The following is a 72,089-nucleotide window of genomic DNA, read 5'->3' on the forward strand; positions in this document are numbered from 1 at the left end:
AGCCATTTCCTAGAGTTCGAGGATCTCAACACTACAAATTGGAATTTTTAAAATCCTATTAATGAGGAATAGATTGAAAGGCAAACAAACTTACTCCCCTCTCCTTCCTCACCACTGTCAATGGGGACTCAGGTTGCATTAACAGAGATCCAACAGTGTCAGGCCTAGATATCCTCTTAGAGAATCTCCATCTGTCACCACCACCAGAAGCCTCAGTTGACAGGGGCTACCCAGGAGTAGTCCCATGAGTGGGCCACTTGCATCATAGGAAAAGCTTCCCATTTCTACTGTCCCCCAAATATCTGTTGGGGGGTTTTGTTTGTCTTTTCTGCCTTTGGGAGTAAACCTGAACAGCGCAATGTTAAGCCCTTTTAAGAAACATACCTGTAATGAGGTACATATTCCATATGTGAAAGGATTTCGATTTAAAATGGAACAAGAGGATAGGAAATAGAGAAAGAATCTCAAGCATTTATTTGCACTCAGGAAAACCTAAACGACTGAGAAGCTGATCTCTGGAAATTGCTTGACATACAGAAGACTGCAACTTTTTTCCTGACCAATGAATATCCACCAAGAAACTCCTCATCCTCAAGCCAATTAACCTAGGGCTGCAATTTTGGCTGGACCTCCCCCCACCTTTGCATTCCTTTCCCATAAATACAGCCCCCCAACCCTAAACAGACACGCCTATAGCTTGCTACAATTTTCATTTCCAAATTGCAATTCCTCTGCTATTCCCAAATAAACTCAATTTCTGGCAATGTGAGCTTGCCTCAGTTTATCTCTTTATTTAGGTTGACGGATACTATTATAGATCTAGTTATTACATAGTTTTATATTTTTAATTAATATTCAAATCCATGTAGAATTCATTCTTGTATAGTGTGTTAAAATGGAAACTAAACCTTTCCTTTCATAACAGACATGGAAGTTCTCCATTGAAAACCAAGCAAACTTCTACATATAGTATCATCTGGCTGTGACCTATATTGTTTCACTGATAGTCTTATATTTTCTTAGACCAAAAATATAGTTTTAGTTACTATGCCTTTTTTTCTCATGTGTGTAGGTGTATGTACTTTACATTTACACTTAAACCCTTTTATTCTGGCCAATTAATCTTGGCTTTACTAGCCAATGAAGAGCTTCACAGATTACTCTTAATCCTGCATGCATAAAAGAATTACTATCCTAATTACATAATTAAGTATTTCCAAACTCTATCATATCTAAACCACAAATAATATGGACATGTCAGTTATGGAATAAGAAAGGTAGAGAATAAAAAAAAAAGAAAATATACTGTAGAGACCAACAGCCCTTTTACTGGACTGACATGCCTCCATTTTGAAGACAGAAGAACTGAGAACAAAAAGCAAAACAGTGTCTACTCTGGTTTGAAATTCAGGATATTACTTTGAATCAACCATGTCGATCAACCTTTCTTTTCAACTTAACCCACAAACATACTTCTACATTTTCTCTCCTGATTCTACCTAAGGCAGCAAACATCCTATCGTCTCAGACACATTTACTCTTAACATCTAATATTCTATTCAGAGGACTCCTTCCTTACTTGTCATTGTGACCTTATAAGAAGAATAAAACAATTCAGAATGCTGGCCATTGTACAGTTGAACCTTGACCAACACAGGTTTGAACTGCAAGGGTCCACTTGTATTTTTCAATAAATACACATTTGGCTTTCCGTATCCCTGGGTTCACATCCACAGATTCAGCCACCTGGGGCGGCTGGGAATCCTTGGACGCACTGCTCTTTGCCATTTTATATAAGGGACTTGAGCATCTGTGGATTTTAGTATGTGCGTGGGTCCTGGAACCAATTTCCCCTGGATAGTGAGGAATGACTGTATTTACTTTATTCATATTCATACAGTCATCATAGTATATATGATATAAAACTAAAATTAGAAAACAAAGCACATCATGAGATGATAGATCACTTTAGCGTAGTAGTATTTGGAGAGAGAAGGAATGCATTTCACTAGTTGTAAGTGAGCAATAAACAGTTTGTAACACACTTGTAACGTGCAGTGGATTTTCCATCTTAGGTAAGCATTCTTTGAAGTAACCAACTTAAAAAGACTTTTCCCAAATACAGATCACTGAAAACATAGCTTGTGGAATTGAGTATAATAGAAATACCTTTTAAGATGAATAATAAGAAGCTAAAAAGGTCAAGCATTCATTCATTTGGTCAGTACATCTTTATTAAGTACTGGTTATGCAGCTAACCAATTCATCAAAAATGTGACCATTCAGCTGAATGTTCATAGATTCCTTGGGTTTAAGCAATACTTCTCTCTCTAATCCTGTCCAGCAGAATACAAATATGCTCTAGTTAAATTAGATACTGTTTAGGTATCTGACCTGACAAGTTTAAAAAAATGTGTTAAGAAAATCAGCAATCAGCATTCTAGCATTAAATTAGCAGCTGCAACCAAGGTTCTCAAACAGATATGCTTCTTCACTGAAACCAATAATATTAGGTTTTATCATAATCCTAAGGATGAACATTAGCTATTAGCCCAAGCCATAACAAAAGCATTGTTCAGGTGTGAATGCTGAGTGAGGATCTTACCCATCTCTGCTGTCCTTAAATTTGTCCAAGTTCTTGCGGGGTGGGGGTGGGGAGGCGAAAACCCAATAAAACAAAATTGAGGCCACTTGGCATCACAGATTTCAGGATCTGAGTCCAAAGTGAGGCTATTGGCCCATGATGGACTGGATTCATTTGCTGTTTTTATGGTTCCTAAAGAAAAGCTTTTTGCTATCACTGTCTTCACTCCCGTACTGTGCGAGTCCCTCTGACCTGCTTCACATATTTCCTTCTACAAATCTGTGTCACTGTCGCCTTAAAGTCATAACAAAAACTATCCTTCTCTAGAAATTTTTGCTCAGTTAATTTTATTCTACTCTCTACTCCCCATGCACTCAGCATTCACAGTCATTACGTGTTTTATCTTTTTTCACACTGCTTAATGAAGTTATTTAAACCTTTCTATGCATATTCCTTATCAATTTGACTGTGAATTCTTGAGAAATATACCTATGATTTACATTTATTTTCCACTCTCTCAGTATTTCTATGGCTGTGCTCCTAGCACACTAGCACCAATGCATGTTTTTACTTCTAAAATTATAAGAAATTACTAAAGAGAATATTAATAACAGCAATGCAAGGCAGAAAAATGGCAAGGAGGAGAATGTTGAAAAGAAAGTCAAATGTAATTGAGGTCTGAGGCTCAGATTTGGTCATTCTAATAAATACATCCTATTTTAAGGGACTGATTTTCACCAATTTGTTTTTAATTTTGAGAATTTTAGTACTCATAATCATGAATAGAGTAGTAGGTATTAAGACGTTACATCAAGAAATTAGAAGAAATATTAAGTGAATCTATCAAACAAGAGTCCTTTAATCCTAAAATTTGGTAAACATAGAAATAGGAAACATTTCTATGTATTCTACAATGTAAGAGTCTGTTCTTACCAAAACGATTTTAAAAATCTATCCACGTATCAGTTTTTCCAAATAAATGTAAATTTACAGAACGTTTAAACTTATCTGGATGAAAGCAAATAAAAGTGTTAAAACATGATTGTGAAAAATCTCATTATTCATTTTTATGGTCTGAAAGCTTAATTAAAATGTAGTTAATTTAGTCTTCATTTATTATTTGTATCTTCTTCAAACTTATAATTTTCTGCAAAATAGGGACAATGTAAAATTGTTTTGCACTTCAAAGAAAATGCCTTAGCTTCTATTTCATAAAGGAACTAAAACCACCAGGAAAATCAATGTCAATTATTATGAATAAATATGTTATTTAAGAACTAACTCACTCAATACATCTTGCTATAATAATAGTTAGAATTTACTGAGAGTCTACTACGGGTTAAAAGTTGCATGTATATCAGTTTGAGTTCCACAATTACACAATAAGGTCAATATATCATTATACTTTAACAGATGTTAAGAATGTTTGATCCACTTTGACAGAGTTTCAAAGGAGTTAAATAATTTGGCCAAGTTCAAATATTTGAGAAGCAGGGATTTGAGCCTAATTGGGTTTAATTCTCAAGTTTATGTCTTTATAAGTTATTGTATCAGTCCCTGCCACAGTTGGGGGCCTTCAGAAATGAGTAAGATATAAAACCTACACTATAGGGTCCACATTACACATACTCTGAATTACTAGATATAATGTACTGCTAAAAGAAATATATTTTTCTTCTGTCCATACCTATTACCAAAATAATAATACACATTTTACTTACAGTAGGTAAATAAGATTTCATAGTCATCTTCCTTTGATTATTTCTTTGCATATTTAAAATTGTTTTTAAGTTATTTCTTCCCATTTGTTCCTGGCACAATATCATCAAATAAATTTAACAGTTTAGTTTTCAGAAATTTCAAATGAAACAATGTTTTCTGAACAACATTGAAGAAATCAGTATAAAATGATAATTGAAACTCAGCCTAACAAAAGTTTCCCTTTTAAAGACCAGTTCAGAAATACATGCAAAATGGACATTAATATTTGCATTGTATGAAATGTCTATACTTCGTGTTTTTCCTAGCTTTTAACCTCTGATGAACTAAGTGCACAAGGCAATACTTCTGGGACCACTAACCAACATAGTGTTTTTCACGAATGCCTGAAGCAGAGGTGCCTTCCTTTAGGGAGGACATGCTTGAGTTCCACAATTTCCATTTTCAGTCATTAAAATCTTTGATTGCTAGGTTAGGTTAGGCAGTTCTGCATGAGAAAGAGATGGCTGCTTATAATCTCATTCAATTGTAAGAGAACATACGCGAGCTTTGGTTTTCTGACAAAATCTGGAAAAAAAAAAAACACCTCAGATATATTTATGAATTACTCCATAACTAAAGTAAATGATGTACTAGCCATTTTGACCAGGATGAAACAAGAACTCCTGTCAGTAGACAAGCTGGATAAACACCATCTCTAAATTAATTCATTTTTTGCTTTGCTTCCTAAGTAAATGCAACTTAGGTACACCAGAGAAACATGGTGTAGTACAATGAGCCTCTACCTGAGCATCAAAAGGACTGAATATGAATTTTGTGTTAATTTTGTGAGTTACTTAAATTCTAAACAACTGTAGTATCCTTATCTATAATGTTGCAATGTTAATACCTATAGACATGGGGGAAAAGTATTACAACTTATGTAAAAATGCTTGGCACACACTGGCTGTTTTAAACCATTAGTCACTTTTACCAAAAAGAAAAAAGAAAAGAAAAGAAAAGAAATTTCCATCAAATAACACATTTTATAGTATAGCATTGTCAAGACCATCTAAATAAAACATCATGGAAATCAAGTTTCTTATACAAAGAGTTATACTAATCAGGCAGCCAAACTTAGAGAAAAGCATTCATTTTTTTTTTTAATTGAAGTGTCTATTTAAGTTCTGTTTACTATTGTAATTCTCATGTAATTTTAATTACTAATGCAATTCTAAAGTTATGTTTGCTATTCTTTCCATGGTGTCCGTTTCTAATAACGTTTTTAAACTCTTCAGAAAAATAACACAATAATCTGAAACCCTCATCACAATCTGGGAAATCTCATTCTGCATTTATAAAGTCGATGGGCTTCCCCTTAAGAAAACAATTTATACTTGCCAGACAAACACTAGTATTATGCCGACTGTATCACTGTCAAATAAGAAACAAACCCACTGGGGATGAAAAAAGAGGTTTCTAGACCCTTTTTCTCTCACTCTTATAAACTTAATCAGGCTTACTATAAATTTTTGAAATTGTTCTACATTGACCTTAATGTTTAAAAGCTTCCTTTCTACCTCTGGGCCCCATCAGTAAAACTCACACATCATCCTGTTAGCAAAGCAACTGGCTTTTTCAACTTGATGTCTTGTAGTTCTTATTTACAATCCTAATCACACCATTGATTTCAGTAATCTTTCAGTAAAGGTGATTATTAATGCTGTCAAAAGCAGAAGGCTGGGATTCAATACTTTTTCTTTTTCTTTTTTTTGCTTTTTTCAATAAACCTGGATAAATAAGATTAAGTCGAATAATGCGACTCCAGAGGCCTCTGGGTAATTAGAAGTTCCCTGTAATGGAACAAAAATACTGCCCTCACTTAAAATTGTATACCACTCCAAAATACTTACTTATATAAGCCACAGATGGTTAAATAAAAATTTTAGGAGTAGCCACTCATAATAACACAGAGGTAACTAGATTTTTTTTTTAAATGTTCAGACTCAAAAACAAGCACCACATAAAATTTTATCTAATTGATTTTTCTTCTGTAATTTAAGACAGCCATAAGATCTATTCTGTCTACTAAGTCCAAAAAAAAAAAAAAAAAGTAAGCGTATGACCTTTTTACTAACTCAGGTGTGTCTCTAACACACTAAGGAATTGAACACTGTTCTGGAAAAAAAGAAGTCGGATAAAACAAATATAAAGAGGACAAGAGACATTTTGGAGAAATCAGATGTTTCAATATCCAAAGCAATGAAAGAAAAGGGTAGGATGAGGTAAAGCATTTTGATTTTCAGAAAAAGAGGTCATGATGTACTAAAGATGGTGATTTTTAATCAGATCTATTTATTTGCATTCTGAAGGAAGGTGTGGAACAAAACATAAATTCCCGAAGAACTATATATTTATCACTAAAAGACACAACATGTAAAGGAGCTAACAAAAAATGTCAGTATACTCAATGTTCATCACCGTCACCCACCTATAACCAGGGAAAACATATGTATTTGGAAGCAGTATCAACACCATTGCCTAGTTTAAAAATATTCCTGGACCTCTTATTGATCAATATCTCTTACAGAAAGGATGAGAGGACAACATCTGAACTAAAACAGTACTATCAGAAAATGATACCATGAGCATTAGGATGTATAATTCATGTTGCTTTCATTTACTCAGACCACTGTAAAAATCCATAAATCATTTTCTTGTTCATGTATTGCTTAAGTGCAATTTGTCATTTTGCATTAGAGGGCTGCTTCAGCTCATCAGTGCTTTTAATTCACTGTTTAGAGTTTAACAAAATGCTGGCCCTGTCTGATCATTGAAAAGACACTGAAATGTGAAGCCACACCGATATTAACCAGGTTAAACAAAACAGAACATTTCTACTTTGAATATCAAGTAATGCTTAATGGAATATCTAGTAGTCTAAGTCCCCAAAACATGAATTGGTTTGCTCTCTGTTGTGTTCAAAGCATTAAAACACAGCAACTAAAGAGTTATCTGAATGCTTATCATAGCATAGGCTATAAGTGTTTTTTCTCGAAATTCTAGTCAGCATTCACTCTTTACTATAGACAAAGGCTAACACAGCGTCTATGGCATTGGCTCCAAAGCCTTGCCTCCCCACCTCTTAAGTTAGGTTACACTGCTACAAATAAACCTATTGCATGGTTACCCTGAAGAGTTGCAATGCAGTCCAAGTCCTTTGTGTTAGTTCTCTGCACTCTCCTTGCTGGGAATGACAGGTGCCAGGACCATCTAGCTCAATCCGGGATGAGCCTGGCGTTTGAAAGACTCCTTATTGACAATTTTAATCTTTTGTCTTCCATTTCTTTAAAAAAAAAATGTCTTCTCAAAGCTCTGGGCACACTGCAATAATAAGAGGATTTAGAAACAAATTGCTTGCAAGTCAAGTTAAATCACTGCAAACATTCATTTATCCAAACGCTGGTTAAGAAACTTGTTTCCTACCGACCCCCACCCCTGCCTTTCCCAAAAAGGGCAGGGAAGAAAGCAACCCTGTTACCTAGTTTCAAAGTTTGTAGCTAGGTAGATAAAATGCATTTGTGGGATCCTTAGTGCTCCCCTATTTCGGCTGCATTGAGAGCCCCATGAAATAGAGGAATGTGCATTATCACTCTCATAAACCAACCGGGACTTTTTTGAAAATTGATTTTGATAACGTCCTTCTACATAATAACGATTCCCCCCCTTCTGTTTTAAGATGCAATTTGTTCTGGCCCAGATGCTCTCCTGGAGGGGGCATGGGAGGGTAGAAGATAAGGTTTCTGTTCGCTAGGGATTGCTTCTCCCTCCAGGTTCCAGTGATGGGGTGTCCAATGACACAGTATTAGACGATATTCTGCTTTTCAAAGAGGTCATCAACCCCGCCTCCAAGGCTATTATTTATATACTCATTGTCTCAGTAAATTTTGGGGTCCACCAAAGGGACAGTAAACAAGAAAAAGGAAAGGGGGCTAAAATCTGCTTGATTGACACAGCAAGAGAGAGAATACACCGGTTACACTTAAGAGGCATTTTAAAAAGGCCAGTTTAAAGTGTAGTTTTGTTTTGTGGGTGACTGGGTGGGGCTGTTTAATGGTTCCAGGTTTATCAATATCTGAATCTTGGCTTCCAACAAAATGCTCCTGCAATTGCCCTTGGCAGGAGCTGTCAGGAGGGAAGCAGAAGGCCGAGCTCTGGTCTGTTCTCCCCAGCAGAATACCCAGTCGTCATCCTCCAGAACCGGGGCGCCTCAGAGACTGCATGTCAGAGAGGCAAGACCTTTAAAGGACCCGGACCAGCGTTGCCGGCGCGGACACAGGCCTCTGCGACCCAAGAAATCCTGCAGAGCCCCCAACAGGCGAGCCCAGCCGAACCAGAGCTCCAAGCAAAATTCTCGGGCTTGCTCTATGCTGCTTTCGCCGCTAGGAGGCGCCTGTAACCCACGTTTGCCGAGCTCTTTCAAACACAACCGCTACCAAAAAAAAAAAAAAAACAACAACAAAAAAAACACCACACACACAAAAAAAACAAAAAACAACTCAAGTGTTCCAGTGGCTGCAGTGATTATTTACAGGCAAATCTGGCCATCTCTCCACGTCCTCATCTCTACCTCTGGAAGCTCTCTGGCTCTCAACGAATGCCCCAATTCTGCTCCAACTTCATGTGCATTTTGAGAGCACAAACCTCTTCCCCGATTTCTGGATCTGCATTGTCATTCAGCCGCATGGCTCTCACACGCAAACACGCACGCACACGCGCGCGCGCACACACACAAGTGTTTCCATACGTACAAATGAAAACATCAGAAAATTACCGTCATTTAAAAAATGCTCTAGGATTCTGATGAGTCAGCTTGAAGACCTCAACACATGTCATTTCAATCCTGCAGATCTAAAGAAAAAGAAAGGGGGGAGGGGTAGAAAGTACAGATGCAATGCTGTATTAATATTCAGATGCACTATAATCTCCTTTTCATTGATCCACAGGTCCTTTTATAAAGTGTCATTGCATTCTCAGTCGCAGACGTGACGGTAAAACCATTTTAACTGCAGCGGTTTTCGCTTGGCTTTGGCCAGTCATCAATTTACTGCAGCTGGGAAAGGATTAGCCATTTTTGCTGGCATCCTTTCCTTCTAACCGCTCAAAGGCAGGACCCATCACCGTGAAACAGCGGGGGTGGGGGCCGGGCAAGGCAGAAGGCACGCACTGGCGGGACTGGCGCAATCACGCCTCTGGACACTTGCCCTCCATAATCCCCTGCCAGGAGGGAATGGCAACTTACCTCGGGGTGGGGTAAACGACTCTCCTTTTCCCGAAGGTTGTGGTGGTGTTACTCTGGGGTCATTCATTACCAGGGAGCCAAAAGGGACCTTCCTATCTTGGTTTCAGAAGGAGACTGAACAGGGGCTGCTTTAGCGAATCAACAGCCCTCTACCGCCCATTAATTAATATAAAACTGTTTTTAAAATCTTTTCTTAGAGAACTGACATGCAATCCTCTCTAGCATTGAAGAGTTCGAGCTGCATTTTTAACTTCATAGGAACTGGATGCTTGGATGCGCCGTTTTTCCCCGCGCCTAGCGAGTGGGCACTCAGAGCTGGTCAAGCGCATCCTTCGGGACCCCGGGGTCCGGGAGGGGGGTCCGTTTGGACTTACATAGACCTGTGCGTCTGAACAGGGAGGATGGATGAGAGCACCGTGAATGTGCCAGCGCGTTCGCCGACACCCGCAGCGGCACACACTGGGGCCGGTTGGGCACGGCTCCAGCCCACTCCCCGACCCACCCACGCCCGAGTTCGCGGCCGTCGGACTGTCCTCCTTCAGCGAGTGTGCCCCACGCTGAGCAAGAATCGGTGCCGGGGTCTAACACGGAGGCGGGGGCAGAGGGAATCTCCAATTGTCAGGAAAAAAGCAGGCAATAGCCGGAGCGCGCAGCCGCCGCGTAGAACTTGGCCGAGTGAGGCGCAGGGATATCCGAGGCGCCTTACAAAGCCCGGCGGTGCAAGATGCTCCACGCCGGCGACTCCAGCGGGAGGCTGGCGGGCTCCCGGCAGAGCTCAATGAAATAGGCCCCTCGGTTATTGCTCAAAGCGCTCATAGCTCAAAGTCCCCCAGCGAATTAATCTATTTGGTAAGAATACTGTGGGTCTACAATTAGGGTGGGAAAAGGCAACTCTCAAGAGTCCGCATATGTATAGAAGCGGCCAGTTGCTCACCCCTCGGCGTGAAGCCCACCTCCGCCCCACACTCCACTGCTTTACTCCTGCTCCGCACGGCCCCCGCGGACCCCACGCTTAGTTCGACACGGGCCATATTACATCCGTTTTTTAAATGTCCTGACAGTCTCTGCTAGAGCTCCTTAATCAGGTAACCCGTACCAATTAATAGCCCCTCTGCAACTTTTTCCCGTTCTCGGTGAATGATTTCCACGATCAGTGGCAAGGAAAATACCTTAAAGGAAAAAGAATGTTAGCGTCATTGGAAACCCCGTTCCTGAGAGAGGATACCGCTGCTACTGTTGCTATTATGGTTTCGCATTTGCTTATACAAACAAGGGAACCTCTCTATTCCCTTTCCATTACCTGCGGCTGGGGACTGGGAACTTTCCGCGGCAGAGTCCCCAGCTAGCGCCTCGGGACCTGCGGGGCTGTTCTCTGCCTCTCTCACACTCACACTCACAGCGACCGCCCGGGCGCGGGTTCTATCCCGCCCCACCCGGCTGCCAGGTGACGCAGCTATTTGACGGCCAGGTCGGCCAATTAGCAGTGGCTCAGTGGGTGGTGCTCCTCAGTGATTGGTTGGCAGAATTAGGGCGCTGCGCAAAAACAGAGAAGCGTTGCGCTCGGAGCTCAGAAACTGCCAGCCGAGATCACAGGCTCTAAGGCTGAGGCAGGAGGAGGGAAGAACTGGAAGGAAGAGAGACTGGTTAGAGGGAAAGAGGCTTGGGAAGCAAACAGCAGAAAAGAAACTGTTCATCACACTAACAGAGAGTCAAATGACGGTGGAGATGAGGACAGAGAAAGACAAGACTAAGAAAGCCAAAAAATACAAATAGAGCGAAAAAGGAAAAAAAAATGCCAAGAAGAGCATCCATCGGGAGAAATGAAGAGAATGAAAGTTTTATGCTGCAGAGCCGTACTATGCTTTTCCGGCACAAAATTCTCTCGCTGTTTTTAAGCCCTTTTGCATTTGCCCGCCGTTGACATTAAGAGGCATGTTCAGCGGTGCTCGCAGCATCTCCTTTTCCTTCTCCTCTTCCTCCTCATCTTCCTCCTCCTTCTTTCCCTCCTCCTCCTTCTCCTCCCATCAGCAAGAAGACAAACCGAGGACAGTCTTGAAATACCGAAATTTCCTTCTCGGGATTTGCCAGCGCCGCGTTGCGCCAAGACTGTCGGAATAAAGGACGCTGACTATTGTATTATTATTTTATTAATTGGTCAGTGGGAAGATTACAGATGAGGAAAGGGGACGCCTGTCACCCTTCCTGCGCTAAGATTGAAAAATGAGGCTGAATTGCGGAAAGCCCTAAAATGAAGCAAAAGGAATAAGATTTTTAAGGACAGAAAGCCACAGGAGCCCCCTCCCCCCCACTTAGCTCACTTTTATTTGTGTGTATGTGTGTGTGTGTCTCTGTGTGTGTGTGTGTGTTTTCCTTGTGGTGGGGGAGGTGATCGGGTAGCTGACTGGCTGCGGGAAGCTGCTTCCTTTCCCTTTGGAGATGATTGTGCTATTATTCTTTGCCTTGCTCTGGATGGTGGAAGGAGTCTTTTCTCAGCTTCACTACACGGTGCAGGAGGAGCAGGAACATGGCACTTTCGTGGGAAATATTGCTGAAGATCTGGGCTTGGACATTACAAAACTTTCGGCTCGCAGGTTTCAAACGGTGCCCAACTCGCGGACCCCATATTTGGACCTCAACCTGGAGACCGGTGTGCTGTACGTGAACGAGAAGATCGACCGCGAGCAAATCTGCAAGCAGAGCCCCTCCTGCGTCCTGCACCTGGAGGTCTTCCTGGAGAACCCTTTGGAGCTGTTCAGGGTGGAGATCGAGGTGTTGGACATCAATGACAACCCCCCTTCCTTCCCGGAGCCGGACCTGACTGTGGAGATCTCTGAGAGCGCCACACCGGGCACCCGCTTCCCCTTGGAGAGCGCATTCGACCCAGACGTGGGCACCAACTCCTTGCGCGACTACGAGATCACCCCCAACAGCTACTTCTCCCTGGACGTGCAGACCCAGGGGGATGGCAACCGATTCGCCGAACTGGTACTGGAGAAGCCGCTGGACCGAGAGCAGCAAGCGGTGCACCGCTACGTGCTGACCGCGGTGGACGGGGGAGGAGGGGGAGGAGGAAGTGAAGGAGGAGGCGGCGGTGGGGGAGGGGTCCTGCCCCCCCAGCAGCAGCGCACCGGCACGGCCCTACTCACCATCCGAGTGCTGGACTCCAACGACAACGTGCCCGCCTTCGACCAACCCGTCTACACTGTGTCCCTACCAGAGAACTCGCCACCGGGCACGCTCGTGATCCAGCTCAACGCCACAGACCCAGATGAGGGCCAGAATGGCGAGGTCGTGTACTCCTTCAGCAGCCACATTTCGCCCCGGGCGCGGGAGCTGTTCGGGCTGTCGCCGCGCACCGGTCGGCTGGAGGTGAGCGGCGAGCTGGACTATGAAGAGAGTCCGGTGTATCAAGTGTACGTTCAAGCCAAGGACCTGGGCCCCAACGCCGTGCCCGCACACTGCAAGGTGCTCGTGCGAGTGCTGGATGCTAACGACAACGCGCCCGAGATCAGCTTCAGCACGGTGAAGGAGGCGGTGAGCGAGGGCGCGGCGCCTGGCACAGTGGTGGCCCTGTTCAGCGTGACCGACCGCGACTCAGAGGAGAATGGGCAGGTGCAGTGCGAGCTGCTAGGGGATGTGCCATTCCGCCTCAAGTCTTCCTTCAAGAACTACTATACCATCGTGACCGAGGCCCCCCTGGACCGAGAGTCGGGGGACTCCTACACCCTGACCGTGGTGGCTCGGGACCGAGGCGAGCCGGCGCTCTCCACTAGTAAATCCATCCAGGTACAAGTGTCAGATGTGAACGACAACGCACCGCGGTTCAGCCAGCCGGTCTACGACGTGTATGTGACCGAGAACAACGTGCCCGGCGCCTATATCTACGCGGTGAGCGCCACTGACCGCGATGAGGGCGCCAACGCCCAGCTAGCCTACTCGATCCTCGAGTGCCAGATCCAAGGCATGAGCGTCTTCACTTACGTGTCCATCAACTCTGAGAACGGCTACTTGTACGCCCTGCGCTCCTTCGACTACGAGCAGCTCAAGGACTTCAGCTTTCAAGTGGAGGCCCGGGACGCCGGCAGCCCCCAGGCTCTGGCTGGTAATGCCACAGTCAACATCCTCATCGTGGACCAAAACGACAACGCCCCTGCCATCGTGGCGCCTCTGCCCGGGCGCAACGGGACTCCAGCGCGCGAGGTGCTGCCCCGCTCTGCGGAGCCGGGTTACCTGCTGACTCGTGTGGCCGCGGTGGACGCGGACGACGGTGAGAACGCCCGGCTCACTTACAGCATTGTGCGGGGCAACGAAATGAACCTCTTTCGCATGGACTGGCGCACCGGGGAGCTCCGCACCGCGCGCCGGGTGCCTGCCAAGCGCGACCCCCAGCGGCCTTACGAGCTGGTGATCGAGGTGCGCGACCACGGGCAGCCGCCGCTGTCCTCCACCGCCACCCTGGTGGTGCAGCTGGTGGATGGCGCTGTCGAGCCCCAGGGCGGGGGCGGGGGTGGGGGCGGGGGGTCAGGGGAGCACCAACGCCCCAGCCGCTCAGGCAGCGGGGAGACCTCGCTGGACCTTACCCTCATCCTCATCATCGCGCTGGGTTCGGTGTCCTTTATCTTTCTGCTGGCCATGATCGTGTTGGCCGTGCGTTGCCAAAAAGAGAAGAAGCTGAACATCTACACGTGTCTGGCCAGCGATTGCTGCCTCTGCTGCTGCTGCTGCGGCGGTGGGGGCTCGACCTGCTGCGGCCGCCAAGCCCGGGCGCGCAAAAAGAAACTCAGCAAGTCCGACATCATGCTGGTGCAGAGCTCCAACGTACCCAGCAACCCGGCCCAAGTGCCGGTGGAGGAGTCCGGGAGCTTTGGCTCCCACCACCACAACCAGAATTACTGCTACCAGGTCTGCCTGACCCCTGAGTCCGCCAAGACCGACTTAATGTTCCTTAAGCCCTGCAGCCCTTCTCGGAGTACGGACACTGAGCACAACCCCTGCGGGGCCATAGTCACCGGCTACACAGACCAGCAGCCCGACATCATCTCCAACGGAAGCATTTTGTCCAACGAGGTAAGGCTGAAGCGAAAGGACCATCATCTCTCATCTCCTCCATCTGAGAGCCTCCTCTAGCCTGGCACTTGTATCTCTGGTGCACTGTATATTTATTTTTAGTATATTAGCTTATTTGTATCTTTGTAGGGGTAAGAATGGGAGGGGGGGTCACCCTCTCCCACCCCTTCGTGTGTAACCTAAACTTGTTGTTCCCAATTTTCTGCGCTCCACCCCTCCACTTTTATTTTCATTCCCTCCCCTTGGTGCTTTGCCACCTTGAACCTTCTTTCTTCCTTCTGGCATCTTTCCTTTAAAATTCTAATCCCTCTCAGTCCTTTCCTTTCTCAGAAATCTGGGAGTAAGGGGGCAAGGGGGCGGGGGGTAGAGGGACTTGCTGGCACTGGCAAAGGTCTTTTTCTCTTTGCATTTGTCCCAGGCGTTAATAAAGTTAATTGTTTTGCCCTGTTTATCGATGCTTTCAGTCGCGTGTAAAAGTAAGTTATAGATTGTTTAACTTTGCACAGTTGTCTAAACTCGAATGCATGTTGTAGTGAATGAGTTATCAGATCCATGTCCTCTGAACTCGAGTTGCAGAAAAGCCTTCAGTTCTGCTCTGGACAGCGTTTACAGACGCTCTTGAAGTCGAAGGCCCACACAGTGTGAATTTGAATGAAGTTGTTTTGGCACAAACCCCTGTAAGCTTAAACTAAATAGAAGGCGTAAACAATTGTCTTAAATATATCTTTTAGCTAATAATCACCTTCTTGCCACTGTGTTTGATAAATCATTGCTGTCGGCATTCTTCATCAAAGAATTTGGCTTGTCAGTTCTGATTTCTTCTTAAAAGATGGAGAAGTGGCAAAGTTGGAAGGAGGGAGGGAGAGGGAGAACAGAGTCGATTTATGTAAAAGAAAGTTTGGACCAGAAGAGGTGTGTGGGTGGTGGAGGCTGGGAGGAAGATGCAGAGGGTCTTTGGAGGGGGAAAGATTTTGGTGGAAGGATTATGAAATATTTTCTTGACAGGTTATTTTATTTATTTGAGTTTTAGATATTATTGACTTTCATGAATATTTGTACAGCTCATTTGTATCTTAAGCACATTTTGAAAATAAACAACAAAATAATTCCATAAAATATCCAAACTTTTGGCTTATTGAGCGTGCTGTTTTTCTTGTGTCAACCAGTATGCACCAAAACACCTTTTTTTTTTGAGCCATTGAGAGAAAGACTGCAGAGTATAACTTTGTTGACTCCATTAGAGACGATAGTTTATGAGTCCCAGCTATGAGGTCACTTGCATTCTCTCCTTAAAAACACCCACACATTTAAAATTGGCCTTTTATTTCTGTAATGCTTTTTAACATTTACTAAAAATCTAGAGTGAAGTGTCTTTCCATATCTCCCTGCCCTTACCCAGCAATCAGGCTGAAGTCTTAAGACAGCATGGAAATTCATAAAAATGTCCACAATTTCTTAAGCTAGAATTAGTTCCTAACCTTAGAAGCAGACTATTCCTTAAACCCTTAGCATTCAAATGCTCTTGATTTATTTATTTTTTTTCTAGACTAAACATCAGAGAGCAGAACTCAGCTATCTAGTTGACAGACCTCGCCGAGTTAACAGGTATGGACTCCTTTTTTTTTTTTTTTTTCCTGGCTTGGTGTATGGACAATTTACTACCTAATAAAAGTAGGAATTAGGTATATAACTCAATATTAAAATATAACACATATAAAGTATTTCCAATTAAGGCAGGACATAAATACTAATTATATTGGGTTTCCTAGATAATACATAGAAAAATATGGGTATATTTCATTTATATACAACTTAATATATTTGAATATTTTGTCAGTTTACACTCCTACACTGCTTTTGATCGTCTTCATAACTGTTCCAGTTTATATATATATGCATACATCTACTGTATAAAAATTATATAAACACATACTTAGCTCCCATCCTCGAATGATACCTAAACTTTACATGCCTTCAGTGCTCACGCTGACTGCCGATGCTCAATTTTAAAGAGTTAGGCTTAAGTTTATGAAAACGAGCTTCATGCAGAAATAAAGCCAACTGAATCTGCAGCGCCATTGGTGACCATGTGGTGGCAGAAGAATGTTTCTGTGTTACTTCACCTTTTTTATTCTAATATTCACATTTTTGTACTTCTAGTTCTGCATTCCAGGAAGCCGACATAGTAAGCTCTAAGGACAGTGGTCATGGAGACAGTGAACAGGGAGATAGTGATCATGATGCCACCAACCGTGGCCAGTCAGCTGGTAAGTGTGATCAAAGGGCACTCTAAATGCTGATTTTTATAGTTTTTTTTTTCTTTTTTCCCTACTAAATCTAGAAAAGATCATGTCCTAGGTAATTTCTTTTGTAAATTTAATGTTGGTAGCTCTTTAGAAAGACAGTGTCACCCTATGTTAATAACTGTATAGTCAAGAGGATTATAAAAATTCAATGTTCCTTTGGAGAGTTCAAGTTAGAAATTCCTTGTGGAATATGTTAGAATGTGAAATATATATTTTTTCTTCCTTACATAATGTTCTTTAATGGAATTATATCTCATGCAACATGCCATAGATCTCTCACCTGGACCAGTCCCCTATCTTCAGTCAATAAAGGTATTATTAGACTTATTTATGGATGAGGTAACTGAAGATGAATGAAATTAATTCGCCTATATAAGGTCACAAGGAGATAAGTGGAGGACTGGGGACGAAAATCCAAATTTCTTGCTTTCTAGAACAAGTCATTTTGCATGTCACCAAGTACTGAATGAGAGAAGAAATGGTGATTAAAAGTCACAAGTAGGTTGAAACTGGGATTCCCAGTTCTGGGTTCTTAGGCTTCAGGACATTAGTAAACATTTGACAATGTATGTTTTTTGAAGTATCCTAGGTTTCCTCCTATTTTCAACCAGAGTCCCTGATCTGTCACAAAGTTGGACTCTGTATTTGTATGTGGGTTTAATGATAGTCACTGATGAGTTGTCACAGTGTGATACATATTTTTTATTTTATATACTTTACTTTTTTCTGTATAAATTTAACCTTCACATTTTATAGGATCCTGATAACTAATTACTAATATGTAAAGGAAACACTTAGAAATAAAACAAGGAAAATAATTTCATAAAGTTTGGGTTATCTTTCTGCTTCCTTTGCACTTCAACTATAAAGGGTGTTTGTTGAATTTTTTTTTTCCTTTACTTTTTCTTTTCTGATTAAGTTTTGTGTTGATCTGACCCATGAGGAAATGGAAAGGCAAGTCAACTTTTGTAACTTCTAAAAATGTCTGTCATTGGATCTTCTTGGATTCAACTCCTTTTGCTTGAGATTTGACCTTTATTTTGGTTAACGACAAGCCCAGAGTGAGAGGGTCCTTATTTTCAAGATATTATTGGTCCTCGACAGCACCCATTCCTCAACACACTTGGTGGACCTCTGAATGGTGCTGAAGCAGTGTGTCAAAGGGCCGTCTACGCCCCATGGTCACCTGGCAGCAGTGGTTGCTGCAAGCCTATCACTGGGCTAATGTGTGCTGTGTCTGAGGCTGCCTTAGGCTTGGGAAAGAGGGGAAAGGCTGCTCAAGGGTCTCTTTATATTGCTGCAAGTCATTAATATGCAGACCTAATGAGACTTGAGAACTGCCAAGAATCCCCGGAGGTCCCTGCCCCTTGCGGGCCTTCACGCTAAGTGAACAGAGAATCTATTTAGTGTCTGGGAACCTGACAACAAACCAGATCTTGCCAGAAGTTTATATCTGAGTACAAAGTCCCTTTCATTTTTGGCCTATATATGGCATATGATTTATTGTTCTCTTTAAGAAGCTATACTTTTAGAATCATGCATTCTTATTGTTTTCTCGAAATTTTTAACTTAACAGATCAGCCTTTTAATACCTTTAAAGCAAAATACTTAATGTTAAGAAAAATTCTATTTGCTGCATGCTTCCTAGGATGCATTTTATTCTTTGCCCACTCCCCCACTTTGTTGTTGTTGTTACTTTTTTTTTGTAGCACTCCAATCTCAATGAACATTTCAATTAGTTTAGTCCCTCAGACATAATGAGCTGTAATAACCTAACCGAATAAAGAGAAATGAATAAACATCTGCAAAAAGATCTAAATTTGGAAGATGGATGGGAATATGTTTTCACCAATGTGCCTTTCCAGTAGCTGTTTTATGTCACAGGCACTCCAGTGTTGCCATTTTGGTAATGTCTCTTTCAAATTATTTGAGATGTTAAAGCATCAAAAGGAAAATTAAAATGCTAAATTGTGTGCTGGAAAACATTTTTTAAAAGTAAGGCAGTTTTTATTTTTCTTGATCAAAATGGCAAAATGTTTTCCTATCTTTAAGTTTTTAAACATGTGAAAGCAGCATAGAATTTACAATCTATTGTGTATTTCATTAGCAGTTATAGGGCAGCCACTACATATCGGGCACAAGAATAGCTATTTTGGAATTGTGATAACTTGTATTAAGAAGTAATCACACCCTGTGTGCTGAATTGCAATCAAATGTAATATGTCTAACTTTATTACAAGAATGATTTTGAATGTTTTCTGTTTTTAAGTATAAAACTCTAAATGCAGAGAATTAAAATGCACTTAATGATTTCTTTCCAGTCCATACTTTCCAGTCCATAATGTTGTGTACTATAAACCTCACACCAAGTAGCTAGAATATTTTCTAAAAGTTAAGCCCATTTCAGGGAAACAAGTAAATCTGTTTTATTTCCTTGAAAAGCCAGGTATTATTGATCTTGCAATTTTGCAATATTTAGGAAATATTTATAGCACATTTATTTTCAGGTTTAGGTATGAAAACATTTCATACTAATAAGCAAATCCCACTTAGCTGGATTTTAAGGGGAAAGGATTAGATTATCAAGGAAAAATAACACTGGAAAGATACAGATTCTGATTTCTCTCTTTTAGTTTGTACCTCATTCCATAATGCATTTTACACACGGTCTAACTTAGTGCTTCACCTGTTCAAGCTTCCTAACTTTTTCTTTGCTCCCACTCTCTTTTTCTATGTTAGCATTACTTTGTATGCATTTATTTAGATATGCCATCTATTTATTCTTCTATGAATAGTTTTCTTTTTTGTTCCCCCTCCCCTTGCCTTTCCCCTTTCTAAGCCATTTGCAGTCAGCAATCTTGTTCATAGAAGGGCTTTAAATACCGAGGCAGCTGCACAGAGAATCACATAAGCTTTTTCAGTTTTCCACTGCACCTGGCTCCATGTGTGAAATTCTTCGGCTTGACCACTGCTCTGTGGCACTTTCTTTCTATAGCCTTGTCAAGGTGCTTTCCGTTTTTTTTCAGTGCACTATTGATGTATTGGTTAGATATGGCAGAAGTCCAAGGAGATGTGGTAAATGCATGCATAAATCATCATAAGTGGAAAACCTGATTAATCACAGCTTAAATAGCCAAAAACGCCAAAGTAGACTTTAAAAAATGTAAATTGTCAATTTTGTTTATTATATAATTACATTAAAATATAGGCTTTTCTAATTTAGAATACTGATACACATTTTTAGCTGTATATTCTTAACATTTTACTATTATTGGGGTTACATCTAAGGAGATCTATTAAGTTGTAAGAAGTTGTTTTGTTTTTTTACATTTATTAAGTACTGACCATGCACATAATACTAGGATTAATTTTGAATATATTGTTAATAATTGTTCCTTCCTAAAAATACATATGTTTAAGAGAAAAACCCTAATAAGTGATTCTGTTAATGTTACTTCTTATAGTTTAACTGAAAATTGTCAAATTGCTCTTCTCGTTAATTTTTCTTTCAGTTATAAGGGAACTTATTTATTTCTTAACTGATTATTATGATATCAGTACATGATACATGGTCAAACTTTGACTATACGTCAAAAAATAAAGTGATTTCAATTGTCAGTATATTCAAAATGACAGATAAATTATATACGTGAAATATAATAAGCCATTGAGCAGCTACTACAAACAACAAGAGAATTCTTGACTTATAAATATAAATTTTCCTTTCCCAACTCAAACAAGAATTTAGACACTGGCAAATTAGCTTTTGACTTTATAAATAAAGTGAATTTACACCATTATTTGCCAAAGCTTATTCAAGTTACTGGTAAAAATCTGAGCTACAACTTGGTAATGCGGAGAGATTTATAATTGGAAACTTATATGGAGATATATATATATCTCCATATATATATATATATATATATATATATATATATATATATATATAACATATCAATGGAAAATGGAGAAAAACTATAAAGATTTTGTAAGTCTCGAAAGGGAGAAAATTTTGATATATGTGTTTTGAATTTTCATGATTGAATTATGTTGATAAATATCTGCTTCCAAACCATATTCTCCTAATAATTATAGCAATTTTTGTGGTTTTAATTAATAACTCAGTTTTCCATTTTTAAGTTGTTAGAGGATGAAATTTTCTCAAAAAAATTGTGTTGATTTTCTTTAAAATTAATTTATCCTGTCTTAAAAAAATAAACGTTTTTTTATGCATGTGAAAGAAATGTACACATGATTTTGTATTATTACATTCATCAGAAAACAGCACAAATTGAATACGAAAACAATATTTTTGAAATCACAATTTGTTTTCAGTGGTAATTTTACTGCCTCTGACTATAGGGATAAGTTACTTGCCAGTTAAAAAAGATGCATTTTAAAATTTGTCTAAATATATCTATGCTTAACAGGCAGTCTATCACTTCAGCTGTCATGCCTGGTAGTACAGATTATTTTTGAAAAAGTGGAGAAAATAAATAAGTAGGAGAAGAAATTTCAAGTAAAATATATATGCTGAGATATTTCTTAGAAATTACCATAACTTCAACACTGAGGTTTGGCCTGTATTTTTCTGGTATACAAATCCCACAGGTTCTACAGGAAAAACATTTGATTGAGGGAAAAAAGTTAAATTTATTTTCTCTTGGGGCTTCAATTTGAGCCATTAAAAAAATTTCAAGAGCAATGTGAAAGATGAGCATTTTAATATGTCACATGGACTGTAATACCTGTTATTTCTGTGCATCATTTATCATAGCAAAACTTGAATGTATCTCTGCTTGTTTGACCACTTAAATAATATATTTAACGGGGCTAGTGATAAATGAAAAGAGACAAAACAATGTTAGTCTTTCAATGGCTCCCTAAGGTGAGGACCAGTAATGGGAAAAATTTATTTGGATCTCAAACTATATATCTAAAAAACAAATGAAAAAAACTCAATTTTCAATGAATGTTTCCATTACTTATTTGAAATTTATTGATGTACTATTTGTGTTATTTAAAAAATGTTTCTAGGATATTACCCTCATAAGAAATTTGTATGCTTGCTTTAGCAGTAAAACTGGTAAAACACATTCATCCATAATTTGTGTCACCTTATCTTTCATTCTAGTTATATAAAGCTGTGTGTTATTATTATGGGAATTCCACTTTAAAAGGATTCGTTCATAAATTTACTAAGAACATTACTTACACATTTTTTTCCCTTCTGTCAAATAACATTGTCCTTCCAACAAAAAACTTTATCATATCTCTCCACTTTTTTTGTTATGCACATGATATACTTTTTGTATAGGTTCTTGACTCATGAGAACTTTATTACATCACCTAGAGCTTCTAATAATTAAGAGGCAGAAAACCATACAGTTCAAGAGGACGAAATGGACACAACTGAGTACAAACTACCCATAAAAACAAGTTCTACTGAAAGTAACTTCGAACATAATTAAATATCTGAATAATAATGTTGAGAAAATAGTTTATGGAATTTTTTCTGTGTGAGATTATCATGTGTATAATTATAGGAGTACTTGGGTATAGGTCCTCGAAAAGATCGAAAGATCGTTAATAGTCTCATGTGATATATTTAAAATGCTATTTCTCAGTCATGGGAGGAAAAAATTGTATTAACTCCAAATTTTGCATTAGGTACTCATGTTTATCAAGATCCAATAATACAATTCTATCTTAATATTTGAATTAATTTCATCCACTTCAAATTTAATATAACTTGAACTTATTTTTAAAATAAGTAATTGCTCATAATAATTTTACTCTTAACGGTAGTTCCAGCTATCAAAAAAGCCTCCTCTTCCTCCCCACACACACATACTGCAAATAGGGAGCATTTATAGTGTAGTGTGTCAAAATACAAATCTCTCTGGTTTTCTCAATAGTTTCTACCTACCTGGTGTGTCAATGTGTATCGGGGCTTTCTTTCTCCTCTTCTCTTTTTCTTTCTACCTATCTCCTTGAGGAAATAGGATAAAGAACTGAACTTCTCTGGTGTCTAGGGAAACACTGACATATTTTACTTGTGGTTCTTAGTCTGGTTCCTTATCCTGCCTTCAGCTCACGTTTCCTTTCCTCAACAGTTCACTGATCAGTAATTTATTTCCAAGCTTATGCATGACAACTATCAATGGAATGTTATAATCGAAGTCAGACTTGGCATTATACATAGTTTAATTTAAAATTTAAAAAGTCATTATAAAGTGAGATTAATATATGACAAGAAGCTTGGTGTTATTTCTTTAAACATAATTTACTTAATTTTAACTGTCCTTATTTCAAAATACTTATGGATAATCTAGAGGGTTAGTAATTTTGAAAATAATTTTTATTTTATACACACAGATGTTAACATACAAAACAAATAAATCAGTATGTAACAGAATACCATTAGGAATTTAAAAACTAAAACTTGCTCGAGAGTTCAAATCACTCATGATATTTATAGAACAATCAAGAGTGTTCATTAAATAAATAATACTCTGTCAGTTAAACAAACAAACAAAAATATCCCTCGTTTTTCCAGGCTAGGCAAGCATTCGAGTTTCGCATGTATAGACCATTAGTACTTTGGTTATTTCAAGTTGCCATTTTAAAATATATTCAATAAACATGTTACTCTGTTTAGAAAAACATTAGAATACATTTTTGGTTTATGTACTTGTTTTTCTGCATTAGTGCTAATTATCAAATGAATATTAAATAGCGTTCTATTGTGCTCAAATGTGCTATGCTTTGCTTAAGGAACTAAATGAGCTTTCTAGAGCCATAATCAAATAACACGGAATAGTCGTCAATCTATGGGAGACAATGAAATTTGAAGTTGCATTTGAAATCTTGCTGTAGCAAGTCCTCACTCAACGCCCTCAATAAGCTCTGTGGCTTTAAGTGAAACGACTTATAATAAACCAATTTTACATAGGCCAATTGACATAAACAAGAGTTAGGTTCTTTTCACATCTCATCAACGTATAACAAAATGGTGAAACAACGAGGACTTGCTGTATTTGAGAATTAGTAAGCAAACAGTTCTGTTTTGATTAGGACCTGTGTTTCCCAATATAGAACAAGTAATAAGGTATTTGTCAATAGTATCTGCAGTTGACTTACATTGCACTTGGTTACCTTGGTTTCACTAATTACTGTCATTTGTTCTGGGTTTGTCTAAGGTGGTAAATAAGTGGTTTGTAGTAATATGGACCACCAGAGTGTCATTGAGAAATACCTTTTGGGAAGTCATTTCCTAGGAAGATTGGCCACTCACAAAAACCTTATCTCTTTCTTGTTATTTACTGGTTTATCAATATGTATGCCAGTTTTCTGTTGAATTGCACTTTTTGTTTCATGGTCAGGATTCATAATCTAAATATCAACTTTAGTGCTTCACATATTTCTTCCAATTTTGTCTCTAAGAAAAAAAAATCAGCTGATGTATCATCATTAGAAATGATGGATTATGAAAACTTTGCACTTGTTTTTTTTTTGTGTTATAAACTTCACCAGACATTTTTAAAATTATTCATTCTTTTCCTACTCACCACTTCCTAGTTATTTGAGTAATTTAGTAATTTAGAGCCAATGTATTTTCCCCCAATACGCTGAGTAATTTAGAAACCTCTATTTCAGCAGCTTCTTTGCCAAAAAAGTCTTACCCTTCACAAAACTAATACAGAGATTTTTGGTTCCTGTCAGGTTAAGACAGGTCTAATTGTGAAGACACCTTCACCCATCACTCTTTATGCTGCCTATAATGGTTCACTTCTAAGCAGCCGGTCATGTTGGTGAAGCCCACATCTGTAGTTTCTCTTTTTCCTACTGACAGGTATGGACCTCTTCTCCAACTGCACTGAGGAATGTAAAGCGCTGGGCCACTCAGATCGGTGCTGGATGCCTTCTTTTGTCCCTTCTGATGGACGCCAGGCTGCTGATTATCGCAGCAATCTGCATGTTCCTGGCATGGACTCTGTTCCAGACACCGAGGTGTTTGAAACTCCAGAAGCGCAGCCCGGGGCAGAGCGGTCCTTCTCCACCTTTGGCAAAGAGAAGGCCCTTCAGAGCACTCTGGAGAGAAAAGAGCTGGATGGACTGCTGTCTAATACACGAGCGCCTTACAAACCACCATATTTGAGTAAGTATCACAGAAAAGACTGTATCCACGTGTTCCTTTTAAGAGAATAAAGTTCAACATGCCATTCTTCTTAGTAAAAATAGAGTTTAGGTTGTTTTCAGAAACAAGGATAAAAGTGACTCTTGGATGCAGGCAGTCAGTGCTTTACTATAGAAAAATGAACAATGCTTCACAGGAAGACAGGTTTCTGGGATAGGATATGGTTGTTGACAACAATCAAACCCAGTTTGGATGTTGGAAACATTTTTGAAATGCTCTTAGTAATTCCTTTGAAGATTGCTCTCTTGCTTACTTGATTTCCATGTTTTGAAGGGCTTAACTAAGGTGGAAAAACATCTCTCAACCCTTGAGAGATTTCATTTTCTTTTCGATGCCAGCATCATCGCCTAATCATCTTTCTACCATAGTGACATCAACATGTGAGAATAAATTCAGAAATCAATGCGGCCATCACTTTGATCATTCAATATGATTTAATAATATGTTGGTATGGATTCAAGTTTGATCAAAACCAGAGGAACTATGTGATGGAAGCATGCCAATACAGCAATAGTCTTCATTTATTTAAAATAATAGATTCTTCTAATATCGAGATATTGATAATTGCACTCAGGCCTTTCAATTCTGGGACCATATTCTTTAAGTGGATTATTTAATACAACCACTGTGAAAAATAAAAAATCGTTTGGGATTCTGTAGTATATTTACTTTGAGGATCTTGGTAATGAAATTCTATCATTCATTCTCTGCCTCATAGGAATCTTTTCCTTTTAGATAGTGGATAAATATTAATGACAATTCAATATTTTGATCAAACCATACAAACTACTATTTGATTAGGTAGAACTCATAACAACTCAATCAAAAAAAAAAGCCTTTTATCATTTCTAGTAAATACATCATACATGATGTTTTCTTACTTATCTTCTAGTTAAAAAAAAAAAATCGTGGAACCATAAGCTAGAACAAAGATTAGATAGGCTGCAGGTGTATCATTTATTTTATGACTTATGAAATGGGAAGGAAAAATAATTAAAAAAAAAAACAAGAGAAAAGGTAAAAGAACATTTATTTTAGGCCTTATCAATGTAAGTGTGAAAGGCATGGACTTAATTCCCTGAGGACATGGTTACTGCTCTGGATATTGATAATAAGAATAGACAGTGTCATATGATTAAAGATCTGCCATTAGATGCATACATTGTGATGGCAAAAGTGATCCAATTTTGTTTTATGAATGATTATGTTCAGTTTTTCAAAGTATTTAGAAATGCCATTACCCTAACATGACAGTATTTTAACATTTCAGGACCAAATAATGATGACTTCTTATGAATTATTGTTATTTGTTTTGCTTTATTTTTTAAAGTTGTAAAATACAAGGAGAGCAGAAATACTTAAGGAAAGTATTGAAACGTCTCACATAATAACGAAGATGTAATTTGTATGCTGAATTCCTGAAGTTTAACTCACACATCTACATACACTAGTGACTTAAAGTAGCCTAAAATCAAATTTTAATGAATGAGAACTATTGTGCAGTATTTGCCATGCGAATTGAATTCTGGATTTAAATTTTTATTTATTATCAAAAACCAAGCTTTTCCAGGTTCAAAACAGCATACTATCTTTAAAGTAAGAATGCACATTATAGAGACACATTATAAATGATTCCAAGTCAAAAAGTCAAAGATCATGTGATTCAGAGTAATTCAAGTTTCCATGTCTAAATAAATACAAATATTTACCATTAGTATATGTCAACTGGTAATCTACATCAAATATAGTGAAAAAATCTCTTTTGTTCTTAGGGAATGGTAAACGTGGTGACATTTCACTTACATATAGAACTGAAATTTTAAACATTTTCAAATGTCATTTTTCTACTGACTAGTTTTCCTTTTTAATTTGAAGAATCACAGAAATAATTTTTACTAATAAAATATGAATGCTGCATATATTTTAATGAACATTTCTCTAATTCTCAAGAACCTAGTGTTTTCATTTAGAAACCTGATTTCAGCTATTATGCAATACGTTAGCAGTGATGTATGTTGCTAGAAAAAAGAATGCATATATTATTTTATCAAGAAAATTAGGTTTGTTTGTATTTTATCCAGATAGGTATTAATATGAATTAGTTTTCAATAGCAGTTTATTTTCTTTGTCTTAGCCAAATCACTCTGCTTAAAATTTAGGGTTTAGGATGAAGTCTGACCTGGATGAAAAATAAGCAGAACAATAGTTATTTTTTTTTACTTATATTTGCCTTAGTTCTTCATATAATTTTAATTATGTCTGATTTTTTTTTAAACTTCTAGTGTTTAATGTCATCTTAGACTCACACAATTATCACTAAAATTACATCATAGCCCTGATTTAATAAGCATAGTCAAGTTTATAGTTAATCTGTTAGTATAAACTATAAACTAAAACTGTTCCTCACCATTTTGCACCCCAAATTCACCTAGTGATAGTTGTTAATACTTGTATCATTTATCATCAGGAATGTAAATATTCTCATCTTCTAAATTGAAAAGCACATCCCTTATATAATTAAAGAAGCTAAAAATTGACACTAATTACTTGCTTTTAATCAGAATGCTTAAATAATTATTGCGGTAGGTGTTTTTCTTTTGCTAAACATCCATTTAGTTTTATAATGAACATCCTGATGTTCAGAAAAGCAACTTATATTTAGTTGTTTTTGTAAAGCTCTAAAAAGCCTAAGGAGGCTGCCACTGTCATTAATAATATGACAGGGAAATAGTGATATGCTTAATAATACAAATGAGATCATTTTCTATACCCAAGAACTTTCCATTTCTATATCTCTGATCGCTAAAGTTGAAATGGAAAATTGCAGGAAACCAACGTTTACACAAAGTACGTGTATGCACATATTAAAAAATGTACCTTGTTTTTTAAAAATGCCAAATTGAGTCATATTTCCTTTTTTTTTAAAAGAAAAAAATCCATAAAGAGTACACATGATACATTTAATGAAATGGAACTTATTTTTGTAATCAGGAGTAATTTTGCAGAACATCTATTAATACTTTCCTTGTTAGTCATGAGCACTTTGTGAGCGTGCTTTCTCTTATTTTTCTTATAATGTTGTCGTTTGCTAGTACTCTGATAAGGACCAGAAGGACACACTGAAATATTGAGAAAATAAATTTAAACATGTAGAATATAGTCCTATATTCAAAACAGTGTTTAGATTTATGTTAAAATGTTAATGACTTTTAAATTCACCTAAATTTTTGTTAGATTAATAAAAAATACTAAAATATTATTTAGAATTTAATCACTGTTTTCAACACTTGCTGAAATGAAACAAAAAAAATAGTTTGTGGAGTTTAAAAATAAGGTCACATTTTTATCATGATGAATGGGAGAATTTTTTAGAATCATCGACATCTTATTTAAAATAATTTAGTCTTTCAAATGGTCTTTCTAGATGGTCTCGGCAAATAAGGAACAAAAATAAAGTTCAAGAATATAATTGATAAATGTTATATTATTAATATAATTTAGAAAAATCCAGTTAAAACAGTATCTTTAATATTATTTTCATAATCATTCTTGATTATGATTTTGGCTTCACATTTTGTACGTCATCTCATAAGATTTTTTTCAGTAAATAAGTATGTCTTTCAGTTCAAACTAGACTAAACAATACAGAACTAAAAGTATGAGTATTCATTTGGAAACGTGTTGGTTTCTTGTCAATAAACATAGTTATTCTCCAAGAATTGAAAACAATCATCAGATAAATAACCAAAGAAATTTCATCCAAAATATATTTGTGAAAATATTTCATTTATTTAAGCTATACAACAATAAATTATATTAAATGAAGTTAAATGAACTACATTGACAACATGCTATTTTAAATCCTAAATCCACGAAATTTTCTAGAAACATAGGACTATAGAGAATCACTTATTGAAAACTGTATGGTCCATCCTGACTTCCTATCATATAACATTTTGACTACTCAACGTATGCCAAAAAAATCACACTAGCTGTTTCCTGACCTAACCTTATTTTAGCCTACTTTTGAGCATTTTTGAAAATTCAACTCTACTCATCCATGTCATAACCTAAGAAAACATGTCAGAATTTCAAAACATTGCAATTATTGGTGACATTTTACCTAGACTTTTAATTATTATTATTATTATTATTATTATTATTATTATTATTATATAGTAAACCTGATTTTGGAGAAATTCTTAAAATTAATTTATATTAATTCTACAGAGCACTTAAAATTTTCAGTTGATTGAAATTGTTTTGTTTTGTTTAGTCACATCTCTTCTAATCCCTTATCTCACTCTGCCTTCTGTCAGTTTTCATAATTTATTGAACTCGATAGTATGGTAAGGAGATATATAGAATTCACAATAAAATGACTTTTCTTATTGATACACATTATCTTCATATTTGCGTACCCCATGTAGTTGTTTCTCTGAGATTTGTATATTCTTCTAATGTCATAAACATAACATCACTTTATTAAATATAAATGTCCACAAATAAGTATTTTTATATGTGGCATTTTTAACATTTAACATATCTCGTAGGTCCCTACACCACTAAATGATTGGACATCTTTTTTTCATATTTATTTTCTTTTCTAGATTTGTTAATGTCTGTTCACTTTTTAATCAAGTTGTGCTACTTTTTTATTACCTGATTCTGAAGGTTTTATTCTCTCACTCTTCTTTATAAGAATGTATCTAGATTTGTAAACTTAACTCATTTTCTCATTTTTTTTAACTTTATCTCTTTGTGACAAATCTCTGGTCTTTGAATCACACCAGTCTTTCTATTTTTCCATTAAATTTCTTTTCTGAGGAATTAATAATTAATCTCTCATAATCAAAATAGTTTACTCTCCTCAATTTTGTGAGCAGGAATCACATGATAACTCAAGATCAGGAAAAAAAAAATCCTAATCCCAGTTTATATTCTCTATAGATCTATTGTCAAATTTAATGTCCACTGATTTTTATGATATTTTACTTCTTTGAAAAAGGTAATCTACTTATAATTCATATAATCACTCCAGTTAACAGATGCAGGAGCTGATTGGAAGCTCCCTATAATGCTAGATAAATGAGATATAATAAAGTTATCTCATTTATTATTCTTTTGTTGTTGGTATAATGGTTTACCTCAACTAATATGATTTAAAGTGAAAGCTACAAAAATCCTGCTGAGGTGAAGCTATGAAACAGAGCAGCTCACGCTTCTGGTGATCTCTGTAGGCAATTTGTTTTTTACTTAGACATAAGTGCTTCTCTGTGACATCACATGTCACTTAAAATTTGTGCCTTTGGGTGCTTTCAAACTAGTAGTATCCCATACTCTCTTGGCATATTTAGATTCATCACCCAGCTATGCATATTATAAATATTAAATGATTATATTTTGAAAACTGAACGGATCCATGAGCGTTTTTAAAATACTCAAATTTTCTTGAATACGGTCATCATACTTTCATTTACACATACACCTGCACACACAGTTTTTGATATGTCTAGGCAAACTTTATTTTTTTTCATTCCAGTTAAAAACATGTTTTAAGTTAGGAGCATTTCTCTCTAGCTAATACCTACAAGTGTTTATGAGGGAAAGTAGCTTTTGAACTCATTCAAAATAGTAAAACATACCTAACCAAGGTGTTTTGTAAAGTATGAAGCTTTTCAATACTTTGAGATTTTTAAGCTTCTTTTGATTTATTCTAAGAATTTATTTCATATTCTAAGGACGAGTTAAATTTGTTTTGTATTTCTTCACGTTCTAAGAATTTTAATTACTCCCTTTTCTTACCCAGTGTGTGAGACAATCTTTCTTTTATTTACTAGGAGCTTTCATTCTTTAGTTACCTTTTTTCTTTTTTTACGTTTTTTAGCTAAGAGGTATATACTTTCCTCTGGTTTCGACACTTTTTTTTTCTTATTTATTTATTGCATGTTATTAATTATATTTTCAGTTTACAGATATGTGGTTAAATAAAATATTGTACATTGTTAAGGGCACATAGAGAAGACTTAATTGATAAAAGTAATTTATATCTTTAATCAATAGTTTACACTCCTTAGTATGTGAGGCTTCATCTATTACCTAAAGCAGTTAATTTCATGCATAGTTTGCATTTTATAGAATTAACCTATAAATATTATTTACATACCTCATTTTATATTACAGATCATTTTCATCCTTTTTCTTATTTTGTACATTGGAAGTAAATACATATAAGCATTTTTTCCATCATGTGAGCTAACAAAGGAAGATCATCAATTAAAATATAAGTAGAATTATTCAATGAAAGGAATATCCACTTGGAAATTTTTTCCTGCCTCATCATACTGAAGATTTATGGGTCTAAATTTAAATGCATTCAGTTATAAAGATATTGCAAATAGTCTGGAATATAAAAATGTAAGTGCTCATAAATATTATTAAATATTATTTAATACTCAATGTACCAGGCCTTTTTTCGGTGAGTCTGTGTCTCCTGAAAGTCTTCTAATAGGAATTTGATAGTGTCAGTAAGACAATGTACCTCGGAAATTCTTTCGGACCGTGAGGTCCAAGATTGAATAATACTGCTGAATCAAGACTGAACTCAGCACAATATGAGTCAATTTAATGTTTCCCAAAGTGTAATAAAAACGTGGGCAGTTTTTCTATGGAGATCCAATAAGAGCTCCTACTTATTGCATTAGTGATCCCTAATCATCTACACCAGTTTAGGCGGGGAGAATATAGGAGATTGGAAAAAATAGAACCCCAAAGTATAATTACATATAAAAGGACATGGATTTAAAAAAATGTAAGCTAGAAATTTTGAAGATGAAAAGCAGGGTTTATTCTGATTCTATAATTAATACATCATATGACATTATGCCTAGGTACATAACTATATGATTTCCCCTAGAGATACATTTCTCTTAATTCTAAGAATTGAAAAGATCATATGTGAACTTCACTTCAGTACATTTCTATAATCAGTACAATAAATTTATCTGAATTATCAATGATAGCTTTTAAGTCATTGAGTTCAAGAAGTGAATATAAATCATTATTTTCTGTGTTCTATTTTCATGATTCTGTTGTATGGATACATTTGTACATATATGTACATATATGCATTAATTATATTATATTTTAAATTTAATTTACGTTTTAATTATATCTATTAATTACTAGAGAAAGAACAGTGATGATATTTAACAAGAGAGTAAGTTTATTAAACTAATAGCTACTTCATTATCAGAAGCTAGTAACATGACAATGTGGTGCTTGTTAAGAAACAGACACGTAATTCAATCAATTTTAGTATTTTCCTTTACTTTTTTAAGATACTGGCTCTACTATTTGAGGACCAGTTCAAAACACATAGGTGGTGAAATTAACCATGACACTATAGAGGAAATAGATGTCTGGATCCAGGTAAATAGATCTTGGTTCTTGACTTATCTCAATCTTTTTGATGAGAACAATGGCAATAGAAAATGATATGTAGACTACACAGAGTTCTACTAAATTATATTTTTAAACATGTATTATGAGGAATTTTTACTATTATAATTTTTACTATTTATAAAAATATTTTTATCACTATGGCTTTTATTTTTCTTTTATTGTTGGCATTAGCCAGAATGTTACACTACATCCCGATATTATAGGTGATATTGCTGGGTATTTAATTGTATATTTTACACATGCTTCTGTACTAGAAATATGACATTAGTCTGTCATCAAGGGCTTTAAGGCTAATGCATAAACCAATAAATATGTATCAGCTGAAAATTAGATAATTACAACATTATTCCCTAAAAAGCATATTTGTAAATGCTTTTTGTCAAAATTTTCAAATACATGTCTAAGAAAAAGGAAAAAAAAACCCTGAGTATAGAAGTAATACATAAACAAAATCAATTATCAAAGCTACATTTCCTGGATTAAATTTTGAATCTCCCTTGTTAAAGAATTAGCCTGGGTAGGAGGGTTCTCATATCTAGCTGAGCATATCATTGGGTTCTGTCTCAAAGTGTAGCACATAATAGAAATACATTATTGAGTGGACAATGCAGCAGGAGACAAATTATACATAATAAGTTGTTTTGACAATGTACACCTGATGGTGTATGTAAGATAAAATATTTCACATGTAGGATTAATCGAAGTGGTGGTAGGAATAGATATGAAGTTAATGTAATAGTTTGACAGTTGGTATCCTTTTATTCTTAGACAATGTATAGGAAACCTAGAGTCTCACCTGTAAAATTAGTATAATATTCTTGTGCATTAAACTTGATGCCAGAGCTAATCCCCTTGTTAGTCATGAATAGTGTGGTTTTAAGGTTTATTTGCTATAGAATTACTCATCAGATGATTACACTGTGGTCATTAAATCTAGATGTTTTGGTAAATAGATCTTGGTTCTTGACTTATCTCAATCTTTTTGATGAGAACAATGGCAATAGAAAATGACATGTAGACTACACAGAGTTCTACTAAATTATACTTTTAAACATTTTAAAAATAATGGATAATTTCAAGTATACGAAAAATGGAGTGTACTAAACTCTCCATTTTCTCTAGCTTAAACAGTGATCAATTCTTGGTCAAATTTGTTTCATCCAAACACTAACACAACTTTCCCTTCACTGAGATTTTAAAGTAAATCCAGAGATCCTACTGTTTAATCATTAATATTTCAGCATACGTTTGTTAGAGATAGAGTTTATTTTTAGCATAACCACAATAACAATATCCCTCCTAATTTTTTTCTATCACTGTTAGTTGTTATTCACATTTCCATAATTTTCTCATAATTATTATTTATCATAAGCTAATTTGTTTATTTTAATTTGATGATCAAAGTAAGGTTCCTAGATAACAACTCATTTTTCTTTTAAATTTTTTATTAAAGTATAATATACATGTAGAAAAGTACAAAAATCATAAATGTATAACTCAATACATTTTCACAAAATGAGAACATCTGAATAATCAGTGACCAAAACATTAATTAGATACTGGGTCCAGTAGCCAAAATATTACTAGTATGTCTTGAAATCCAATATTCTGTTTCCTTCCAGTTACTACCACCGAAAGGTTTACCACTCTCCTGGCCCCTAACCAAAATTAATTTTTCTGGGTTTAAAATTTATATAATCTGAACAAATGAAATAGTGTATTTGAGTTTCACTACAATTTATTAGCCAATTATTCTCTCTCATAATATAGGGAAGACAATCAGCAGAGCCCATATATAGTGGCATATATGCTAAAAATGACAATTTAGTGAGACTGTCTTCTCCTTGGATATGATTTCTCTATCTCTAGAGTTCTCCATATATCTAGTCTTTTAGAAATGCTTGATACTTTATATCTTCCTTATTGTTTGAAAAATGCTCTTCTGTCACTTACTGGTGTTTTCTAGAAACAAATATTTCAATATGTTAACTTGAATTCCAAATTATATCATAAGGGTAGAAAATGCAAATATCTGTATTTCACATTTCTTTGAGCCTAGGTTAGAGGATTGTGGCAAATAGTCTCCAATTTGCCAGAATCCTAGAGTTCTCCTTATATCTAGTCTCTAGAGACGCTTAAAAGAGACTCTGAATAAAGTAAAGAGATTAACATTTTAGAAAATAGCTTATCTGAAAAGAGTTTAAAAGGATTGAGGGACTATGAATTGAGAAGAAAAGTGGTGAGGTGACATAACATATATTAAGTGTTTAAATAAATGCTACACAGATAGTGATCAGTTAATCTGTCTTTATTGAGAGCAAAAAAGAGAAAATGGATCTATATTGCATTCTGAGAGATTTAAATTTGACATTGTAGGAAACATCCTGCCCCTGACATTGGTATTTGCTCCTGAGAGATATGGAGACACGGTAGCCTTATGATCTACAGACCTATGCCTACGCCCTCTGTGAGGTGGAGGAATAGTCCTCCGATGTAATTTTCAAAAACACTCATCCCCAAACTGGAGCTGATAAAGGAGTGAAGAGGATGGTGTTTAATTTTACTGGAGGACGAAGGAAAGACCATTGAGAAAGCCGTGTTTTATATCTACTCTCTTCCCTTCCTTCTTCTACGGGGATGACTTCTGTCTTTCTCTGGAATTTTGAAAAGAAAAAAATTTGGTGTCTTAAACCCTTTCCCTCCCTCACACATTGAATTGCAATGGATGATAAAATGCCCCGAAACAAGAATTAAGAAATCATACTCCTAGAAGAAAACTTGAGGAAATGTGTGAAGTGCAAAAGCTGTATGAAATTGTCATGTATATATATATATATATATAAGCATATATATTTATATACATACACACAGACATGTATGTATATATACACATATATATATAGGTGTGTATATATGTATGCAATAAATAACATATTGTGTCTATTAAATTATGGATTACAACTTAAAGGTTTAAAACTTCATATGTATAATATTTATAAAAAGAAGACATGTCTATAGATTATAAAAATCTTATTTTGTTTGTCAAATATTGAACCTTCTCTTTACTGTAGGCTTATTTCTCTTATAATAAGAATTTTGTACTTTTGATATCATAATATCTTCTGCTGAATTTTAAGTAAAACCTTTGGTTTTTTTCCAGCTACTGTGACATGATTCATAATTAAATAAAAATGTAGCAGCCATTATTAACGATTCAAGGTCAAGTTGTGCAGCCTTCTTAAGCCTAATAGTAACACATGCTTTCTTAATTATTTCGGAAGATATAGCAAGCAGGCTATATATGATCATTATATTTTGGCTGATATTTTAGAAAGAAAATTAAAAGGTAATATTAGCTTGGTAATGCGGAAGCATGAATTAATCACACACTTTAAAAATATAATGAAAGGGGAAAATCATTAGCTAAATATTAATGCTAAATTGAATACTAATAGTATTAGCTAGTATTGAGTGCCCATTTTATAGGCATGAGAAGATGAAATAAGACATAATAAAGGCATCAGTTTCATAAATACAACCAGTGTTACAAGGTGATAGTTATTTTCATCAGTCAAGGATCATGAAATATGCCCTAATGAATCTCAGGCGATCGTAAATGATTTCAGGATTAGATATATTAATGTTTTATAATTATATAAATATACTTGATTTCATATAGGTGAAGGGGTTGTTTGGTATTAGACTATGTAGAAATGCTTTTTGTGGATAGATTGGAGTGAATTCTAACTTCTTTGAATTTGAATTAAGCTAAGGATCTGGGAAATCTTTATGTTCAAATTCCATTTAATTTGTATTATAGAATGGTGTAAAGATAATTATTTCTCAAACTAACAAAATGTTATCCCATTGAAATTACTGGGGAAGGTAATTCTTTTTTTTTTTTTTTTTTTTTTTTTTTTGTAATGCAGGCTTAATTAGAATTATTTTTAGGAAATACCTGACATTGAATAATTTAATTTCATCTCTCAAATGTATACTTAAGCCTGAGTTCTGGAAAATAATCCCTGAAAACTTAAATTGCTTGCTTAGTTGGAATTCTTCACAGAAATTACATTTTCATGGTGCCTATAAAAAGTGTGCTACTATATCTAATATCGGGTATATTACCTTCCTTTTAAATTAAAACATTGAATGCAGTTTACAAAGCACATATTGTGTTGCTTTAAGGTTAATTTAAAATTTTTGTCCTTCTCAGTCATTACGGTGTTTCACATTTCAATAGCTATCTAATCTCAGAGGGATGTCAATATATATTCTATTCCTTATAGTACTATTATATTTATTGTAAAGTAGTGACATGCCAGGTTAGAACTGTAGAAAAGTTTTTTAACTAGCTGCTTTCGGCAAGTCCTCCCAAGCTACTGACAAAAACAGTGGTCCACATTCAAGAATACTTTTTGTTGAGCACCTACTATGTTCTAGGCACAGTGGTCTTCAGTTTTGTTTTCCCTAGAACCAAATTATATAAATCTTCTCAAGGCCTGCTATCTAGGAAAATGATTATGACTCATGAACTCATCACAAATTGAGGTGACAAAAGATCCATATCTTAATTTACAATGCAAATATAATAACTGAATCAACTTAAATACTCCTGAGCGATTCCCATGGGAAAAGTAGAAATACTGTTAGAACTCTGGTTGAGAATATAAAGGGCCTGGGATCAACTTCATTATTAGTGATGACACATAGCCTCATGCATTCTCATTTAATGTAAGGATATTGTACCTCCTACACAGACCAAAATTCTCAGGTCAGGTCATCTGAGTGTCACCTGCTCTAGGCCATCTTAGAAACATGCAAAAGCATTTTAATTACTGGTATACCCCTGCCTGCAACCTCATGCAAGCCACCAGTCCTATTTTTAGGGTTTTTTTGTTTGTTTTGTTTCTTTGTTTGTTTGTTTTTTTAATTATTCATTTGTTTTCAGTTACAGTTGACATTCAATATTATTTTATATTAGTGTCAGGTGTACAGCATAGTGGTTAAACATTTATATAATTTATGCAGTGGTGCTCTGATTAGTCTAGTACCCACCAAGCATTATACATAGTCATTGCAGCATTATTGACTATATTCTCCACACTGTACTTTAGATCTCTGTGACCAAAAAGAATGAATAAACTAACCTCAGGCACATTACAGTACTAGTAAAAAGTTTCCAACTCCCTTTATGATGTACGTGAAACCCAAACTGCCTACTTAGTTGGATTGTGAGGTCCTTAGTAAATACCTGAAAAAGACTCTAGTCACTATTTTCGGGATAGGTTTTCTAAGCATCACTAAGCTTATCCATTTTGACTTTACGATAACATGGAACTTTTAATTTCAGATGATAGCATTTTCTGATTTTGGACTCAAAGTATGCATGTACTTCCTTCGGACTTACAGCCTACTGTCGATTTACATGAGTCGGTGAGCTTTACAACTGTACTCGTGTCAGAGAAGCGACGTGGTGCGGGTAACACCTTTGGTTACACAGCCAGTCTGCCAGTGTTCAAATACTGATCCAGCCAGTTACTAGCTGTGTGACCTCCGTAATTTCAGTAACCTTCCTGTAACTTATTTCCCTCATCCGTGACATACATCTTCAAAAGCTCATCGTGGAGATTAAAAAATTTAACATATTTATAGCCGTGAGTGCCTGACCCAAAAGAAGCACTCATTAAGTGTTCAAGACAATCACATATTCAGTTAAAATTGGAACAATGACATCAGCCTAATATGGAGAAAATTAAAATGCTGGGCTTAAATAGAATTAATGATGGTCTTTTTTACTCCCAGAGAAAAATCAGATGCCAAATGTTCTTTTCACAGTATATCACTATTTCACATGTGCAGTATATATTATTTCACATAATACATATATTTGAAAAGTAGACTATTTTCCTTTTTCATGTGTGAAACCAAAGCAATGGATTGACTACAACAACAGATATAATGCCCAGCGAGCCTGCTTTGTTTTATGATGATGTTAGTACAGCATGATGACCACTTTTAAAATGTTATATTCTGATTATTTTATTTGTACATTTACAATGAGTGAAGGTACTTGATTATGGACAACAAGCAGTAAAAATAATCTGACAAAAATACACTTTTTTGAGACAACAGATTTTTATTTTAGTCTAAGAAGCAGCATGTTATGTTTGGTGATTGTAGGAAAATAAAGAATTTATATTTCTTCAGACTGAAATTTTTAGAAAATGATGCCAATGGCTATATCCAATTAGTCTTAATCTGTATTTCGGCAATGGTTCTAGTGTAAATTCTGGCCTTAGATGGGATGCTGTTATTCCAAATCGTTCTGACGTCCTTGTGTGTGAGACACACAGATGCCCTAAAACCATCATACAAAGTAAATGAAAACAGTTTGTTAGTGTGGAAAATTGGGTCTTTTTATAAGATATACCAAAGACATCTATGTCTGCCAGTATTCGAACACACAGAAACTCAGCAATTTTCGTGCCTCTTTTATCTTCACTAAAATCTTCTATCTGATAAACCTGATTGTCTCAGTCAGCTTATTTATATTTGTGTACCTTTGCCTTTCCAAGTCAAATAAAAGTAGTAAATGATATCATAAGCCCATTGGAGAAATGCCTGAAAAACGGCTCAAACTTTACTTTTTATTAGTGGTTTATTCATTAAGCTCTCTGTATAAATTCTTATGATTTTTCGATTCTGTGTAATTTCTGTCTTCTGCCTTCCACGTCAGTTTTGCATATATATCACTATTTTGCCTGAACAACAAGAGACTTAACATCTAAATTCCAGAGCCAATGCATTTAAACATCATATGTTCTTATTTCTTTTCATGTTCATGTCTCCTATAAAAACAAAATTTTCTCATTTTTTATAAAATAATGAAATTTCCTGTTATGAATAGTGCTGGTTCCCAACTATGGAAGATATGAAATTTTAAAACAGATTTACTTTTTTCCATTTAACGCATCTATGAATGAAATTATAATGTCAACTGTATTAAACATTTTCTCTCTTCTCAAAATGCATTGTTTTTAAAACCTTTTTTTTCAATTACAGTTGACATTCAATATCATATCAGTTTCATGTGTACAGAATAATGATTAGATGTTAATATACCTTAGGAAGTGATGCCCTCAATAAGTCTAGTGCCCACCTGGTACCATGCATTGTTTACAATATTGACTATATTCCCTATGCTGTACTTTACTGCGCTGGTTTTCAATGAGTCAATGTTGTTTTCAGTTTCTTATGTCACTAACAGATGAACAAGGTATTCACTTCATTAGAATACAATGTATTTGGTTATCTTTGTGAGAGATCCCTTAGAGTGCAATCAGAAAAGGATTTCTAGAACTCTATTTTGGGGCCAATATCAGAGCGCCATCTGCATGATTTTAACTGATGAGAAAACGAGCGTGCTAGGAGCACAGAACTGCGTGAACAAAAGTGCTGAATTAGAGAGCAAATAAACATGGAGAAGTGAATATGCTAGGATGCATATCTATAAAACAAATCCAAGGTTAACAGTGCAACTTAAGGTTTGGAAGTTATCTGTTAGATAGGTTAAGACACGTTTTGAATAATAATATAATGACAGTGGTTAACAATTATTAAGTACTTATTATGAGCCTGGCACTATTCTAAGGACTTTTCAGAAACGAATCCATTTAAATCTTACAATAACCAAATGAAATAGGTATTTTTGCTATCTGCATTTTGCATATTATAAGATTAAGGAAAAGAGATGCCCAGTAATTTGCTCCTGAACTCACTGTTAGTCAAGGAGAGCCAGCCAGGCTTTTTATTTGAGACCATCCGATTTTAGAGTAAGTATCCATAACCAACTTACTACTGGAATCACAGGCTTAAGAAATTGGAAACTATTTAGAAAGAAGTTAGTAAGGATTTGTTGTGTTGGGCTGTATGTTTGTTTTTGCTTTACTAACAGTGTGTCTTTGCAGTTGTCAAGCTTTGTGGCAATAAACCTGGTGGAGAATGAAAATGAAAAGATTACTAGTGGAGACATTTTGAAAAAAATCTATAGTATTAGAATTCTAAATGTAGCAATAAAAGGTAAAGAAAGTGGTTGTTAAGAATGTTTCTCAAATCTTGAGACTGGATTATTGGGAGAAGAGCACATCCCCAATACTACTGCTACTATTATTAATAATAATAAAATTCCTGTCCTGGATGGGAGTCAGTTTTGATTCGAAAACAGATTAATCAACTAGGAACATTTCAACCAGAGTGCATTTCAGTAGAATGGAAAAACTAAGATAAATTATGTCTGATTTATATATCAAAAGTGTGGATAATTGTAAGATAGTGTAAAAAAATATGTGTACTTTCTTGTTTAAATTAAGAATTTTGGAAGTGAAAAGTAGACACGAGAAAAGATAATTGAAAATATATCACGGGTTATTTTGGGATAGGAAAGACTTGATCAAATGTACAATTATTTAAAATATTTATTTAATTATTTAAAATATTTAAAATTATTTAAAATATTTATTTTTAATACCATAATTAAAACTGTCCCTGTATCTTCAGCATTTCTATGAGTTGCACACCAGATGTCCCTTGGGTAAGATTTACTTGTGAGTGTCTCTCTATGAAAGGATAAACCTGAGAGCAATATCTCATTTTTTAAATAAGATTCAGTTTCACAGTTATAATATAAAGTTAATTTAATATTAGTCTATGATCATTATCTGCCTTATTCTTGTTAACATCTGAAGGAAAAATGTCCCATGTTGTTCTATAGGTCCCTAATTTTATTGCTTCTGGCACTACCCAAAGCCTGGGATAGTGGGGTTAGAATCACTTCTTTAAGCAGCTCATTTCACCACCGGATTTTTGTTTTGTTTTGTTTTTTTCATTTTTTCCCCCCACAGTTATCCTTAGAATTGAGTTACCAGGTATAAAACAATCAGGCAATTATTTTGATTACAAAATATCTTGCTACATTTGGAAGATTCAGGGTGAGGAAATGCAAACTATTTCCAGATATATAAAGTATAACCCTGGAACCTCTAACTGGATTCTGTGAGAAGAGAGATACACGTTACTTACTTTTGTGTACCCCCAACCCAGTCCTTTCACCTAGCGCACCAAAATTAATGAAGGCTTGTCTATTTTTCCTTCTGGCTTCTAATGTGAAATAATTAGATATAAATAATTAGTATAAATAATTAGTATAAATAGTATAAATAATTAGTATAAATAATTTATACTTATAGACATTTGACTTCAGTATTCTTCTCTTTAAATTTTTTGCTTTGTTCTGTTTTATATTTAAACCCAGTCTACATTTTTTGCTTCATGTTATTCAATGATTGTCAGTCTCTTGATACACCATTTTCCCAGGGCCTCATACTTGCACACATCCTGGTCTCCCTCTGGAATGCTCTCTCCTTTACAAAACCATTCCTTACCACATCTGCTCAGCCATCTCTTACTCATCAATTAACATTCAACTCTTTTTACCCTTAATGAGAAACCTTCCCAGACAAAGATATATGTGTGTGTGTGTGTGTGTGTGTGTTCTTCTTGTAACTTATATATTTTTATACACAATTGCTATTTTAAAAGATCTTGCAAAATAATTGTTTGCCCATTGGATTATTAAATCTTTTAGAGCAGAATCTATGTACAATGCATTTGAGTCTCAAGTCCTAGAACTTCGTCTGGAGCAAAGTAAATACCCATAAGTGCTTATAGACTGCAGCAGTGAATCTAAATGAAACATCCTGAAACCAAGGAAGCAAGTGCATTTTTTTTTCTTCAGTAATCTAGGCATCTTCCCAACTTACATAGATTAATACAGTTATAGTGATATCTGAATGTCAAAACAAACAAACAAATAACCCCCACTCCCCCAAAACCAAACCATTTCCACTCCTAATATACTCTCCCCTGGATTTCATCTCCCTTTAACCTTCCAAGATAGAGACATTCTTTTTATGCCAGGCTTAACTATGCTAGTTCTTTCATTCACTTCTTTCTTTCTTTCATTTTTTTTTCCTGATTGATCACTTAATCTTTAACAACTTCTTAAGCCTCATTACCAACTGCTAATTATAAACTTGTATGTAAATATTCAGTAAATATAAGGCAATCTTAAACGTGAACGTGTAAGAGGATTCATTGCAGATGCTGATTATGGCATGAGGCTGTCGATAGCACAGGACAACTATGCCTAGAAGCAATGTATCTCCCTTTCCTTCAGGTTTCTGGGATTTTCATGGAGAGGTTTTTAGGTGTTGAGTATTTTTACTCATCATCAATATTGCATAAATTATTTTCAGATTTTTTTCTTAGATATTATATGTTTTTATTATGGCACTGTGGCAACTAATGAGTATCTCAGATGCTTTCTTAAAAATAATGATACAAAATTTTGATATTTTTGGCAAGAGATAAACATATCTCTTTATTATGAGATATGTAGGTGGATTTGTACATTTCTCATATTTTAATAATGATATATATATATATATATATATATATATATATATATTACATTTCCAATACTATTTAACCAGAACCTATTACTGACCCCAATAAAGGCTGATTAATTAAAATTTGAAGTTTTTCTTAGATTTATCATGATACTTTTTGTAGATAGTTAATGTATCACATGACGTCTATGTTTATTTAGTTTATTATCTGGTTAAATATGTACAGTAAATTAAGATGAACCCCAATCAAACACAAAGTTTAAACTTCTGGAATGTAATGTAACTATTTAAAGATCTAACTCATCATTTAATTAGAACATAACTAAAGTGATTTTAAACTTTAATAAGCATGATATAATCTTATTTCAACAATTTAGCATTTTTGTGATGGTTTTTAGAGCTAAATTTGATTCACTGCCTACGAGTTTTTAAATCTCTAATTATCTGATTATGGATTAAATTGAAAAAGCAAGAGGTAAGTGGTTAAATGATTTCTAGTAGATAACTAAAATTAAAATGTATACCTAATCTTAGATTTTAGAATAAAAAATTTAAAATTATGTTTATTAAGCAAAGAAGAAAGAACATTTTATCTGGTCTGTTGTTTATCTCACAAAAGCAAAGATTTCACTCCAAACAAAGATTAAAAATTTTCAAATAATGTTCAGTAACAATTAAGATTTTATTCATGTATGATAATTAAGCAATTAGTCATTGAATATAAATTTATATTTTAGCTAACTGAGTTTTATTTATCTCCTTTTGAATTCTGACGTCTTAATTTTAAATAACTTTGGTGGAAATATGTTTACAATGTATTACATGAACCATAGTGTTACAAAATAATTAGAAAATATAATGCAACATTTTTGTAGAAAATACAGTGTAACATTTGCCTCAGTGGTAATTAATGTCATCTGTAGTGTAATGAAGCAGCAGTCTTGAGGTAGGCTTGCCAGTTTTAGCAAATATAATACATATTGTGAGACGATGTTGTTAATTTTTGCAAATAGATCTATACCGACTCAACTCCAGGTACTTATAAGAACAACCAATCCCTTTCAGGCATCTTCCATGCCTTCTCCTTTGAAAATTAATGCTAATTTTAACCTTACAGGAAAGTAACTAATTTGATCTCCTTATAAAGTTGTTTTGAAGGAAACTACTTGAAATACAAGTATCTAAATGCCAGTAAATATTATCAGCTCTATAATTCTCAAGGAAAAAAAAAGAAACTGTTTATTCTTTAAAGGAACAAATGGGTATCTTCTTAAAAAGTTAGATACACAAAATAATGGTATTTGTTGAACTTAAATGAAAGAATTCTTTATCATTATTGAGGTAAGATATAATTGAGTGGATTGTCTTCAAAAGAAATTCTGTGGCTTCCTCTTTGCCAATGTAAAGGATATTATGTTCAAGTAGTTCTGGAACAAATTACTGTTTCTATATTTAGTGGATTATGATAAAGGATTTCAGAAAAATTTACAATAATATTACAAAACATGGAGGGCAATGATCTGACAATTAAGTTCATGAACTTGTTGCAATGACGTTGCTAACATTTTTTCATATCAGATGGATTATTCATTATGAATTTGTACCAACTGGATGAACAGTTAACCGAGTTTACTATTTGTAAGTGCTGAAAAGGTTGCATGAAAAAGTTAGATGACCTGAACTTTTTGCCAACAATTCATGGCTCTTTCATCACAACAATGCACTAGCTCATACGGCATTCTCTGTGAGGGAGTTTTTAGCCAATAAACAAATAACGATATTGAAACCCCTTTTCTACTCACCTGATCTAGCCCCCAGTGACTTCTTTCTTTACCCAAGATAAAGATTGAAAGGAAGACATTTTTATGACATTCAGGACAACAAGAGGAAGATGACAGCTCTGAAATCCATTCCATAAAAAGAGTTCCAAAATTGCTTTGAAGGGTGGACTAGGCACTGGAGTCGGTGCATAGCAAGGGGAGTACTTGGAACGTGACCATAGTGATACTCAGCTATTAGTTATGTAGCACTTTTTCTAGGATGAGTTCGCAAACTTAATTTTCAGACCTTGAATGTTAGTGTTCCAGTTCCAATATATGCCAAGGTAGGATCAAAGCATTTAAAGTATAATTCAGTCTCCAAACTTGATTTTAAGATACCAGTGAGTTAAGGGTAGTTTGTTCATCAAAGAGAGCCTGGCATAGTGGCCAAAGTATTCTGGGTAAGGTCCTAATTTTTTCCCCCGAAGGAAAACTTGGTAAGCATCCAAGGCATAATTTTTTTATGTTTTTTTTAAAAAGTCTGGAATCAATCCCTTCAATGTATAAAATTCTACGCAAATGCGATATCATAGTAGTTTTCTTTAAATAAATTATTTAATAGTTTAATGTTTTTAGTTTTAAAAAAGATATTGAATATTGGCAATTCTTCTGTCTAGATGGAAAAGCTATACATGATTACTGTGTTTTTAGATATCTTCTTGCTCACGTCAATTCAGATATTGATAAAGCATATTGTCTCGTTAAAGTAGTTGATATACTATCCCTGTTTTTTGTTGTAGAATGCAAAGCACTCTTAATATAACTAATTAGAGATAAATATCTTTAAACCAAGCACAATTGAGTTACTATAATTACACTACCCTGTTAAAAATATCAGTGTTAGTTGGCATGGTTGCTGTAACTCACAGAGTAGATATTTCCTTGTGAACCAACTAGTAAATGTACTATTGTCTTTGTTAAGAGGCAGTTTTATCTTATTATATTATTTTTTGCTATTTATTTACTTATTTTTCAATTATAGTTGACATTCGATATTATTTCGTGTTAGTTTCAGGTGTACAACATATGATTAGACATTAATATATTTATGAAGTGATTTCCCCAGTTAGTCTACCACCCACCTGCCCTCCTGGCACTATATATAGTTATTACAACATCATTGACTATATTCTCTATTCTGTGCTTTACAACCTGGTGCCAATTTTGTAACTACCCATTTGTGCTTCTTAATCCCTTCACTTTTTCCATGCAGCCCCCCAGCCACTGTGAGGTGGTAGTTTTAAATTATTATACATACACACGTACATGCAGACACATGCAAGTATATACAAATTTCTGAAAGCTTGTGGATCCTCTAACCCATGGTGTATCAGGGACTTACTTCCCCGTACCAGACTATGTGACGGCACTGGTGTCATGTCATACACGTGGACTGTACTTGTGAACCAATAGAGACCCCTGTTTTCAAGGCTGTTAAATTTTTGATTTAACAATAAAATTTGGTTTACAAATAAACCTATGTAATGTTAAATTCTGAAATTTTTACTTGGTTGTAATTTCAGGGCTTTTCCCAGTGCAGCAACTCTATTTGATCGCTAGCTTATAAAATAAATTCCTTCTTTGCATACACCATCCTTAGTGAGAAAATGAGGCCCGCTTAATTTTGAATCCATAGCCTCAAAGTGGTACACATTCTCACAACTAAAATATAGCAGTATTGATAAGATTAGATTCTGAGGATGGATGGTGACTATTTAATGGTGCCGGAACTGTTAGAGCTAGCATGGCTGTGTGGAGAATATTATCCTCAACATGCTTGTCTCCTCTTGTAGAATTCATTCATTTTACTCATTCCGTGCTGCACATTTCTATTCCACAAAGCTACACTTGCCAGTTTCTTCTCTCTTAAAATATCCATGCTTTTATCTTTTAATTTAATCAACATTTATTAATTGCAAATTAGGTTGTAATCATTGCATACACATATAAACTGAACTAAAAATAAACTCTTGGCTTTACCAGATTATTTCTTACATGAAAGGATTGTTTGAATTACTTATTTCACAAAATTTTCTTTCTAGAAAACTAATCAAGTTTACATAAGGAAACTACCTCCTTCAAACAGATGCTTGTTTTCTAGATATATTTTATAATCCCTAAACTCTGTCAAATGAGAATAAAGAAGCATACTGTTTGATGAAAGGAAAATAGGAAATTTAATATGAGGATGGTGTGAACATGTGGAAATAAACATAAGAACTCAAGTTTATGCTACACTAAGCTATTATTATTTGATGGAAAATCAATATATATTAGCAAAAAGCTTTTGTTGTTTTTATAATTCATAATAAGCCATAGCATGTAATCATTTTGTTATATATATATATATATATATGTATGTATATATATATATATATGTGTGTGTGTGTGTGTGCGCACAAAAGTGGTTGCACACATTGCAAAAATTGTGGTTTTTGCAATTATTTTTAACCTTTTAAACTAAAATTACTTTTGCACCAACCATATATATATGTATACACACACACACACACACACACACACACATGTACATATATAATTTCAAATATTTTTGTAATTTTTGTGAGGAGGAAAAATTTTACAATATGAACAATGCACAACTATTTAAACAAAAATAAAAGCAAGTATAAGAGTGTCCAAGTGGGGATATAAAAGACAATCAAGCCGTGACCCACTTTTAATAGTTAATAATACTACTATGTTCATTTCTAGACTTTAGGGTTAAACAGAAAAAAAAATCTTTAAAGTGATTTTTAAAGAGAATCCTCAAAACTGGTTCAAGAATAAGACAGGAAAATAAAAATAACTGATTATTCCCCTGGGTAGATCTCTAATGGAGGCTTACTTTTAAACTCTTTTAAGTTTACGATCTGCTTTTACACAGGGAACAGAGAGCAGGTGTTTCTAACTTCTCCTAGGGGTAATGGGCTTCAACTCTTGTGCGCTGGATTCCCCTTATATATAAAGAAGTACCCTGACACGAGGCTCATTAAACATTTGGATGAGCTCCGCAGTAGGTTACTGATCTCAGGCTCTAAAGTGTTTCACTGTAGTAGAGAGTCTCATTCATCTGGGGTGTTTGAAAGTTGCTCTTTCTTTCAGTTGCAGAAATAGATTAGATTACTTCACAAGCTTTATTTATTGCTTTAGCTTCTTTGGTTTATTCTATCATAAAGAATAAAGGACAGTATTTTTCTTCCTGTTATGCATCTACAGGAATGTGAATATTCAAATTGTGAAAGTGTCATTTCATTGTATTATACAAAATTGTTTTTCACCATGCTATTATATTATTATGCATGGTATAAATATGACAACAGTACTGATATTTTAATAATTGTTTTTACAATATATGTTTATTTGCAGTGATGCTTCTGAAGTCACTCGTCAGAATTTTTAAATATTCCATAGTTTAATATCATATTTTACAAATTATCAAAGACAATAACAGGATCCCACAATATCATTAAAAATATGCATCATGGAACATTCATTAAAAATTATGTATGTATGCTAATTACAGACATGCATATATATATATACATATATATGTTAAATATACACATACATATATGCTAAATTATAAGGTGGGGACTTGAATATCTCTTTTTCATTAAGTGTGATTTTTTAATCTGTATTTCAGACAGTAAATGTCTTAAATGTGACATTTCTATGACTCACTATTAAGAATAAATGCAGTGAATGAATAAATAGAGGTCAAAAGGAATACTAACAGTCTCTTTCCTATTACTTCTGATTTTACTGAAAAGAAAATCTTCCAACCACATCAAGTGACCAATTCCCCACATATGCTGATGAATAGCTAGGGGGAAAACACATTTGTGAAATGAAAAGAAAAAGCAGAAATCCTCCAAGTATGCTTTGATAATTCCAAAACGTATATAGAATACATCAGAAAGCGTAGCGATTTGATGTATTTGACCCATTCTCTCCAGCCTGAATTGCTTTTGTAAATACATAGCCATAATAGTTAACATTGTCATTGGAACTGGCTCTGTAATAACATTGATTTTTTTTTAAATAATATTTTTGTGCTACTTGTCCACTATTAAGCCATTCAGTGCCAAAACAATAAAGATTATTCAGTATTCAAACTCACCTCTTAGAAGCCTTAAAACAAAATGTATGTGATTATAACTTTAAGAATAATATAATATTTCATTTGCTCTAGTTTGTTTGGCAGTACTTCATATTTGGCAAATTAACTTCTGAAATGGAGGAAATCTGCCCTCCCCATTCTAATTTGTCTTGACCTTCAACCTCAGCCCTTATACTTGTCCTGTTTAGATTTGCATTCCTGAATTAACAGAAAGGTCAAAGGAGGTAAATTTAATAAAATGTGATTATATTATTATTTTATAATTAAAGTTTCTTGGGGTGATAATTTTTTGTAAAGTTACAGAGATTTCAGGTGTACAATTCTGTAATACATCATCTATATATTAATATCGTGTTGTGTGCTCACCACGCAGAGTCAGTTCTCCTTCCATCACCATATATTTGATCCCTTTTACTCTCATCTGGAGTAGGTACACTTTAAATATAAGCAGCATAAAGGAACCTTAAACAGAGATTAATAAAGATACCTATTAAGCGAATGTTTATATATAAGATATTGAGTATAATGTGTGCCAAATTTCTGTATTCTTTTAACTGCGACCCACTTTAATAATGCAGTTCTTTTTGTATTCTGACTAAATCAAATGAACATATAATATCAATGCTAGTAGCTTTTCTCATAAGTAATCTTTTTACCTAATTAGAAATATTTTACAGATTTAAAGATGTGCTAGGTTGACTAATTTCTGTATTTATACTAAGATGTAGCTTTTCTGTATATTCATTTTTTTCCCCACATAATGAATTAATTTATAGATTGGGTATAGGTCACTTCTGAGATCCTTTTGTCCTTGAACTACTGGAATGATGTTTCCTATAAATCAGTATTTCCTGATTTATACAATTTGAAGAAAAAAAAAGTGAATCTGTAAGTAGTGTCTCCAACTTATGTTGAAAGGAGTAATTTTCTCTGTAGGCTGATCATATTTCCTGGGTTGTCCAGGAGAGCATAAGATTATAGCTTGTGTAATTGTTAATAGCACTTTCTTTTACTCACACCATTGCTCAGTTTGGAGAATAAGTTATTTGGTCACTATAATTATTTGTTCCAATTCACTTTATAAACCTGAATTTGTATGGTGGCTAACTATTCTAATATACTAAGAAGAATTTAAAATTCTGATTGGTATAAACAAAATATATTTAATTCATTTATACTCAAGTTTATCATGAAACAGGAAATTTGAATTCAAGGGCATGATAGGATTTAATTCTTTTAAAAGGGTCTTTAAAAAACAAGTTTCTATTTGCTAATAGAATCTCTCTGTATCATATGACCAGATAAGTTATAATAGCTACCATGTAGTTCTGTGTTTTAGCTATGTAACTCATTTTATAATTCATGGTATTACATGATATTATAAAACAAAATGTGTTTTGATAATTTTCAATACTGGTTATTACTAGGTGTATCTATCTATGCATTTGCACTTTAATTTCTGTCAGTGGTGATGTCTGACCTCTAGCATTTTAATTGATGGGTCTTTGATAAAAGGAACAAGTAAAGAAACATTTGTTGGTCGGTCAGAAACTGCGTTTGTGAGGAAAAATAAATGAGAAAATTAGGGAAAATAAATTAGGAAAAAGATATAATTACATAATCTGCTTGAAATGAGTGGAAATATATGAGGAGAGGAATTGCACGGATAAGCATATCACATTTGTAAAAAAATAAATGCCAACTATTTAACAGGTTGAAACAACTCAGTTATGCTAAGTAGTGCAGTTCTTAATTTTTAATGAGTATACATATACGTGATTTTTATTATAATGGAACTATCTTGATTTTCAGCAAATTTCTGTTATATACCTGTTATGTGCTGCATACTGATCTAAGGGATGCCGTTTCTGTCCTACTTGTGCTCATGGTCAAATATTACACAGATTATGGGGAGGTGGGAAGAAATATCTTTTATCACTATAAATAAATACAATGCTTAGAATCATAAAATACGAATGATTGAATCTGGATTCTGCTTCATAATGCAATATATGTTATAAGACTGGACCAAATTTGAGAATATATTTTTCTCTCCTTCACCTTTACCCTCTTTATGAGAAAATGGAATCCTTTCAGGGAATCAATTTATTTATTTAAACAAAAAATTTGTAGCCCATACAAAGGTTTGAATTTTATATAATTTTAAAAAATGAGATAAAATAAACCCAGAACATGTGAATTAGCCATTACTTTTTTAACTACATAAACACTTTCTAAGTACATTTTTCTCTATTATATATTGATTTAATATATATATATAACTTGTAGTTTATTAAGTTGAATATATAATAAGTTTCTCATAGCTATTCTAAAGATTTGTTCTAGAAACGTAAGGGCCACACATTTTTTCAATATTCTGATCATGTGTAAATACTGAAATAGAGATTGGTTTACAGATAATTAAAAAAAAAAATAATCTCCACATAATCGGTACTTGGTATATAAAGCATATATTCCCCATGCAAAACTGATTTGTAAAAATGTCACAATTGTTGTCTTCAGAAAGCCCAACAGCAGAATAAATGTGACCCTTAGAAACCAAGGTAACACTGAAATATTTCGACGCTATGGGTGACTGGTACGGGGATAGAACTCATTTCCATTGTACTTGTTTCTGTTCTAACAATGTTCAGTTCTAAACACTAAAAGTCAAGCTTATTTTCTTAAGAGTATTTTCTTTTTTCTTTCTCACAGCACGGAAAAGGATATGCTAGTCAATTCTACAGGACTTCCCTGAAGCAGCATGATTTGCACAAAGTCGACCAACAAAAGCATCAACTTTTCAACTTCATTATCTTGGCCATCAGTTAGTTGTGTGTACCTGAGTATTAGATAGCCTTCGGAGTCACGGTGGCCACTTACAGGACCTAATTGCTCTCAGCAGGCCTGAGAAATGAGTTGAAATGTGCAGAACTGTAGAAACTTCAGGCAACTGATTTTGCCTGTCCGATCAGTGTGTGCCTGTTTACAGCACTATATATCTTTCTCTCTCCAAATGTCACTGAGCCCTTTAGATGTTTATATTCACCACGAGAAGCCAGTCATAAGGATAAAGGAAATTTCTGCATTATAAATGCAATACCACTGTTTTAAACTTGACTGTTTTATATTATTTTTGTGTGATCAAGTGTTCCCCTAACTATTCCAACTTTACAAGAGAGATTGTGATTATGTTCTTTTCACCTGTGGGTCATAAAAAATGTTGTATCCTGAAGACCCACAAAATATCAAAGACATTCTGTAGTTTATACACCGTGTTGCAAAGTGTTTACTGTACTATTTCAAAGCTTCTAAATAAATATAAAATATATATATATATATTATATTATATAATTTTCCTAAAATGTGGTACAACTCAGTTGGTTTTTAAATGGATTCATACAGTCCACATCATACAATAAAGTAAAAGGTAATTCAGGGTCCCAAAGATAAACTTACTAAGAATAAACACAATCATTAATAGTTTCCTCCCAGTTTTCATATCTTATTCAACCCTGTTTTTCCTTGTTTAAAAGAAAATGAAACTCTAAGCTACAAAATTTTGCCAAGAACTTGTACTGAATTTTCAATGCCAAAGATATAGTTGTCGATGTATTATCAGAGGAGCACTGAACATGTACTATCAAAATATCTAACAATCTACATTATTTCGATTCTATTTCTATGGCTTTGAATGTAGAATCATTTAAAGCTTTTATAAAGAATCTATAAATTCATCTGTATTTGTTGTTAGCAGAAAAACAAACACTGGGTGTCTGTACATTTTGTGGTGTAAAATATGTAATTGAAGATTACTATTTTAAGAAGTCCTCAATCATGACTCACACAGAATTTTATTTTACATAGTTTTGCATAGTTTTGTGACTTCTAATAACACATGCATATAAAATCTATTTATAACTCTATATGACTATATAGAGATATATAAATATCTGAACTGGTAAAGAGTAACTATAAGATATAAAGAAGCTCTAAATTTAAAACAAAGTAAATAAATTTAGAGATAGAAACATGGTACTTTATTGTTTCAGTATTATACTTTATTGTTTCAGTATTATCTTAGTATGGAAATTGTATAGCTTTCAATGTAGTGTTTTATTAATGAGAAGATTCTTCATGAGTCAGTCTTGAAAAGTGAAGGTTGATTTTTACATTATGTCAACAAGGTTAATTATTAAATTCAGTAGAAAGTTTTTTTTTTTCCTTTTACATATTTTTTTTCCTAATATTGTGTATTGCTTATTGAAACACATTTAAGAGAATGAAAATTCAGAGAATTTGAGATATTCTCCTAAACAAAAAACAGAATTGTCACAGCTCCCATTTAAAAAAAAAAATTCAAAATTATATCTAAAGATTGGCCCAACCCAAATTACAGACTTATTTTTAAATGTTTCCCTTAATTTTTAACTAATCTTATTTTCAATGATAGTTTGAGCTATGCTATGTTATTAAAACATATACCAAAAATTAACACATTACAAAGGTTTTCCAGTTAATTTTATGTTATTTAAATGAGAATATTTCCCTTAGGTTTAACATTAAACACATACATACATTCTTAGGTCCTAAATATGTGTATTTGAGTGATATTTTGGTGTCGCTTATTTTACTGTTATCAAATTAGATATTAATATATCATAATCACAATCAATTTATGTAAAATTGGGGACCCTTTAAAAATATGTGAAGCTAATCTATCATTTATGACACAAAAAGCACATACATTCAGTAAGTGCAGCAGTAAAATTTTTTCAAACTTTTGTCATTACTACATTAACATTTTGAATTATGGACTATTTTAAGTGAAGAAATGTTTCAATATAATTTAACTGGAAAAAAGTCTATTTGTTGTCACTGCTTTTTAAACAAGAAAATGATTTTCAAAGTGGGGTCCATGATGCAATGGTTAGCACTCTGGACTCTGAAAACGATTTTCTTGTTAAGTCACTCTGCTTTAATTAAAACCTTTCATTCATCATTTTACAATTGTGGGGGGACACCCACATCCATCTGCCTTATTCTGTGCATTGAAAATGAGGTTATACTCACTTCATATATAGTAGCAGTATTAATTCATTTAACTTAAAGAAATTTTCTTTAATTATTTAGCCCTTTATATCATTGTATACAATCTCCCTTCAACCAGCCTCTTATATATTTGTGTATTAGGTTTTTCAATATATCATAGTAACCAGTTATACTAATTTGCATTTTAATTTTGAAATTCTATGATCAACCTACAGAAGCCCCCCCCCCAAAAAAAAAAATCCTACCTAACGTGTTGGAAAAATAGAATTATTTAAACATAAAATACTAAATGATTAGGTTATTAGTTAACTCTCTATTGCAATCAATAAATCAGAAGTGACAACAGAATAAGGGTATGATTTTAGTACATTGACTAAAATGTTATATGCTAGTAAGGAGGACTATAAAATGGAAAATGCAACCAACCAATAACCGAAAATTTTCAAACAAACATGTATTAGATTTGTATGCAAAGGAATTGTAGAAAGGTTTTCTACTTACTCTAGTCATCCTAATATCCCATCTTTCATAATTATATATATATATATAATATCTAAAGTATAAGACAGTATTTCTTCAATAAATTATTTCAGAAAATAATAATCATGACATTTACTCCTTGTTAACATGGTTAGTTTTAGAGTAGTAAAAAGTCAAAATATTTTCCTGTGGAAACAGTGTCTTAATGTTTCAAAAGTATGTCAAATGACAATTTTTAGAAATATTTCAGCTACATGTAAAATTCTAATTTTTAACTGTGAATATAATTTTGTGAGATCATTTTAAGTCAAATATTTCAATATCACAACAGAATTACTTTACAGATACTATGATGTCTGCTTCATTATCAGTGCATCATCTTTCTTGGGAAACATTAAAGAAACATGTATATTTTATTTTATGGAGATATTAAATGCAATGCCTTTTCAAACTTTGCAAATTAAGTGCTATAGTAGAAGATTTAAATACCTTAATTCCTCATTCTCCTGTTTCAGTTCTTAATGGTGTTATAATTTGCTGTTAGATCTTTTGCAGTGTAGAAACCCTCCCGCTTCTTCAATAAAAGGAGGGAGAAAAAAATCCTCTCAACATAAACTTTAATAACTGTGCATTATATTGAAACATTTACCTTCCAAAAATTATTTACTGGAGTGCAGTTCATCTTTAATATAATTACTTAGTCAAAATGTTGTAAATATTAAGCAGGATAAAGTAAATTATTCAAGTTACCGATTGGTACTAGCATTGTTATTTGTCATTCCATGTGGTTTTCTTCTTCCCCCTCCCATTTGTATGTGTGCTTTTAATACCCGAAGAACTAAAAGAATACTGAAAACATTGGTATACTTGATAATTTTTCTGAAAAATCCTATATTTTTCATATTGCAATTTCTTGGGTTCTTTATCTTTTTCAACTCTAATTTTGTAGTGGTAAAGGCTTTGCACTTAACATCCTTTTTATGTTCCTTTTTAACAAGGAAAAACAGAAAAATGACAAAATTCCATATTTTTTATGCCATGGAGTAGTAAACTGATTTTATATATTGTTAGCACTTCAAGGAATAGCCCTCTGCTAGATCAAACAAAATCCTCAACCAGTAATTTGTGAAACTACTGTTCAGTAGAGTATTTTTTTTTCCTTCTAAAACTTGGAATAGGTTTTAGATTACAGCATTCTGTGAGAATGCAGGTAGATGGGTGCCGCCAGAGTATTGCAGGCAATAATATGACTAAAATTCTAATACCTTTAGTGTGCATGCATGTATTTCTAATCACTGTTTTTTTAAGTATTTGTAAAATTAAAAAAAAAAGGCTTTGTATTCCTTGAAAACGTTACATGCTTAGTTTGAAGTTTTACACTCCAGATGTTTTTGAGTTGCATGAAAATATTGCATTAATGATGCAAACAAATTTTTAATTTCTCATGAGACTCAAAAACGTCTGAATGATAGAACTCAGACTTCCAATATATCCATACATCCTTGAGCTGAAAGTAAGCAGGGAATTTCAGCTCTGGACACATTTTTTGAGACAGTTATCTGTGAGTGAAAACAGGGTATTATATAACAAAGGATGAGTATAAATCTTAACTATAGTGTTTGTTACTGTGAATGCTATAATACATAAGTAATATGAGTGTAAATGTAATATATTATTTTATACTGCTGTATACATATGAAATAAATAAAACTAGGATACATATTATGCCATTTTTCCATGCATGGATCTTCCACTGACGCCTGTGGGAGCTTTGAAGAAAAATCAGTGGCAAATTATAACTCTAGGTTTTAAAACAACTAATGCTGATTTAGTGAATTTAGTCTTAACATAACAGGTCTAAAGGAACATCTGTTCAAAATTGAATCTCATTTCAAGCAACATATGCTAAGTTTAAAGGATTTCACTATATTTATAGTTTTGAAAGGAGGCATTTAGTCCCATATGATTCTCATGATACCCACAAGGAATATTTTAAATATATATATATATATATATATATATATATATATATATATATATATATATATATATTTTCCACTTTGTGTTATGTTTTCTTTTTAACTTTTTTTGATTTGTAGTAATACGATGGGTCCACAAGGATTAATACAGAGGTTGTACATGATAGACTATGAGTGCCTTCAAGCAATAAAAGAAAAAAAAATTAGAAACAAATTATTTCATATTTAAAGTTGATGAAACATAAGAAAAAATAAAATTATATGGGTATCATTTTCCAAGAAGAACATATAAATTAAGGTATGAATTTTTTTATAATGTAAAAATAATCTGAAGCAATCTTATAGAAATTTACATTCTGAAATAGCTAAAAGGTAACAGAAGAAATGCTGTGTTTTTTAATCACATGTATGGTTTGTAAAAATGATTTTCTTGAGTTCAAACTACACATATGTGGGTAAAGGTGTATTTTATGAAATGACAAGGGAGAGAGCTAGGTATTTCTCTTGCTTTGAACATCTAATAAAGCCAACCCTACAGTGAAAAAGAACTAGGTACAATATACACAATGATAGTTCTCAATGAAACATTAACAGTTATAATTAGAAGTTGCTTTGGTTCCCCTGTAGATCTGCACCTCCTATCTCTTACTTTCATCCTTTTGGGGAATCATATCATGAACTCTTCTATTTACCCAAGGTTATGAATTTTCAGAGGTAAAATTAAATTCTATTAGATTACAAACATGTATTAAAATTTGACAATGAGGGGTTGTAAGAATGCACGGTAATGTATGCCTTCAGGAAAATTCCAGCTTGCTTTAGGAACCAAAGAAATTATAGGAAATATTAAATAATCACACGATCAAATAATTAAGTAATCAAAATTTGTGGTCATAACCCAACAGTAGGTCATGAGAGCAATTTAATATATTAAGAAAATTAGATAAAAACAAAAAATAAATACAACAGAAAAAAAAGTAGAAAAGTATCAAAACACATCATTATGGTAAAAGCAAATAGTTCTGTGCGAAACTTTATTTTTCAGATTCATGTGTGAAATAGGTCACAATGTGAAATATATTTCTCACTATGACTCTGAATCCTCAACCTGTTCCAGGTTACGTTTCCAGTCTCTGTGTCTTATTCTAACTTGAAATCCTGAAGTAACTATAAATAAAATTATAAAAATAAGTTATAGCATTTAGAACTTTATATTTTAAAATTTCAGTGCTCCTTCTGTGCCACTTGCTCACCTGTGAGGATGATTCTCACGTATAAGTTACCATGAAATTCAGCCTAAGAAACTAAACACAGTTCTGAATGTCCCTTTACCATTTAAATTTAGAATGAAATGTTGTTTTTACGTATGCATTTTCTTTCTTCTTAACATGTTATGTTGGCAGAGAATAAGCAATTCTAGTGTCCAACAAATACGAGTATATTTCCCAGATAAATTATATTTAACAATCTATGGCTTCACCAAAAACAGGTCTGAATAACCTGACTTTACAAAAATCACCATACCATCACCCCATCTAATAAATTGACTGAATTTAGCTCAATTTACTTGAACTCATTTAGCCAAATACTGGAAGAAAAATAAGAAGGTAGGCAAAGAGTTGTTTTGTCAATTATTCACCTACTTGGGGAGAAAGAGATTTGCACCCTAGGGTCATGGGGATGGAGAACACACAGCCTCTGACAGTAGACTGAGGGATGAAATCAACACCAATTTCTTATTCACATTCTCTCACAGCCTGGTGGAGAAGAACACCACACCACATGCAGGGCCACACTGAGGTGACACTCAGGACCAGAGAGAAAACCTGGGGCAGGTTCTCCCTGGTTCCCACGGGAAGAGGGGATTGGCTTGTTTGAATTCAGTGGGGCTGGCAGGGAAATGAAACCTCACAACCTAAGAAGGCATTGTGACTGGTCGCCCTGATACGGAGAGCAGTTTGGCCAAGGGATCTTAGTTTTGGGAGGAGAATGAGGAAGGATGAGGTTATGCCAATTTGAGGCCTTCCTGGTTATGTCAATTAAAGGCAGTGCATACTATCGGGCCATAGTTTTAGTTCTTATACCATAAGGGACTCCTTGATGCCTTGACATCAATGTATACCTTGGGGATGAACTGACCTTTCTAGGGAGTAGAAGTACCTCTCTAGAAGATGAACTAGGCACTTGTCCAGAAGGAAAAGAGTCACATAATGAGGTGGTTTTCCAAAACATGATCTTTAGAGGTGTTCCCTTTATGGCTGATAAAGAAAATTGAGGAACCTGTGTAGCATTAGTAGAAGGATTGCATGATGCCAGGGGATGTGGATATTGATTGATCCATGCCTGTGGGTCCATTTGTTACTTTTTTATTTAAATAGGAGCTTTTGAGGGGGCCATTTTGTCTTTCAGTGAAACTGGCTGCATAGGGTCTACAAGGGACAAGGAAGTTGCTTGGAATGCTTTCTTCGATAGCCCACGTTGTTTATTTTCAGAAGTGAAAGGAATCCCTTGGTCTCTATGAATAATCTCTGTAATCCCCAGGGGATAAGGAGTGTTCTGATGAAGACTGGAATTATGACCCTAGTACACATAATGACATCTGTTACCTTGATTTATATTTTAGGTCTACATGAGACAAGAAAGTCCCAGAGTCCTTTGCCACAAAGGGGTCAAGTCTTATACAACACACCAAGATTTTATAAAAATGTATAAATGGGGCCATTTCCTGGCCAGGGTATCTGGTGATCAGATGACTGTCACTGCCAACTGTGCTGACCCTTAAGATCTGTCATTTATCAGGGACATCACAGATAAGGAATGAAAAGCAGTATCATTCCACTGAGCTCCATCTTATGTAATGGTGGTGATATGACCCATCAAGGGTATACACTCACATCAAAGTTCAAAACTCAGTTGCTCCCAACGGTCTCCCCAGGTTGCCAAGGGGTCTGAGAGAGAGTTCACCTCTAGTGCCATGGCATCCGCCACGGGACTAAGGAGAGGTAAGGCTACACTCTTATGCAGACGGGATATATCAGAGGGTTGAGGTTTGGCTCCAGCCTATAAAAGGAGCCTTGGCAACTGAGCTTGTGCAGTGCTGCTTCTGTAACCCACAGCATAATGGCCATCTTGGTATGAAGGGATAAATGCTCAGGTTTGTGAGATATTTTCAGATGGGCTGTGTGTGGCCAACAATGACTACTCCGATGTATGATGCAAGACCAAGGAGGGCAGTTTCCTGTATCAGAAGTCCACAGGAAATTTATGGCCATCAAAGATGGTCCAGGAGCCATGAGAAGTCACTGAAGTTTCTATAGTGAAGGAAACCCTGAGGACATTAAAGGAAATGATTGCTGATTTAACTTTGGACAGATTCTAGAGCCTTTTGTTTGAGGGGGTCCCCATTAAAGATAGACTGGTTTACAAGTAACTGCAAAAATGAGGTTAAATAAAATTTATAAATAAGTAATATGTTGCCTTCAGAACCCCTTCCCACCCCCAAATGTAGAAGATGTTGGATGGTATAAACATGGTGGGTGTTCAGAAGTATCACTTTCTATTTGTTGACAGTATTAGGGATGGAGCAGCCTTCAGTTTATCAAAGGATTTTCAAGAATTTAACAGAGGTGGTTGGGTCTTGTACTATATGTGGGGCAATGGCCTATCCCTTTTCTGCAAGAATTTGTACGTCCTTAATATATGTGTCTAACAAATCTCCTCAGAAGAGGATGCCATCAATGTAACGTTATTCCTGTGCTCCTAGAGAAAGGTGGATGTGATTGGAATCTTAGCAGCAAAGACTCTGCTTGATAGCAAGGCTAATGAGGTGCTACATGTGTGGCCTGATAAAGATGGGTTGTGTCACGTTGGAGGTGAAGGCAAACCGTGGCTGAGAGGCTGTGGAAATAGGCTTTGAACAGAATGCATTAGCCAAATCTATGACAGCAAGATATGTAGCTGTTGCTGATTGCATTTAATCACTAATTTCAATAAAGTGGGTATTGGGGATGGGGTCATATTGGATTGGACCATAGCATTAAGGTTGTGGTAACCCACCCTGAAGTGCCATTCATACTTGCTAGGTTTAAGAACAGACCAAATTGTGCTGTTAAATGGAGAAGCAGAGGAGATTATAGCTCCTTCACTCATTAGGTCTTATATAATACGTTTTAATACTTGAAGGCCTTGTTTGAATTTACATCGGTCTATATTAACTACTTAACTGCAGGTGACTTAAGTGCCATGCTTAATTCTCCCTTGGGTGGTGATCTCCTTTCTTTCCACAGCCTCACAGCGAGTCATCCTGGGCTTCTCCTGAGGGTGTACAATTACAGATAATGTCCATATGGCTGCCCCAAGCAGCTAGTGATGGTTGCCTGCTCATAATAAAAACCAGTACTCTCAAATACTGAAGGTAAGCTCTGTGCTAGTGTAAAGGGATTGTTGAATGTTTGTCTCTATGGTGATCAGTCCAGACCATTGAATTAAGGACTACCCAATGTCAGTATGTTAGGTATAGTTTTCTTCTTGGGTTAGTTCTATACCCAGAGAAATCTGAGCTTGAGTACTTGCGTTCAGAGAGCTAATTGGGGAATGATGACTGAGAAACTCAAGATCCAAAGTTTTCTTGATTTGATGATCATCAAAGAGTGCTTGCTGTCTTCCAATCTAGACATCTCTGTTTTAATGTCCTTGAGAATAAATCTCTTGTCTTCTAACCAGAGAAACAGCACCTTCATGTGCACAGTCAATGAGGGCAATTTGGAATTCTAATTGTTTCTTAATGACATCATTGATCCTTCTTTTTATTTTTATATTCACTCTCACTTTGAAACTAATTTGTCTTATCAGTTCTTGAGCCTTTGGAATTTTCTGTGGGACATATCAGGTTTCTTCTTCATATGCTTCATTTCTAATTAAGCATTAAACATTTTTAAAGCTACTAACTCAATTACAACTTATTGATCTACTTCCAAACTTCTAAAATGTTGTCACAGTTGTTAACTTCCTTATTTGTCTTTCAAAATATTTTTTTCCTTCAAATTTTCTTTTCATTTTAGTGAAGTTTAGGAAAAGGAAAGGTTAGTGTATGAATTCACCTTCTCTCCCTTTTTAACTGGAAGCTTGAAAATGAACTTTGGACATAATGAGGCAAAGTCTTATGAGTATAACAGAAATGATCATAAGAAATCTGCTCTTAGATTATTGAGAATTTGTGGGATTCTTGCTAGCAAATTGTTTGTTATTATTATGAGAGCTATATAGAAAGCACTATGTTTGACACTAGGTCACTTTTAGGAATTAATAATTTCAATGTAAAATATAAATAATTAATTTCTCTCATTATATAAATCAATAAAATTACAAAATATATGTACTTTCAATTTCCTGAAGTGCAACTATTACAGTACTTTTTTTCATTTTTGATTGATAACAACTTTATCCCTCTATTGAGACTAATAAAATTTTATGTCATTTCGGAATTAGGATACCAATAACGTTAAAATCAAATATGTGATATGCACTGCTATATTTTCTATAGATTAGAATGCTAATTATTTGTTCAATTGTCTTTCAGGTTATAATTAGAGTGAAAATACAATTTAAAAACTGATAGAGCTTTTCTCTCCTCGCAGTGGCATATTCACCATATTATTCTACTTTGAATAGTGCCTGAATTTAGTGTCCAAGCCATATCAGGCAACTTGCAAGCTTTAGTACTTGAGGTCAATTTAATTACAGTGTGCATGACAGAAACTAGGCCATTTGGGTATTGCCTTTGCCACCAGCAATTGACACCTGAGTGTTAATGAGCTGGTAATTAAGAGCTGGCACATGCAGACACATTTTTCTGTTTGGGACGAGGACAACCATATGCTACATAACTTCGGTGCTAAGTATTTTGTTAGCTCCAGAATTTGCACAATTATGTTTTTGAAGTTTTTTTTATTTTTTTCCCCCTTAATCTCAATTTTTCCAGGGAGAAAAAAAAAAGATAAAAACAGGTACTTTCAAGTTTTAAGTGACTATACTCATCTTTTTCAATTTATGAAACTTTCTAAAACTGGTAAGATTGTATATTCGGAGAACAAATCTTTGGGAAAAAATTAAATTGCAGAATTTGTGTGATAGTAATTACTTCAGTTTAAAACCACATTAACAGGACTTATATTTTGAAAGTCTTTTGTATAATTAAAAAAAAAGTGCCAAGAACAACATGAATGCATCCATGTGGGGTGCATTGATGTATGGGCCTCTGGAATGGCGCATGATGATTTTCCACCCAGTATTCACAGCAATGGAGTAATCCACTTTTCTTGAAAGTAAGTGGTATATATTAAACTGCCTCTAAGAAAAGAATATGGTAGGGAGGAGGGGGTGTCATTTCGGAATTTAGGTTATAAAAAGGCTACAGTTTCCATCTTGGGAACCTTCTTATACACTCTCTTATTCTCCTTTGGATTACTTGCAGAGGTGTTGTGGAGGCAGCTCCGTGGTGAAGTGCAGGCGCAAGAGAACAAGACCCATCAACACCAAAGAGAGTGACCTTGGAAGCAGGATCCTGTGCATAGGTGCATCTTCAAAAGAGACCAGACCAGACCGTCAAAAGATGTGCCTAGGTGCATCTTCAAAAGATACCACAGGTGCATCTTCATGGGAACTAACATAGTAGCTTGACAGCAATCTCAGGAAAGATTTTAGCCAGACGCACCCAGGTAGGCTACACTAAGAGTTTTGAACCACACACATAATGAGACAATAAATGTTTGTAATTTTAAGTTGTAATGTTTGGGGGTATGTTGTTACGCAGCAATAGATAATGAATAACCATACATAAGTGAGAATGCTATTGTCTGCTACAGCAATATGGATTATTGATTTTTCTGATGTGATACGGGCCATTTTCACAGAGGATACATACACATAATGTACTTTCCTTTCTCATTTTCAGTTCTCCTTTTTCTACTTCTCCATACCTCACAAAAAAGTCTCCACCATTATCTGGATTAATCTTCTATTGTCATCAGGTGAAAAAATGTATTTAATTTGGTGAATTTCAGTTATGGGAATTACTTCCAATTTTTCTTTTTTGAAAGAATTTGCTTTCCCATGAACCCTCTGTAGGACATCTAGCCTTTTATATGCAGATTGGTATAATTACACTTTGAAATAGCTTTGAATTCCCTGTAGCTTAAACTGAGACTGAAAGGCCAAATGTTATATCCAACTGAAGGATATAAAAGTGAATCTACATCAATCCAAAATGAGATATAGAAATGAACAGCTCTTTATACAGTGATGTCAGGTTTTGACAGATTATTGAAAAGGATCTTTACAACTGCAGAGACTGCTTTGGGTAGCATGAAAACTCTGCCTGGGGATAGCCTCATCAGTTTGTATTTTTTATTTCTCTCAATACAAAAAGGTGAGTAGATGTTAAGTGAAACAAGAGAAATACTCTCTGAAAATAGCTTTAACTCCCTTCCCCAAAGATGACACCTGGCCCCACATGGTAAAACACAGTGTGATCCGATGATGAAGCCATCTACCCAATCTGTCACACTGGAGAAGGCGGCCTAGAGGAGGAGGTTACATTTTAGGAAGTCGACAGAAAACCCACATGACAATCTTCACCTCCAGAGATCCCAGTGACAGACAAGGGCCTTTTCTGCACAGAAGGGGAGTTTATTGTGCCAGTGACAGATGCATGGAGAGGGTTTAAAGTGCCACATTCTTTCTTATCACCAGCAGGAAGAAAAAAGGAGCACAGTGGATTTTGCATATTCAAAACCTTGAAAGCAGCACTATATTTATTTAAAAATAGATTCTAAAAATCCTAACTTTATGTTGAAAGAGTAAGTACTGCTAATGTTTAATAACCTGACTGCTTTGAGTTAAGTAAAAGTACGTCTTAGAATTGTTTTGTTTCAGCCACGAATACAGACTGATTTTCTACTTTAAGGGCATATCCTTTCCTGAAATGATAACACAAACAAAAGAATGAAATACCCCCTCATCTTAGTTTGGTAAATAAAGATAAATATGTCTTAAAATTGAAGACACAAATGTCCTAAATTCTAGTAGTTCTACAATGTGCAGATATTAAGTAACTAGAATTGAAATCAGAACAAGAGGAGGGTTAAACTTTCTGAACAAAACATACACTTTGACACTAACACTGATTCAAGCAGAATTGAGTAAATGATGCATATAGTACTTAGGTATTCAATCTAGGCTAGGGAATTTTACCATTTTTGGCACTTTGCAAAGCTCACCACTTATTAATCTGCAGAGTATATATGGAAGGAAATGATGATAACTCAAGTAGTAGTTGAGAAAAACACAATTGCTAACTAGATCTGACACTCCAATTAATATATAGGTGTAGATATAGATATATACCGATTTTCTGCCTCTTTTCTGAAATAATTTTCATGGATTTGAAAAAATTCAAAGGCTTTAAACAATGAGTTATATATAACTCAATGTATATATTAGGTTAGTAGCAGCCTCCATTAATGTTGACACTATAGGATATATATAGACAATGTATAATGGACAGCATGATAACTGAAATTATTCTAAATCAGATTCTCTTTAATTTTTACTGCTTAAATCGTGTGATCTTGGTAAAGTTTTGCTGTTCATTTGGAGACGAAAATCAGTTCTCATATCCTATTTACTTTCATGAATCAAATTTAGCTGGGAATGAGATTAGACAAAATAATCTCTATTTTACAGGGAGAATCTTCTGTGACCTGGGGTGGGGGGCACACTCATACCATACATTCACCTGAAAACCCCTGTTCAATGAAAGTTCTGGGTAGAAATAAAAAACAACCCCTCACCCCCAACAACTTACTGAAACAAGTATTAGTGATGGGGAATAGTAGCTCTAAGTTATACTGCTGGGTGTTACAAGTAATATTTTCTTGATAATACAATAAAAGAGCATATCTATCATGAATTGTTTTACAACTCCAAACTGTGGCATAGACTAACATTAGCATTTAAGACTCACCTTAAAATCACAACTAAGATATTCTATTGTTATAGAGAAAAATAGTATTTACTGAGTGTTTCATCTGTGACAAGTTACTATGCTAGTCATCTCAACACTTATATAAAAGATGATATTTTAAACCCATTTACAGATGATGGAACTATGAAAACTGTGTATTCTTGATTATTTCTTAATTATACGGCCAGTGAGTTTTGGAGCTGGGAGGTGACTTCTGACTGATGGAATCCCTGATTTTAGCTAACTTAAAAAGTATGTGAAGAAGATAAAATGAGACAATTAAACAAATAATGGTTCACTAGAAATGTCCAAAATATATATTATATGCTGCATCTTAAAGAGAAACTATTTTTAGATATATAAATTCCTCTAGTATTGAAATTACATAGCTGTATGGTTTGAACAGAGCTTATGGTACAAGTTTTAGAAATGATTAAAAAACTTTAAAATTTAAATTGCAGGTTGTATGCTTGTCTGTACATCTTCAAACTACAATGGTATATATCTTAAACTATAGTTAGTATGCGTATGTTTGTGTCTACGTGTATGTGTGTGTAAAATGAGGTAGGGACTAGATGGAGACCATATTGGAAATGAACAAAATAGCATAGAACAGAGTATGTAGAGTACATTGGAGTACAATGAGATTTAAAGATTTCCTTGTCTAAACTTTCCGATGTTCCATGAACTCTGTTTCACTAGATTGAAGGTTGGGGAGAAGTACAGGAATTTTCATTTTCAGATGAACATTTAAACTAGTATTGCTAATAATTGACCATAGAAATCTCTTTTTTCTTCAAAATTAACATTTCAAAATAAGAGTTTCGAAGCACATGTTTTGGGAAATGTTGGTTTACCATTTCACGTATTTTGCAGAAACAGAAAGTTAGGCCTTGAGAAGTGAGACCTAAACTCATGTAGCAAATCAGTAGTATAATTGGAACTGAACTATACAAAGGCAATACATTTTATATACATGCAAAACTCAGGTTATGGAATTACATGGCCTGGGTTAAAATCTATATTCTAATATTTTAAATTTGTGTGACTTGTGAAAAATGAACTAACTGTGCCTCAGTTTTCTTCATTGTAATTTGTGACTAGTGATTTAACTTCCCTAAAAGGATTGTTGGCACATCCCATGCTTTAATTCATATAAAATTTATATTATTGAGCATGACATACAATAAGTGTAAGTTAAAATGTTTATTATTTTTGACTGAAGTATGTTATATGTGTTTAGATGGATTATAAAAGAAGAGTATTTTGTCCTATGGATTTATATACTTTTTTTTTTCTTAAAGGTTGCAAACAGAGCTCTAAGATCTCATTTGTATACTGCTAGGAAATAAGAGACAATCCTGATAAGACTTCACTTTAAAAGCAAATCTTTGGGCACTATAATAAAAGAATTGTATGTCTGACACATTAGAAGTAATTAAAATGGTGACATGGGCTTTGAATCCATACATGGGGTTCTAATCCTGGTTAAATCACTCACTAACTCGGTCATTCATGACAGTTCAATAACCAACTATTGGAGAATTAAAGTCCCTCTGTAAATTGTACTTTTAATAATGTGCTGAAAACATATTTCTTGGCTCTGATCACATACTGATAGCAATGATTATCTTCTAGAAGTCAAAATTAATCAGACCATTTATCACATATTTAATGATATCAGTGATTTCTGTATTTTCTATTAAAAAATTTTCTTGGAGAAGAGTATTGAAGAGGAGATGATTGTTAAATCTATGTGAAGATAATACAAATGATATATCAGTTTAAGAATAAACAGAAGAAAATCCAAAATGATTATATTATGAGAATATTAAAGCACCTTAAAATCAGTTTTTACATAGATGCTTTATTTTTTCAGGAAAATTTCTTGAGCTGTGCACTCCTCCTCACATATGATGAAAGACAGTATAGATTTGATATATGTATGTATACTTTACTATAAATGAGTTCCATATTTGAAATTTATCCACCTATGTATTAAATGCCTATATCAGAGGAACTATAGATGAATGTTATATTTGTAACAAGATAGATTTTTGTAAAATTATTTTCTATTACCAACATATACAATTTCAACCACTTGGAGAATAAATGGTTTTATGTGTAGCCAGGAAAACTGGGAATGCATTCATAACATTATGTCCATAAAAATAATTCAATGCCATGTTCTAAAGATTTATCTTATAAATCAACCTTAAGAAATAAAATAATGATAATTGCAAGCTGGGAACTGTCCAACAATAATGTTCTTCAACCATACCTTTTGAATCACATCAATTAAAATAAAGTTAAATGCAGAGTCCTGGTTTAGGTGGCAGAATAGGTAAACACTGTGCTCACTATCACATCAAAATTACAACTAAACTACAAAACAACCATCATTGAGAGTTGCCTGAAATTTTGCTGAACAGCCACGTTGAGACTGGTAGGAGGGTCAGAGATGTGGAACAGGCCCACACCCATCTGTGACCATTAAAAACCAAGAAGGATATCTTGGCTGCAGATGTGCCCCCTGGAGGAGTATGGGGTTGCAGCCCCACACCAGGATGCCCAGCCCAGGTTTCCAGTGCCAGGAAGAATAGTCCCCATAACTTCTGGCTGTGAAAACCAGCTGAGATTGTGGCTGAGTGAGCTGCATGGTGGCTGGAGTCCCAGGCCACCCTCTTAAATGGCCCCCACACAGACTTACTCGCTGAGGGACTCACTCACTCTGAGCTCCAGTGCTGGGGCAGTAACACAAATGGCCCCAGGGACCCATAGAGAGGAACTGAGGTGTCTGGCTTCAAGACAATGGCTGGAGGGGCAGTTTTCTTTTGGGATGGAGCAGCTGGTGTAAGCCATTGTTTCTTTTTTGAGCCTCCTCCTCCCTGTATGCTGATGTAGGCAGACACCATATCTGAGTCTCCATCAAACTGGCAATTACCTTTGGTCTATCCTGCCCTAGTGATTCTCTGAGACCATGCCACACCTTAATTTCAGGCACACCCAAGCTGCTTCCAGTGGCTTTTCTGTACAAACAATGAGCTTTGGTTCATGCTCTGGACTTTCCTAAAATGTTTCAGAAGTTCATGGAACCTAGACAAGCAGCATCTGGCTTGAGTGCGTTCTGTACTTCTGCCTGAGCAGCCCTAAGCTCACCATTAGTGGCAGGTAGCCTTGGTTTGTGGCTTGGTTTCTCGAGGCATTTGCAAGTACTGTGCCAGCAGCAGTCATATGCAAATTGCTTTGTGGTTCTGGCCCTAGGTAGGGCACGCCCTGCCACTGAACTTGACCTGAATCAGACCCCCTCCTAGGTGGCCTTGGGGCTGGTGCTCCCAGTGGGCCATCTTTGAAAGGGCCTGGATCATCACCAGTCTCATCCAAGTATGATGATATATCCAAGGGGCGAATTTGGCAGGCACCAGAGCCCTGCTGAGGCAGATCCAGCTCTGTAGGGTCAGTCATGTACAATTCCTCCATTGTAGTCATGGCTAGTCCTCACAACCAATGAGCCGAAGGATCAGTCCCTCCCACTGATGTGCAAACAGCAACCAAAGCTCAACTACAGGAGGAGGGTACACAAAACCCACACAAGGGACACACCTGAGTGCAATGGCTCATGTAACCAAGAAGACAGTGCCACTGAGCCCCAAAACATACCTACTACATAAGGCCTTCCTACTAAAAATGTGAGACATAGCAGCCCTACTAAGACATAGAAACAAACACAGGGAGGCAGCCAAAATGGAGAGACAAAGAAACATGTCCCAAATAAAAGAATAGACCAAAGCTCCAGAAAAAGAACTAAACAAAAGGGAGACAAGCAATCTATCAGATGCAGATTTCCAAATACTGGTTATAAGAATACTCACTGATCTCAGGGAGAACTTCAACAGAGAGATAGGAACATAAAAATGGAGATTAAAAAAACAAACAAACAAACAAACAAAAAACATAAAAAAGAACATCAGAAATAAAGAACAAATAAAGGAAATGAAGAATACATTACAAGGAATTAGCAGTAGATGAGATGAAGGAGAGGATCAAATCAGCAATTTAGAAGATAAGGAAAAAAAAAACCTAATCAGAACAGCAAAAGGAAAAAAAAAAATCCCAAAAATGAGAGTTTAAGTGACCTCTGGGACAACATTATGCATACAATATTTGCATCATAAATGTTCTAGAAGAAGAGAGAGAGCAAAGCATTGAAAACATATTTGAATAAATAATGATGGAAACTTCGCTAACTTGGCGAAGAAAATAAATATATAAGCCAGAAAGCACAGAGTGCCAAACAAGATGAACCCAAAGAGGCCAACACCAAGACACATCATGAGGAAAATGCCAAAGTTTAAAGAGAAAGAGAGAATCTTAAAAGCAGCAAGAGAAGCAGTTAGTTACCGACAAGGGAGCTCCCATAAGACTGTAAGTTGATTTCTCAACAGAAATTGCAGGCCTGAAGGGATTGGCAGGAAATATTCAAAGTGATGAAGCAAGGCCTACAACCAAAATTGCTCTACTCAGAAAGCTATCATTAAGAATCAAGGGACAGGTAAAAAGCTTCCCAGACAAGAAAAGCTAAGGAGTTTATCACCACACAAAACCGTATTACAAGGATCTTAGAGGGACTTCTTAAGACAAAAAATAATATAATAATAAAAATATGAACAATAAAATGGCAATAAATACATATCTTTCAACAATTATTTTCTATGCAAATGGATTAAATGCTCCCATCAAAAGATAGGGTGGCTGAATGGATAAGGAAACATGACACTTACATATGCTGCCTACAACAGACTCACCTCAGATCAAAAGACACACACAGACTGAAAGTAAAGGGATGGGAAAAAAGATATTTCATGAAAATGGAAACAAACAAAAAGCTAGGTTAGCAATACTTATACCAGACAAAATAGACTTTAAGACAAAGACTATAACAAAAGATAAAGAAGGACCTACTAATCCCACTTCTGGGTATTTATCTGAGAAAACCCAAAATGCTACTTCAAGGAAACATGCTCATCCATGTGTTCATTGCAACATTATTTATAATGGCCAAGATAAGACGGCAAACTGGGTGCCCCTGAATGAATAAATTAGAGGTGTACATATGAGTATATACAATAAAATATTACTCAGCCATAAAAAAGAATGAAATCTTGCCATCTGCAACAATATGGATGGACCTAGAAGCATTGTGCTGAGTGTATTAAGTCAGACAGAGAAAGACAAATATCATATGATTTCACTTATAAGTGGACTCTAAAGAACAAAATAAACAAACAAATGAAACAGAACCAAACTCGTACATACAGAGAACACTTTGATGGTTGCCAGACGGGACAAGATTTGGGAGTGGGTGAAAAGGAGGAAGAGATTAAGAAGTACAAATTGGTTTTTACAAAGTAGTCATGGGGATATAGGGTATAGCATAAGGAATATAGTCAATAAAATGTAACAACTATGTATGGTGTCAGGGGGGTACTAGATTTATCACGGTGATAGATGTGAGGGAGTTTGGGGGCAGGATGAAAAAGGTGAAAGGATTGAGAAATACAAATTGGTAGTTATAAAATAATCCTGGGAATGTAAAGTAAAGCATAGGGATTATAAACAATAATATGCTAATAACTATGTATAGTGACGGGGGGTACTAGTCAGGGAAATCACTTCATAAATTATATAAATGTCTATCCACCGTGTTTTACACCTGAAATTAATATAAAATAATATTGAATGTCAACTGTAATGAAATATTAATAAGGGGTATAAAGGGGAATAAGAGGTTCAAATTTCCAGGTATAAAGTAAGTAATCTTGGGGATGTAATGTACAGCATAAAAATATAATCAATAATACTGTGATAGCGTGGTGTGGTGTTAGGTGTTTGCTGGACTCATGGAGATTTAGTATAGGGAATATAACCAATAGTATGGTAATGACTATATATAGTGTCCTATGGGTAGTGCTGAATAACTATGATGTACACCTGAAACTAATATAATATTGTATGTGAGCTATATTTTAATAACAATCTTAAAAATACAAATAAATAAAAATATAAAATTAAATCTTTTTTATTTCTCTTTCTGCATAGATGGATAAAATACTTTTCTATTATTTGTTATAGAAAATTGCTTTTGGGGGTAATGTCTTTTATATAGAAGTACAATGAATATAGGCATATTATTTCTATTTCAAAATTCAATATGTTTCAACTTCTGATGTATAAGGTCAGAAAGTAACACACAAAAAATTACAAAGTTGTGTTTACTATATTTGCATAGAATACATGTTGAATGTATGTGAGTGAGTGTATATACACACACATATACAGACACATATATTTATGTATTTATATATATATGCATAATATATATATACATATATATACACACATATAAAATTTAATAGACATTTCACCTAATGATCTAAAAGTATATCTGCTATCCTTCAGAAATTATATGAAAAGCAATGCTCTTTATTTAAAAAAACATTATTATTGATTGATTTGCATGTAATCA

At 34.9% G+C, this 72,089-nt stretch overlaps 1 protein-coding gene and 1 long non-coding RNA gene across 2 annotated transcripts; one reads left to right on the top strand and one right to left on the bottom strand.

Annotated features, from left to right (window-relative positions):
• Positions 1-6,961: 6,961 nt before the first annotated feature.
• Positions 6,962-11,008, bottom strand: LOC117038218 (uncharacterized). The gene is made up of 3 exons (XR_004425643.1): positions 10,885-11,008; positions 9,117-9,193; positions 6,962-7,666 (listed from the first exon to the last, which is right to left on the bottom strand). It is a non-coding gene; the product is annotated as an uncharacterized LOC117038218 (long non-coding RNA).
• A 161-nt stretch (positions 11,009-11,169) lies between these two features.
• On the top strand, positions 11,170-53,237 carry PCDH10 (protocadherin 10). Its single transcript, XM_033135260.1, has 5 exons — positions 11,170-14,651; positions 16,198-16,256; positions 16,812-16,918; positions 24,813-25,118; positions 51,746-53,237. The coding sequence occupies exons 1-5, from the start codon at positions 12,021-12,023 to the stop codon at positions 51,763-51,765; spliced, it is 3,123 nt and encodes a 1,040-aa protein (XP_032991151.1). The 5' UTR covers positions 11,170-12,020; the 3' UTR covers positions 51,766-53,237.
• Positions 53,238-72,089: the final 18,852 nt, after the last annotated feature.

This window comes from Rhinolophus ferrumequinum, chromosome 18 (genome assembly GCF_004115265.2).
Source record: "Rhinolophus ferrumequinum isolate MPI-CBG mRhiFer1 chromosome 18, mRhiFer1_v1.p, whole genome shotgun sequence".
Lineage (NCBI taxonomy): Eukaryota > Metazoa > Chordata > Mammalia > Chiroptera > Rhinolophidae > Rhinolophus > Rhinolophus ferrumequinum.

Excerpts from the sequence above, each read along its gene's own strand:
- PCDH10 (XM_033135260.1), top strand. The coding sequence starts at position 12,021 with ATGATTGTGCTATTATTCTTTGCCTTGCTCTGGATGGTGGAAGGAGTC. Across the intron at positions 16,257-16,811 it reads AGACCTCGCCGAGTTAACAG|TTCTGCATTCCAGGAAGCCG; the intron begins GTATGGACTCCT and ends TTGTACTTCTAG. Across the intron at positions 16,919-24,812 it reads CAACCGTGGCCAGTCAGCTG|GTATGGACCTCTTCTCCAAC; the intron begins GTAAGTGTGATC and ends TCCTACTGACAG.